Below are 62,295 nucleotides of genomic sequence, written 5' to 3' on the forward strand. Positions count from 1 at the left end.
TTACACAATACTCAATGATCAGTGCACGATGGGAACGAGGACGTTTCACATTGATGTCGTGGTGGATACAGTAGCGGTTTAATTTCCCTTCACCCCGGACCCTGCTCGGGAAATTCGAGTCTCTTCGAAGAAAATAAATAAAGGGGAAAAAACGAGGGAGAGGAAGGCGGCGGAGTAAAGGGAAGGGGTGGTGGTGAGGATGAAGGGGAAGAGGGGTCGGGGGAATATCGGGGCCGTGCCCGTCTCTGTCCCGTTACCCCGGCTGCTCCGGCGCCGGTAAGTCACGATCGGCCCCCGTTCAGCCGCCTCCGGTGAAGCTTTCCGAGCAAAATTCTGATTTTTTTTTTCTCCCCATATTTTTGTTGCGTTTGCCTCCTTTCTCCCCCACCCCCCACCCCCCCCCCACCCCCTCCTCCTCCCCCCCTACCTGGTCTTTGTGATGCGGTGCCCGCCCCCCCAGCCCGCGGAGCCCCGCTCCGCTTTCCGCGGGGCTCGGGGAGGTGTTGGGGGGGTGGGTGGGGGTGCTCGCTGCGGAGATGCTCCCCCGCCTCCATCCACGATTTGCTGAATCAATCCGGTGGGGGAACCGCAGCAGTCCCGGGCCCGAAGGATGGGGAGGGGGCGATGGTTCAGGGGTTGGAGTGGGAAAAGCGGGGGTCTGCGCTCCGGTCCGGCGGCGGACGACCCCCCCCACACCCCGTGTTCCCCCCATCCCGGGGGAAGCGGCAGTAGCTCCAGCGTTTCCCTGCTTGGAAAAGCCGCCGGGAAGCGGCTCCGGGCCGAGGCGAGCGATGCGCGTCCAGGAGGGATCGGGGCCGGAGCATCCCCGGGGCCGGAGCATCCCCGGGACCTGGCAGGCGCTCACCGGTCGAGGCCGATGAGCAGCCGCCCCTTCTCCTCGGAGCCGCTTTCCTTCTTGAGGTCGGCGAAGACCTGGGTGAAGTAGTGGCGAAGACCTGGGTGAAGTAGTGCGGGTCGGCGTTGACCTGCAGCATCTTGGGGCTCATGAGGTCGATGATGGAGAGGCAGCGGTCCCAGAAGGCCTCCTTACAGCTCTCCACCAGGAAGGGCTTGAGCGGGTAGGAGATCTCGTTGCCCATGTAGGAGTAGGAGAGGTACAGGCAGGTGAGCAGCACTGCCTGCAGTTCGTGGTCGCTCGCCACCTCGGCCGAGATGACATCCCGGCACAGCATGTAGAGGAAGACCACGTTGGCCGGCGTGATGAAGCCCTGGTCCTGCCAGCCCTGCAGCAGCAGCGAGCGGTCCACGGAGCGCAGCCAGAGCACGGGGGTCGGTGGGCGAGAGGTGCTTCAGCCGGTAGCAGCGGCGGCACAGGAACTCGCCCAGGCAGCGCAGCAGCTCGCTGGTGGACGCCTGCACCACGACCCGGCGCGGGGTGGCGGCGGCGGCGGCGGGCGCGGCCGGAGGAGCCTTTTGCGCCGAGGCGAGGGCGGCGGCGGCGGCGGCGGGGGGCGGCGGGGGGGCGAAGGTGGCGAGGTTGGCGCAGGAGAGCGATTTCTTCAGGTTCTCGTTGTTGAGGTGGGTCACGTTGCTCTGGTAGCCGCCGTTGGGCTGCACCTTCTTGGAGCTCTTCTTCTTGGCGGAGACGGCGGCGATGCGCTTCCAGGGCAGCACCGAGATCAGCGAGTGCCGCTTCAGGCCCTTCTCCTTCGCGTTCTTGCTGTTCTGCACCGCCGTGTAGTGCCCCACCGTGGCCGCCCCCTCCTCGAACAGCGGGGCCTTCCGGTAGCTCGGCGACAGCGACAGCACCGTGCCCATGGCGCCGGCCGACCGGCGGGCCCCGCCGCCCGCACCGGCCCCGGCCCTGGCCCCGGCCTCGGCCCCGGCCCCGGCGCGGCCCCGCGCTCGCTGCCCGCTCCGCCGCCGCCGCCGCTCAGCGCCGCGCCTGGCCCCGCCCCGCCGCCGCGCGCGCTCCCGACGGCGCAGTGCGCGCGCCCGACGCCGGCCCGCCCCTCGCCGCCACGTGCGGCCCGCCGCGCTCAGCGGGGAAGGGGCGGGGCGGAAACGGACGGCTCCGCCCAGGACACGCCCCCGGGGGGACCCTGAGCGGCGGAGCCCCGCCCCCGGCAAGCCAGACCCCGCCTCCCCGTGCTATCCTGAATGGCGGCGGCCCCGCCCCCGGCTTCACAGACCCCGCCCCGAACGTCAGGCTACGCCTCCCCCTCAGCAGCAAGTGGCTGAAGCCCTGCTCCCAGTCAAGCAGAGCCTGCCCCCGCCCGACTGAAGTGGTTGAAGTTCCGCCCAGGCCCCGCCCCCGCCGGACAGGCCCCGCCTCCCCACTATACCCAAGCCACTGAAGCCCCGCCCCTAGAAGCCCAGACCCCACCCCAGGCGCAGGGCCGGGCAGGATCACACCGAGCCCTGGGGCAGGTCCCGGACAGCCCCAGGGAGGTCAAAAATAGATTCAACAAACAAAATGTATTAAAACCCCTAAATTAATCCCTGGCCCCGGCCTGCCCCAGCCTCTCCCGCCGTGGTCTCATCCAGCCCCGGCCGAGGGTGCAGTACCGGCAGCAGCCATGCCCGGTGCAGGGCTATAAACGCCCCTCCATGCCCAAACCGGTGACCCCCATCCCTGCAGGCCGGGTACGGCTCCGACCCCAGCGGCACCGGCACAGGCACGGCCGCCAGAGCACATCTGTCTGCAACCCGCAGCGACACCCACAGCCGGCTCCACACGCACCAGAGCCTCCAGGACACAGGGCCCCAGCTCCAGCTACGGCGACAGAGCAGTCCTGGGGTTCACCTTCCCTCCATCCATGCATGCTGCTGGCAATACCACAGGGACAGGCCAAGTGCAAGGTCCTGCACCTGGGTCAGGGCAACCTCCGCCCCCAATCCAAGCTGGAGGTGCAGGGCTGGGAGGTGGTGGTGCCAAACACAAACCAGGGCAGAAGTGTCACCGAGGTGAAGCTGGCAGCTGCCTCAGAGCTGTTTCTACCAAGCCAAAGGTTGTGTCACTGCTGTAAAAGACTCCCTCCCCCCCACAGGGACGGAACACAGAGAGCTGGTAGATGCCCCAGGTTGCTGTGGGTGCTGAGCAACCTGCCCCAGCTGCAACTGTCCCTGCAGACTGCAGGAGGGGTTGGAGCAAATGACCTTCACAGGTCCCCTTCCCACCCAAACCACTCTTGGGTTCTATGTTGCCCTTCCACTCCCCCAGAGCCAAGGCTGCAGGCAGAGTTGGGCACAGAGGGGCAGCATCACTGCAAAGGGCTGGCACAGGGGGTGCTCAGAGCCACATGGCACGGAGAAGCCACACGGCACGGAGAAGCCACACGGCACGGAGAAGCCTCACGCTCTCTTCTCCAAGGCCACCATGGTGGGTTTAGGCTGTGCCTTTAGGATTTAGTTACAAGCCACCACAGCCACCTTCTGTCTGCTCTGAGCAGCTGTGGGGAACTGCTCCAGGTCAGCTGCCAGGAAACAAAGCCTCTTGAGTCCAGTTTATTCAGGGCCCGGTTCTGGAGCCCTCTGAAGCCATGCTGCACCTCATGGGTCTTGAGAGCAGCTCTGTGAGACAGAGCCTGCCCTGGCATCCTGGGGACCAGGCTGTGTGCTCAGCTGGCTGCCTTAGCTCTTGCCACACCAGCAGGGAAGGCAGCAGGAAGCTCCTGCACCTTCCAGCAGCTTGGAGGCTGCCCTCCTTCAAGACCCTGCTCTCTGCCCTCCAGAGCCCTGGCCCTGCTCTGCTTCTCTGCCAGGACTGCCCTGGCCTCCAGCACGGGAGCAAGGCTGCAGCACACAGCTCAAGAAAGCCAACAGGAATGATGAGGCTGAGACAGGACTGTGCAAGGCCGTGGGGAGAGGCCTGTGGGGCTGAGAGCATCCTGGCCTGGCCAGAGCTTGCAAATTGCCTGTCCTTGGCCAGGTAGCACAAGAGCTCTTGTGAGTGTTGGACCAGAGCAGCCCCAGAACTCCTGGAGAACAAGGCCAGAGGGTGCTGCTGTGGCTGACACAGGCAGTGTGGGCTGAGGGGCATCTGAGTTCCACTGGGCTCCCTGCAGGAAGGTTGGCACTGCTGGGTACTGGGCTTCTTGGGCTGGCACAGCTCTGCTTGCCTGCTGTGGCTGTGACCAGCCTGGCTCTTCAGCACCAAAGATGGGCACACTGCCTGCAGCAGGGCTGTTCTGTGCTGTGTTTTGGGAAGGAGCTGGTGGCACATGGCTGCGGAGGGCAAGGTGGCAGGGAAGTCCCCAGAGAGGCTGTGATGCCACCACTGGGATGCCAGCACTGGACTTTTCCTGCTGGCTGTTCAGAGGCCATGCTGGGACCCAGGAACTGCTGCTGGCCACAGGACTGCAGAGCCTCATCCCACAAGAGAGCATTCAGTGGGCTCTGGGGACATGTTGCCAGGTGCCAGGCTGCAAACTGGGGACTGCTCTTACAGCAGTCCTGGCCAGCACCACTCAGCACTCCAGTGGCTGTGCTGAGGCCTGGGAACTCCAGTACCTGGTGACAGAGCTCTGGGAGCAGGGTTGAGAAGCAGCAGGGAGTGTGAGAGGGAGATGGGGGTACATTAAGGGGACCTACAAGAAAGCTGCGGAGGGATTTGGAGGCTGTCAGGGAGGAATAGGACTTGGGGGGATGGAACAGAACTAGAAGTGGGGAGATGGAGATTGGCTGTGAGGAAGAAGTTGTTCCCCAGGTGAGAGCCTGGCACAGGTTGCCCAGGGAGGTGGTGGAGGCCTCCTGCCTGGAGGTGTTTGCAGCCAGGCTGGAGGTGGCTGTGAGCAACCTGCTGTGGTGTGAGGTGTCCCTGCCCATGGCAGGGGGGTTGGAGCTGGCTGAGCCTTGAGGTCCCTTCCAAACCTCACAATTCTGTAGCTCACTGGAGCCAGAGCAGGACACTTGGTCTTGTTGCACTTCACGAGGTTGGGCTTGGGCCCAGCTCTGCAGCCTGTCACAGCATCACCAAGGTTGGAAGAGACCTCAAAGCTCATCAAGTCCCACCTGTCACCACAGACCTCTTGACTAACCCATGGCACCAAGTGCCACATCCAATCCCCTCCTGAACACCTCCAGGGATGGGGACTCCACCACCTCCCTGGGCAGCACATCCCAACGGCTAACAACTCTCTCAGTGAAGAACTTTCTCCTCACCTCCAGCCTAAACTTCCCCTGGCACAGCTTGAGACTGTGTCCTCTTGTTCTGGGGCTGCTTGCCTGGCAGAAGAGACCAACCCCCACCTGGCTACAACCTCCCTGCAGGGAGTTGTAGACAGCAAGAAGGTCTCCCCTGAGCCTCCTCTTCTGCAGGCTCAGCAACCCCAGCTCCCTCAGCCTCTCCTCACAGGGCTGTGCTCAAGGCCTCTCCCCAGCCTCGTTGCCCTTCTCTGGCCACACTTGATCATCTCAATGTCCTCCTTGAACCGAGGGGCCCAGAACTGGACACAGGACTCCAGGTGTGGCCTCAGCAGCGCTGAGCACAGGGGCAGAACGACTTCCCTGCTCCTGCTGGCCACACTCTTCTTGATGTGGGGGCCCCCCTGGAGGGCTTCCCTTCCCTGCAGCCCGGCAGCTGCACCACCACCACGCAGCCTGCACCCCGCCAGGCTCCTGGCTCAGCCTTTAGCGCAGCCCAAAGACAGGAGGCAGAGGCTTGAAAAAAAAACTTCTTTTTATTGGAACTCATCTGAACATCAGATATACCTGGTGGTGGTTAGCAAGAACCGTTTGTACATTTGATATTGATGGTGCCAAAAAACCCAAACAGCAACTGACTGGCTGGAGGAGGTGGGGGAAACTTCCAAAACCCAAAGGAGAAAGAGAAGAGAACAACAACAACAACAACGGAAAAATAAAAGGCAAAGAGGGCAGAGAGGTCAAAAAGGTGAACAGGAAAAATAACAAACCCAAAGCAGCAAGATCAGCCAGTCTTGAGAGTCAGTGTGAAGGAAAGGGGGGGAAAGAAAACCAAACCCAACACAGTTCCTGATCAAACAGAACTCCTTTTACAAAACAGAGATCATTCATTTTTGTTTTGGTAAAGAAATAAAAGTGGTGAGGGAGAGAGAGAAGAGAGAGAGGGAAGAGAGAGGCAGAGGGGAAAGGAGAAATCAGGATGGGCAGGCCAGAGATGCAGAAGCTTACACTGCCCAAATGGCATCACAACCTAGCTAGTGACCTCATGAAACATGCTGGAGTACGCAGCGCTCCACCCGGGGCCAGGGCTGCGGGCCAGGAGCCAGGGAGCTCCCCGGGCAGCCGCTGCGCCGCCGCCGCTGGCTCCGGGACGGGAGCGGCGCCCGGGGCAGGCCCAGGCTCCCGGCCGGGCTCAGGCAGCGCCTGCTCGCCTGCTCTCCTACCGCTGCAGGTGGGGAAGGGAGACAACACTGACAATCTAAGTCTAGTTTAAACAAGAGCATGCAAGGCAGGCCTCGGGGAAACCTGCGCTGTTCCCTTGGGGCCAGGCTGGCCGGGCGGGCTCAGGGGGCGGCCGCAGCCGTGGCGAGGGTCGGGGCTGCCGCAGCACAATGACCACCCCGAAAAGGGCTCCTCAGGTGCAAAGAGCCTTCAGGAAAATCATTGTGGAGCAGCTTGGGGGGGGGGGGTGGGGTGGGGTCTGAGGCGTTCAGGAGCTCAAAAGAAACCAGCAGTCTGTACATTTGGGGCGGGGGGGGGGGGAGGGGAAGGGAAGGGTTTGGTACAAACGGAATCGACAGAGCAGAGGGAAGAGATGAAACCAAACTTTGTTTTGGGCACCTTACTGGTTCACAAAACTTCTTTGTCCCTGCTTAGCTCTCTGCCATCCCTCAGGAAGTGGAAAGCACATGTTTAGGTAGTGTAAGCCTTTTTCCTTTTATTTAGAATACCCTCTTTTGGTTGAAACAGTATTTCCCCCCCCCCCTCCTCCCCCTCTCCCTTCCCCCCCCCCAACTCCCCAATCCCCTCCCTCAGCCTCCCCCAGATACAAAGTTCGGCCAGCAAAGGTTACATGGAAACTGGAACACGCATCGTATGGGATACAAGATGCACTGCCATGAGGAAGGTTAAAAACTTTCCCAAGTGAAAAGTAGAACAAAGAAAGGAGGGGGGGGGGGGGGGAGGGGGGAAGTAAAAGATAAAGAAGAAGAAGAAGAAGAAAAAGAAAGAAAGAAACAAAAACAAAAAGGAAAGAAAAAATAAGAAGAGAGAAAAAAAACAACAAAGGGGGAAAAAAAAAGAAAGAAAGAATCTCCTAACAATTTTCCCAAAGGTTTCACTCTCCTGTCACACACACTCTCCAAATGACAGCTTTAGCAAATTCAACTCTGCAAAAAGAAAACAGAGCCAGGTCAAGGGAGGGGAGAGAGAGAGGATGGAAAATAAACAACAACAAAACAAAATACCCCCCCCAAAAAAAAACCCCAACCCCCTCCCCCCAAGCTTCCAGGGCACCACAGCAGCGCCTCGGGGTGGGAAGGAGTGAGAGGTGGGGAGCAGGGCCCAGCTGGGGCTCCGGCCCCACTCACCTATGTCAGCTTCTTGGCTTTGTTGTAGAGCGAATCCACTACTTTGCTCATGTTCTGAATCGTCTCCAGGGCGGCTTCGTAGGTTTTGTCTACCGGGGGCTCGTCGAAGATGATCAGGACGCCCTCGCCTTGGTCGAGGATGCCTGGGGGGGGGACAAAAAGCTGGGGCTGAACTCCACACCCGTGGTAGCTGCAGGCTGTGCCCTTTACACAGCATCACTAAGCTTGGAAGTGACCTCAAAGATCATCCAGTCCAACCTGGCACCACAGACCTCATGACTAGACCATGGCACCAAGTGCCACGTCTAATCCCCTCTTGAACACCTCCAGGGATGGGGACTCCACCACCTCCCTGGGCAGCACATCACAGTGACCAATTGCTCTCTCAGTGAAGAACTTTCTCCTCACCTCCAGCCTAAACCTCCCCTGGCACAGCTTCAGACTGTGTCCTCTTGTTCTGCTGCTGCTTGCCTGGGAGAAGAGACCAACCCCCACCTGGCTACAACCTCCCTGCAGGGAGTTGGAGAGAGCAATGAAGTCTCCCCTGAGCCTCCTCTTCTGCAGGCTAAGCAACCCCAGCTCCCTCAGCCTCTCCTCCCAGGGCTGTGCTCCAGACCCCTCCCCAGCTTTCTTGCCCTTCTCTGGACACCTTCCAGCAGCTCAACCTCTTTCCTAACCTGAGGAGTCCAGAACTGATCACAGGACTCAAGGTGTGGCCTCAGCAGTGCTGAGCACAGGGCACAAGGACTTCCCTGCTCCTGCTGGCCACACTGTTCCTAATGCAGGCCAGGATGCCCTTGGCCCTCTTGGCCCCCTGGGCACACTGCTGGCAAAACTTTAAAATGTAGCTGCAGATGTTGAGCAGAAAAGGAGACAACTTACACACAGCCTGCAGGCAGCAGGCTCCAGCCCGCAGATGGCTGCTGGGCTGTGGGGGCCAGCAGGCACTGGACTGGGTGGGTATTGCCCTGACTGCAGCAGGAGCAGCTTGCCCAGGAAAAAAACCACACCTTGGAGAGGGGCCTGAGGAGATCACTGAATCACAGAATCAACCAGCTTGGAAAAGACCTCAGAGATTGTCAAGTCCAACCTCGGCTGCCCGAGGAGGTGGTGGAGTCTCCATCCCTGGAGGTGTTCAGGAGGAGACTTGACAGGGAGCTTGGTGCCATGGGTTAGTTGATTAGGTGGTGTTGGATGATAGGTTGGACTTGATGATCTTGAAGGTCTCTTCCAACCTGGTTTATCCTATTCTATTCTAGTACCCAACACCCAACACCTCCTGACGACCAAACCATGGCTCCAAGTGCCACATCCAAGCCTTACTTGAACACAGCAATGAGGTCTTGCCTGACAGGTTGGACTTGATGATCTTTGAGGTCTTTTCCAACCTTACTGAGTCTATGATTCTACCTCCAGGGACAGTGACTCCACCACCTCCCTGGGCAGCACATTCCAGTGGCCAATTCCTCTTTCTGTGAGGGAACCCCAGTGTGATAGGGGCTGGAAGGGACTTCTAGAGGTCATCCAGTCCAACCTCCCCCTGCTCCAGCAGGACACCCACAGCAGCTTGCCCAGGGGCACAATGCCCAGGGGGGGTTGGAAGCTCTCCACACAAGGAGACTCCACAACCTCTCTGGGCAGCCTGCTCCAGGCCTCCAGCACCCTCACAACAAAGAAGTTTCTCCTCCTGTTCAAATGGAACCTCCTGGGTGCCAGTTTGTGCCTCTTGCCCCTTGGCCTGTCCCTGGGCACCACTGAGCAGAGCCTGGCCCCAGCCTCTTGCCCCCCAGCCTTTAGCTCTTGCTGAGCATTGCTCAGCTCCCCTCTGGGGCTGCTCTCCTCCAGGCTCTCAGCCCCAGGGCTCTCAGCCTTTGCTCCTCACAGAGCTGTTTCAGACCCCTCAGCATCTTTGTAGCCTCCCCTGGACTCTCTGCAGCAGTTCCCTCTCTTGAACTGAGGAGCCCAGAACTGGACCCAGGCCTGCAGATGTGGTCACAACAGGGCAGAGCAGAGAGGGAAGGAAAACCCTGAACTGTTGGTCACTCTGCTCAGTGCACCCCAGGACTCCATTTGCCTTCTTGGCCATGAGGGCACAGTGCTGGTTCATGTGGGACTTGTCCACCAGCACTCCCAGGTCCTTCTCTGCAGAGCTGCTTTCCAGAGCTCCCCTCTCACCTCTCCTGGTGCAGAGGTTGTTCCTCCCCAGGGGCAGGATGCTGCCCTTGCCCTTGGTGAACTTCATGAGGTTCCTTTCCCCCAGTCTCCAGCCTGGCCAGGTCCTTACACCTGCACAGTCCCTACCAGCCCCTTCCTCCTGCAGGCCCCTGTTCCCAGCAGGCTGGCTCAGCACAGTGCTGGAGCAAGGGAAGAACATTTTATGAGCCTCTTCCCAGGTGCCAGAGCAGCTGGACTGCAGCTGGGCTCTGTGACCTTGGAGCTCTTCCCTACCACTGTGCTTCTTTTAGCCATTCATCATGCTCAGCCTGATCAGGGGAGCTCTCTAAGTCAACAGCAGGAATGAGGCAAGAAAGAATGGAGCTGTTTCTTTGAGGCCTCCTCAGGGAAGCAGCCTCCTGTGGTCCCAAACCAGACAACTGTGCTGTGAGGGTGCCCCCAGGCAACACAGAGCACATTCCTCACACAAACCAGCTGGGAAATGTGACCATGGCCTTCAGGAAGCTCCAAGGGAGGAGACACCTTTGCTAGACAGCTCACAGCAGTGGGTCTGCCAACTGTCCTGAGGTGCAGCAAGGAAGGACCTCATGGTGTCTGATGTGTGAGACACTCAGCTTAATGAAGGCCTTCATGACAAGGGTTCAGATAAACCAACCTCTCACCACTCTCCCCTGGGCCTGCTAAGCTGTACATCTGCCACCTGAAGCAGGGCAGCCCATGGAGGACACTTAGGGCTCAAAGGCAGAGTGACAAAGAGGAACCTGCCCCCACTTTGCTTACACACAGCCTGACCCAGGCAGCAAGGCAGTCAGGGCTGCAAGGTGCAGAGACTCACCATGAAATTTCTTGTCCAAGATCATCTGTGACAGTTTCCTTTCTACCTCAGCCTGAAATTGAAGCAGAAGAATTAAGTCTCCCAGAGCTACATGAAGAAAAGCCAATTCCACCACTCCAGCCCTGGTGGGACACAAGCCCTGCCTGAAGCAGCTCTTCTGTCACCACAGATCTCTCCTTGCAGGCTGCTTTGGCACTGCCACTTGCTTTAGGGGGCAGAGGAAATGCAGCAGTGGCTGTTCATAGAATGGGGAGGGCTGGGAGGGACCTCTGGAGCTCATCCAGTCCAACCTCACTGCTCCAGCAGGGCACTCACAGCAGCTTGCCCAGGGGCACAATGCCCAGGGGGGGTTGGAAGCTCTCCACACCAGGAGACTCCACAACCTCTCTGGGCAGCCTGCTCCAGGCCTCCAGCACCCTCACACCCAAGAACTTTCTCCTCCTCTTCAGGTGGAACCTCCTGGGTTCCAGTTTGGATCTGTTGCCCCTTGTCAGGGCACTACTGCCAAGATCCTGACCCCTTCTCCTTGCCCCCCACCCTTCAGATAGTTATAAACACTAATGAGATTCCCTCTCAGTCTGCTCCTTCTCTTCTCCAGGCTCAACCTTTCCTCATCACACAGCTGTTCCAGTCCCTTCCTCACCCTCACAGCCTGCTGGACTCTCTCCAGTAGTTCCCTGTCTCTCTGGAACTGGGGAGCTCAGGACTGGATCCAGCATTCCAGCTGTGGTCTCACCAGGGCAGAGCAGAGTGGGAGAAGAACCTGCCCCTCTATTTCTAATGCTGAGAGCACCAGGATGCCTTGCCCCTGGCTCCAGAGGATGGTGTGTCTGTCACCCCCCACCAGTGCTCATGAGGGGACCAGGCACACTCCAGCTCAGCTCAGTGAGTATTTAGCCAAGTGTGGGCCAAGCTCTGCTTAAGCCTCTCAGTACCAAGCTCCCTCCTGCTCCATGCCAGGCACAGCCCCCCAGGAGCCAGCTCCTCTGCTGCACTCTGGACCTAGAGCTGCAGGGCAACAACTGCAGCCCAGCTTTTACCCAACCTACTGAGCCTGTGAGTTCAGCTAGGGAAGGGCTGCCCAGAGGGAGCAGGAGGGTGGCTGATGCTCAGGACACCTCCAAACCTCTGGCATTAACACAGCATGACAGGACAGAAGCACTTTGGGATGCAGCTGCCTGGGCCTGCAGGGGATCCTCCTCAACTTAATCTGGTTGGGATTATCTGCAGAGCAGTTAGTGCAGCAGCCAATGTGACACCCTAATGAAATTCAGAGTGATTAGCTGCCTCCTGGGAATTAAGGGCCTAAGACTCCTCTGGGCACACTCAGGAGGATTAAATGCAGGGCCAACAAGGAAGACCCAGCTGGTGACAACAAGAGCTGTTGCTACAGCAGAGGAAATCCTGTCTGCAGCAAAAAAAAACACCCCAAGTGCTGACAGAGGGAGTGGAAGCCAAGGGAAGGAGGGGAGGCTACAGCCAAGCCTGGAGCAGAGCAAGCCAGGCTGAAGCCTCCTGGAAGCTGTCTGTGTGGAACTGAAGCTCCCAAGAGTGACATTTTCCTGCTCATGCCATGGAGCTGAGCTGTCTGGTTTAAGAGTCTAAGTTTGTGTCCCCCTGGCAAAAGCCATCTGACCTCCACTCCTTTGCCCTCTTGAGAGCTACCCACTGATTGCTGGGGAAGTTCTTACCTTTGAGAGCTTGATGAGGCTGGATATGTGTTCAATCTATAAGAGAGACCAACAGAGGTCAGTGAATCTTTAGCTGCACTTCTGAGACACAGCAGGGAGCTGCAGGGCTCTGCCAGGCTGCTCCCTGCAAAAGCTGAGGCCCCAAACCCTCCAGTGCCTTGCTCTGCTTTGCAGCTTCTTGTGCTTCACATCCCATGTCCACTTTTAACTGCAGATGGTCTGAGCACCTGAAGCCATCTCACTCTGACACATGAACATTTCTTCCCCAGGACTGTTCCAGCTTTGCCCACACCCTGCCAGAGCCCCTGCAAGCCAAGTGCTGATCCCTTCAGTGCTAAAAGCATCTCCAGCTTCCAGAGTGTGTGAGGGAAATGGGTGGAAAGGGCCAGGAGTCTGGAACATGGCTTTCCAAAGCTTCCCCTCAGCCTCCTCCTCTCCATTTGTTCAGCTGAACCTGATGACCTCTGAGCTCTGCAAGTGCTGAGCAAGAAGCATTCTGTATGGGAAGAAGACCCTCACCCACCAGCAGCAGGGGACAGAGGCAGCAGCAAGTCCCTGTGCTCACTGGAAGCAGTTACCTGTACTCTGGAGAAGGGTTCAATGACTCTGATCAGGTTCTGTTCCAATAGGTTATCATAGAGCTTGGCCAAGTGAGTGTTGATGATGGGGTCGTCCCTGAGCTCCACCTTGTAGTCTGTCAGAGCCTGTGGAAGACACAAATCATTCAGGTAGCCACAGGGGCCCTGTCCTCAAGGCTCTCAGAGTCTTCTCTCCCTGCCCAGCAGGGCAGTGGTTAACTCAATCCCAACAGTTAGCCAGAAGGCCACTGAATCATTCTGCTTGGAAGAGACCTTTCAGATCATGGAGTTCAAGCCCAGCACTGCCAGGGCACCACTAAACCACAGCCCCCAGCACCACATCCCCAGGGCTCTGAAACCCCTCCAGGCACGGGGACTCCACCACTGCCCTGGGCAGCCTGGGCCAGGCCTTGACAACCCTCTCAAGAGGAAGAAATTGTTCCTCATGGCCAACCTAAACCTCCCCTGGGGCAATTTCAGGTCATTTCCTCTTGTCCTGTCACTTGTTCCTTGGGAGAAGAGCCCAACCCCCACCTCCTCCAGCCTCCTTTCAAGGAGAGCAAGGAGGTCTCCCCTCAGCCTCTTCTTCCCCAGGCTGAGCCTCAGGTTCCTCAGCTGCTCCTCACCAGCCCTGTTGTCCAGACCCTTCCCCAGCTTTGTTGCCCTGCTCTGGACTCACTCCATGTCCCCCTTGGAGTGAAGGGTCCAGAACTGAAGCCAGGATTCAAGGTCCTGCCAACCTAGCAGCCTTTGGAGGACCAAGCAGCCTTCATCTTTACACTCAGCAAACCACAACCTCTGGTTTACACCCAGCAGACAGCAGGAGAGGATTGTTCCTGTCACTCCTGGGGTGTTCCTGCTGAAGCCAGGGAGGTAGAGACCCCAGTGCACAGCAGCAGAAGTGCAGGGAGCTGCTGCTGAGGTGGCTCTCCAAGCAAAAAGGGGGAAAAAGGCCTTTCAGGCAAGCTGTTAAACTGTGGAAGCCAAACTGGCTGAGGATGGTGGAGCATTTGCTTTCTGGGACTGCTCTTCTGCTTCCCTGCTCTGGGATGCAACAGCTCCCACAGCTTCCCAAAGCCAAAAGGTTCTGTCCAGCCAGGACCCACCTTCCATCTCCTCACCTTCTCAAAGTCTGCCAGTGATCTGTTCTTGCTGGCCTGCGCCACACATTTTAGTGCTTCTGTCTGCAGAGGAAAGAAAAGGGGAGCAGGGTCACTGCTCTGGGTTCTCCTCTCACTGCTACTGCTCCACTGGAAACGTGCTGCAGCAGCAGAGCTGGAATGTTCCCTTCCCCACAAAGCCCCCAGCAGGGCTCCTCCACACAGGCAGAGCAGCAACAGCTGCTGCTGGGAGCAGGCAGAACAGCTGCAGGACACAGCACAAAGTCAGCTCCAGGGAAACAAAGGCCTCCAAGCTCTGTGAGGTCTGAGGAGAGCAGCTGTGGCTCCTATCAGGTTGCAGGTTGGGAGCAAGTTTGGTGCTGAGCCTTTTGGCACTTGCTTAATGAACGTGGCCATGTGCAGCCCTGAAGCTGAGCTCCTGCCCTTCAGCAAGCCACAGTGGCTCTGCTGAGGAACAGAAGCCCAGCACAAGTTGTGTGGATACCACATCATGGACAGCAGCAGAAAATGTGCCTGCCCTACCCCCCAGCTGCTGAGACCAAACAGAAGCCTGACCCACAGCCACATTCATACTGCAACAGCTTGAGTGGTGAAAGGCACAAGGGCAGGAGAGAAGCAGGCCAGCCTGGTGGCTTTGGCACACAAGGCCCAGGTGTCTGCTACCCCCTCTGCCATCCTGCTGCCCCTGAGCCTGTCCACCCCCTGCTCCCCAAGCTCAGTGTCCACTTGTGCTGTAGGAGCTCATGATCATGACTGTCTCAGGACAGTGCAGACAAGGGCTGGGATATCCTCCAGGCTACACTGCCCTCACACTCTGAAAGAGCCTCCAACCCCTCTGCCACCTGAGGGAAGGGAATGGAGCAGGACCAGGGCTGCCCTTCGTGATCCAACCCCACTGCCACTCATGGATGAAGCAGGACCAGGGCTGCTCTTATGATCCAACCCCACTGCCACTCATGGAGGAAGCAGGACCAGGGCTGCCCTTCATGATCCAACCCCTCTGCCACTCATGGATGAAGCAGGACCAGGGCTGCCCTTCATGATCCAACCCCACTGCCACTCATGGAGGAAGCAGGACCAGGGCTGCCCTTCATGATCCAACCCCACTGCCACTCATGGATGAAGCAGGACCAGGGCTGCCCTTCATGATCCAACCCCACTGCCACTCATGGAGGAAGCAGGACCAGGGCTGCCCTTCATGATCCAACCCCACTGCCACTCATGGAGGAAGCAGGACCAGGGCTGCTCTTATGATCCAACCCCACTGCCACTCATGGAGGAAGCAGGACCAGGGCTGCCCTTCATGATCCAACCCCACTGCCACTCATGGAGGAAGCAGGACCAGGGCTGCCCTTCATGATCCAGCAAGGACTACACAGGGATGTCCCCACTTCAGACTTTGCTACACACCAATGCTCCCTGACCTGCTCTTGCAAACAGCTTCCCCAGTGCCCTGTGAGCCAGGTGAGCAGTAGCTCCTGTGTCACAGTAAATAGCTGGCTGACCAGAGCCAGGGTGGGCAGCAGTGTGTAAGCCTGGCTCAGAGCCTGGCACGCTTGGCTTTTGGCCCTCTGCTCTGTGCAGGCATCCCTGGGTTTCCCATGGGGGTGGCATTCACAGGCTGGCAACTTCACAGGTTCCAACAAACAGTTGCTTTAACAACTCCCCAGCTGCTTGGCTTCCACCTTGCAGCCATCTAGGTCTCAAGCTGCTCAGCCACGCTGCTCTGAATGGCTTCTCAGGACTGGCTCCAACACAAGGGAAAACAATGAACAACTTGGATTCAAATCCATCAGCTCCATGGCTTGCAGAGCTGATGCTGAGGGCTGAAACAGGAGCACCTCCTGGCATCAAGTGTGGAGAGCTCCTGAAGGAAGCAGGCAGGAGAGAAACAGGGAGCAGGAAGAGAGCGAGGCAGGTCCCCAGGCTGTCGGAATCACTGCATCCCTCTGAAGGCTCAGGGTAATGGCTTGTGGCAATTTCCCCTCTGCTGGCACTCAGAAGGAGGAGAGCAAAGTCTCTGAGAGAAAGACTAACACAACCTTCTCAGAGGTGAGGGAAGAGAGGAAGGTTGAGGTTTCTGTACCTGCCTCCCCGCATACCGCAGGGCAAGCTTCCCGCTCACTAGCGCCTGCACATCTTCTGGCCTGGACAGGGCAGAGAAGCAAGAGAGCAGTTACTCAACAGCATGGGCAGCTCAAACCCAAGTGTGCCTCACCAATTCCCCACTGACTGCAAGTTCCTGCAGTTCACACAATCAGGGAAGCCTTTAGGCTGGAAAAGCCCTTTCAGATCATCCACTCCGACCCTTAACCCCACCCGGCCAGGGCACCACCAACCCCTGGCCCTCAGCACCACATCCCCAGGGCTCTGAAAGCCCTCCAGGCATGGGGACTCCACCACTGCCCTGGGCAGCCTGGGCCAGGCCTTGGCAACCCTTTGGGGGAGGAAATTGTTCCTCATCGTCAACCTAAGCCTCCCTGTGGTGCAACCTGAGAATGCTTCCTCTAGTCCTATATTGTTCCTTGGGAGAGGAGACCAACCCCCACCTGGCTCCAAGCTCCTTTCAGGGAGCTGTAGAGAGCCAGAAGCTCTCCCCCCCTCAGCCTCCTTTCCTCCAAGCTGAACAGCCCCAGCCCTTCAAACCCTTACATTCAAGTATCTAAACCACTTCCACTCAAGTCACTCTGCAGCAGAAGCAGCGATTGAGTCACACGGACAGACAAGCAGCGAGCTCAGCTGCTCCACTTCTGCCATGAGAGGTTTATAACCCTTCCCTCCCCCCCAAAAAAAAAGCAAGCCAAGCCCTTGCCAGTGCAGGGCAGGAGTGCTGCCCAGGGAGCCATCTGCCACCTACATGTTGAGCATGATCTTGCAGAGCAGCATGTACTTGAGCGCAGTGATGGCTTTGGGGTTGTCGATGGAATCGTAGCCCTCGAAGGCTTCGTAGAAGTACGAGTAGGCTGTCTTCCAGTCCTTCTCCTCTGCTGCATGGATGATCCCTGTGGAGAGCAACAAGCAGCCAGCTGTCACAGGGAGTTCTGAACAGCACTGCAAGAGGACACAACAGTTTGGTTGCCCACTGATAGAGCAGGACAGAAAAATCCTTCCCTTCGGCGCCGGCCTCTGCCTTATCTCTGCTGGAGACACAGAGTGCTTTGGGCTGGAAGGGACCTTCAGCACCATCCAGTTCCAACCCCCTGCCATGAGCACAGAGTGCTTTGGGTTGGAAGGGACCTTCAGCACCATCCAGTTCCAACCCCCTGCCATGGGCACAGAGTGCTTTGGGTTGGAAGGGACCTTCAGCACCATCCAGTTCCAACCCCCTGCCATGGGCACAGAGTGCTTTGGGTTGGAAGGGACCTTCAGCACCATCCAGTTCCAACCCCCTGCCATGAGCACAGAGTGCTTTGGGTTGGAAGGGACCTTCAGCACCATCCAGTTCCAACCCCCCTGCCATGGGCACAGAGTGCTTTGGGTTGGAAGGGACCTTCAGCACCATCCAGTTCCAACCCCCCTGCCATGGGCACAGAGTGCTTTGGGCTGGAAGGGACCTTCAGCACCATCCAGTTCCAACCCCCTGCCATGGGCACAGAGTGCTTTGGGTTGGAAGGGACCTTCAGCACCATCCAGTTCCAACCCCCTGCCATGGGCACAGAGTGCTTTGGGTTGGAAGGGACCTTCAGCACCATCCAGCTCCAACCCCCTGCCATGGGCACAGAGTGCTTTGGGTTGGAAGGGACCTTCAGCACCATCCAGCTCCAACCCCCCCTGCCATGGGCACAGAGTGCTTTGGGTTGGAAGGGACCTTCAGCACCATCCAGTTCCAACCCCCTGCCATGGGCACAGAGTGCTTTGGGCTGGAAGGGACCTTCAGCACCATCTAGTTCCAACCCCCTGCCATGGGCACAGAGTGCTTTGGGCTGGAAGGGACCTTCAGCACCATCCAGTTCCAACCCCCTGCCATGGGCACAGAGTGCTTTGGGCTGGGAGGGACCTTCAAGATCATCCAGTTCCAACCCCCTGCCATGGGCACAGAGTGCTTTGGGCTGGAAGGGACCTTCAGCACCATCCAGCTCCAACCCCCTGCCATGGGTACAGAGTGCTTTGGGTTGGAAGGGACCTTCAGCACCATCCAGTTCCAACCCCCTGCCATGGGCACAGAGTGCTTTGGGTTGGAAGGGACCTTCAAGATCATCCAGTTTCAACCCCCCTGCCATGGGCACAGAGTGCTTTGGGCTGGAAGGGACCTCCAAGATCATCCAGTTTCAACCCCCCTGCCATGGGCACAGAGTGCTTTGGGCTGGAAGGGACCTTCAAGATCATCCAGTTCCAACCCCCTGCCATGGGCACAGAGTGCTTTGGGCTGGAAGGGACCTTCAAGATCATCCAGTTCCAACCCCCTGCCATGGGCACAGAGTGCTTTGGGCTGGAAGGGACCTTCAGCACCATCTAGTTCCAACCCCCTGCCATGGGCACAGAGTGCTTTGGGCTGGAAGGGACCTTCAGCATCCAGTTCCAACCCCCTGCCATGGGCACAGAGTGCTTTGGGCTGGGAGGGACCTTCAAGATCATCCAGTTCCAACCCCCTGCCATGGGCACAGAGTGCTTTGGGTTGGAAGGGACCTTCAGCACCATCCAGTTTCAACCCCCTGCCATGGGCACAGAGTGCTTTGGGCTGGAAGGGACCTTCAGCACCATCCAGTTCCAACCCCCTGCCATGAGCACAGAGTGCTTTGGGCTGAAAGGGACCTCCAAGATCATCCAGTTCCAACCCCCTGCCATGGGCACAGAGTGCTTTGGGCTGGAAGGGACCTTCAGCACCATCTAGTTCCAACCCCCTGCCAAGGGCACAGAGTGCTTTGGGCTGAAAGGGACCTCCAAGATCATCCAGTTCCAACCCCCTGCCATGGGCACAGAGTGCTTTGGGCTGGAAGGGACCTTCAGCACCATCCAGTTCCAACCCCCTGCCATAAGCACAGAGTGCTTTGGGCTGAAAGGGACCTTCAGCACCATCCAGTTCCAACCCCCTGCCATGGGTACAGAGTGCTTTGGGTTGGAAGGGACCTTCAGCACCATCCAGTTCCAACCCCCTGCCATGGGCACAGAGTAGGGTTGGAAGGGACCTCCAAGATCATCCAATTCCAACCCCCTGCCATGGGCACAGAGTGCTTTGGGCTGGAAGGGACCTTCAGCACCATCTAGTTCCAACCCCCTGCCATGGGCAGGGACACCTCCACCAGCCCAGCTTGCCCAAGGCCTAATCCAGCCTGGCCTTGAACACCTCCAGGGAGAAGACATCCACAGCCTCCCTTGGGCAACCTGTGCCAGAGGCTCCCCAGCCTCACTCCCAACAATTCCTTCCTCATCTCCAGTTTCTTCCCAATCTCCATTCCAAATCTGCCCTCCTCAAGCTTCAATCCCTTTCCCTCTCATCCTACCATTACATCTACATTCCCTGTGACATTTATGAGCTGCTTTCTTGCTCTCACACAACTCACCAGGCTTTCAAAAGGAGATCTGGTGATTATCTTAAGAGCTTCACCTGATGAGCAACTCATAACCCTTAAAATAATGCTGGCTCCTTTGTTTAGTGAACACCTCCAGGGAGGAGGCAGCCCCAGCCTCCCTGGGCAGCCTGTGCCAGTGTCTCACCACCCTCACTGGAAAGAATTTCTTCCTCCTCTCCACTCTCAGTCTCTCCTCTCCCAGCTCAAAGCCATTGTTCCTCATCCTGTCCCTCCCAGCCCTTGTCCAAAGTCCCTCCCCAGCTCTCCTGGAGCCCATTCAGGTACTGGAATCCTCCCCTTCTGTGCTTCCCCCTCCTAGAAGGTCATCCAGGCCCTCTCTTAAAAGGACACATTAAGACAGGCAAGTTGAGTGCACTTCAGTGCCTGCACATTAGGTCAGGAACAAGGCTACAGCTGCACCAACATGATGCAGTACTGCATGCAGAGGTTACCAGGGAATGGAGCCTCCACCACTGGAGGGGTGCAAAAATGGTCTGAAAAAACCTCTATCAGGGACAATGGAATCAGAGCTGATCCTGCCTGGAAGCAGCTGGGCAGTATCCCAAGGTCCCACCCAGCATCACTTTCTACATTTCACAGAATCACTCTGAATGAATCAGGTTGGAAAAGACCTCAGAGATCCTCAAGTCCAACCTCTCACCCAGCACCATCTGAGCAACTCAACCATGGCTCCAAGGGCCTCATCCAGGCTCTTCCTAAACACCTCCAGGGATGGGGACTCCACCACCTCCCTGGGCAGCACATCCCAGTGGCAAATCTCTCTTGCTGGGAAGAACTTTCTCTTCACCTCCAGCCTGAACCTCCCCTGGCACAGCTTGAGACTGTGGCCTCTTGTTCTGGGGCTGCTTGCCTGGCAGAAGAGCCCAACCCCCACCTGGCTCCAACCTCCCTGCAGGGAGTTGCAGAGAGCAAGAAGGTCTCCCCTGAGCCTCCTCTTCTCCAGGCTAAGCAACCCCAGCTCCCTCAGCCTCTCCTCACAGGGCTGTGCTCCAGACCCCTCCCCAGCTTTCTTGCCCTTCTCTGGACACCTTCCAGCAGCTCAACCTCTTTCCTAACCTGAGGAGCCCAGAGCTGGACACAGGACTCCAGGTGTGGCCTCAGCAGTGCTGAGCACAGGGCACAATGACCTCCCTGCTCCTGCTGGCCACACTCTGCCTGCTGCAGGCCAGGATGCCCTTGGCCTTCTTGTGCACACTGCTGGCTCCTGTTCAGCTGCTGTCAACCAGCCTGGCTGCTCTCCAGCCACTCTGCCCCCAGCCTGTAGCACTGCCTGGGGCTGCTGTGGCCAAACACTGCAGAAGGACCCAATCCCAGGGGCCTGCTGCGCCGTGAGGAGTCCCAGAGCCTCCCCTGCGCAGGGCTTTACCTGACTGCATGTCTAGCGCTGCCTGCAGCTTGGGGGGGCAGTAGATGGCGTTGGCTGTAGTCCTTGCAGAGGTTAAGGCTGCTCTTGCTTTTGGCAGGTTGCTCAGGGCATGGTAAGTTTTGCTCTCTAGCAGCTGCACTTCCACCAGCAGTGCCTTGTCGTCCATCTTCTTCAGCTCCCGCAGGAGCTGGGAGCCTGGAAGAACAAGAACCTCTGGAACCAGCTCTGCCCCAACCCAGCCTTTCCACACAGCAGCCTTCCTCCCCCCCAGCAGGCCAGGCTGGGAGGAGGGAAAGCTAGGCCTGCACAACCTGTCCCTCCCAGGAGAAAAAGAGGAATTAAGAGTGGGGCAGCTGGAGAGGAAGGAACCAGCTCTGTGCTGGCAGTGGAAAAGGGCAGTGAGAATCCTTGGGAACGTGGACAGCATGTCCCTGCCACCTCAGCATGGGCAACAGACACTCAGCAGAAGGTCGAGGATGGGCTGTGCAGTTCAGATTGTCACCCAGGTAGCCCAGCCCCAGAGGACAGCATGATTTGCCACTCACATTCAGAGCTCTGGGCAGCCTGTGCCAGAGTCTCCCCAGCCTCACTCTAAAGAATTCCTCCTTCATCTCCAGCCTCAACCTCCCCTTCCCAGCTCAAAGCCATTGTCCCTCTTCCTGGCACTCCAAGCCCTTGTCAGAAGTCCCTCCCCAGCTCTCCTTCAGCCCCTTCAGGTACTGAAAGGCTGCTCTGAGGTCCCCCAGGAGCCTTCTCTTCTCCAGGCTGAACAACCCCAACTCCCTCAGTCTGCCCCCACAGGGGAGGCTCTCCAGCTCTCCAACCACCTTCGTGGCCTCCTCTGGACCTGCTCCAGCAGTTCAGCAGCTTTTACCACGAAGCTATTAGCTAAAGGGATGGCAGAAGTGGCAGAGCACTGAGGAATGAGGGCTCAGGTCCCACAGAGCTCCTCACGGAAGGAGCTGCGGTCGGTGCCTTCCCTTGCCGGCACCCCGAGCGCCTCCGCCGTGGGGAGCTGGCGCCACCTAGCGGCAGACTCACCGAGCTGCAGAGCTTCCTGGTACCTCTTGGTGTCGAAGTACAAGGAGACCAACCGCGCCTGGGGAACAGAAAGGGAGCTGCCGTGAGGGGAGCCCGGGCCGGCCGGCACGGATTGACTCCGTGAAGCTTTGTGTTCCCATCTGCACAGCCCCCGCTAAACCCACCCGCGTCTGTGACACTGCACAGTCCACTCCTGCCAGCCCTGCCCCGTGAAGCCTGGCGCCTCCAAACACAGCAGGTGAAGTCCTGCCTGTCACGGAGAGTCACCAACTTCAGTGCCAGCTCCATCCCCCCTCCATCAGCTCTGGACAACAGGGGTTGGAAGGGACCTCCAGAGATCATCCAGTCCAATCCCCTGCCAGAGCAGGGGCACAGTCTCACAGGATCACCAAGGTTGGAAGAGACCTCAAGGATCATCCAGTCCAAGCTGTCACTACAGACCTCATGACTCAACCATGGCACCAAGTGCCACATCCAATCCCCTCTGGAACACCTCCAGGGATGGGGACTCCACCACCTCCCTGGGCAGCACATTCCCATGACTCTCTCAGTGAAGAACTTTCTCCTCACTTCCAGCCTGAACTTCCCCTGGCACAGCTGGAGACTGTGTCCTCTTGTTCTGGGGCTGCTTGCCTGGGAAAAGAGACCAACCCCCACCTGGCTACAACCTCCTTTCAGGTAGTTGCAGAGAGCAAGAAGGTCTCCCCTGAGCCCACTCTTCTCCAGGCTAAGCAACCCCAGCTCCCTCAGCCTCTCCTCCCAGGGCTGTGCTCCAGACCCCTCCCCAGCTTTCTTGCCCTTCTCTGGACACCTTCCAGCAGCTCAACCTCTTTCCTAACCTGAGGAGCCCAGAACTGGACACAGGACTCAAGGTGAGGCCTAAGCAGTGCTGAGCACAGGGCACAAGGACTTCCCTGCTCCTGCTGGCCACACTCTTCCAGGATGCCCTTGGCCTTCTTGGCTCCCTGGGCACACTGCTGGCTCATGTTCAGGCAGCTGTCAATCACCACCCCCAGGTCCCTCTCTGCCTGGCTGCTCTCAGCCACTCTGCCCCCAGCCTGTAGCACTGCCTGGGGTTGCTGTGGCCAAAGTGCAGCCCCTGGCACTTGGACTTGTTGAATGCCATCCTGTTGGCCTCTGCCCATCTGTCCAGTCAGTCGAGGTCCCTCTGCAGAGCCCCTCTGCCCTCACCCAGGAACACTTCCAGATGCCTTTTTAATGTATCACAGCATTACCAAGGTTGGAAGAGACCTCAAGGATCACCAAGTCCAACCTGCCACCACAGACCTCCTGACTCAACCATGGCACCAAGTGCCACATCCAATCCCCTCTTGAATGTCTCCAGAGGTGACTCCACAACCTCTCTGGGCAGCCTGCTCCAGGGCTCTGCTTTGCCCTATGTTCCTGTGGAACCTCCTCTGCTCCAGCTTGCCCCCAGTGCCCTTTGTGCTGTCCCTGGACCCCCCTGAGCAGAGCCTGGCTCTGTCCTCCCCACACTGCCCTGCACATCTGCATCACCAGCAAGGGGGGCACCCCTCAGGCTCGTCTGCTCCAAGCTCAGGAGCCCCAGCTCCCTCAGCCTGTCCTCACAGGGAGATGTTCCACTGCCTTCAGCACCTGGGGGCTCACAAAGCCAGAGGCCTGCGTGGCTCAGCCCCAGGTGCTCTCCTTTGAGAGGCATGAGGGCAGCAGGCAGCACGGTGTGACGTACCTCCAGGGCCTGGCGTAGGAAGGTCCTCTTCTCTGATTTGGCCCATTCAATACACTCTAAACACAGGTCAACCTTAGGAGAGAGCAGAAAGACATCTGTAAAGCCTCCTGAGGCCCCTCTGGAAGCCACAGCATGGTTCAACCACCTCCTACCCCACCAGCTGAATCCCCACAGGGGCCTTTCAGGCAAGCAGCCAGGCCTGTGCCCGCAGCAGCACTGCCAGACACCTCAGCAGCCTTCAGTTAAGTGAGCCTGGGGATTAGCTGGCCTGATCAGCACCAAAGGCCTCTCAGCACAGCTTGAGCATTAGCAGGGTAAAGCACAGGTCAGCACTGACAGAAGTGCAGCTCAAGGTTAAACAACTGCTCTTTAACAAGGACTCCCTGCTACCCCCACAGCATCCACCGGAGCCTCAGCCTGAGACACAGCATCCCAGCATGGTCAGAGGTGGAAGGGACCTCTGGAGCCCATCCAGTCCAACCCCCTGCCAAAGCAGGGCTCCCAGAGCAGATTCCCAGCAGCACAGTGCCCAGGGGGGGTTGGAAGCTCTCCACACCAGGAGACTCCACAACCTCTCTGGGCAGCCTGCCCCAGGGCTCAGCACCCTCACAACAAAGAAGTTTCTCCTCCTGCTCAGCTGCAACCTCCTGGGTTCCAGTTTGTGCCCCCTGCCCCTTGGCCTGTCCCTGGGCACCACTGAGCAGAGTCTGGCCCCAGTCTCTTGCCCCCCAGCCTTTAGCTCTTGCTGAGCATTGCTCAGCTCCCCTCTGGGGCTGCTCTGCTGCAGGCTTTCAGCCTCCCAGAGCTGCTCCAGGCCCCTCAGCAGCTTTGGAGCCTCCACTGGGCTCTCTCCAGCAGTTCCCTGTCCCTCTTGAACTGGGGAGGCCAGCACTGGACCCAGCACTCCAGATATGACCTCCCTAGGGCAGAGTAGAAAGGGAGGAGAACCTCTCTCAACCTGTTGGCCACACTCTGCTTAACACACCCCAGGAGACCACTGGCCTTGGCCATGAGGACAACATTGCTGCCTCATGGGGAGCTGCTTCTCCACCAGCACTCCCAGGCCCTCCTCTGTGGAGCTGCTTCCCAGCAGTGGTGCCACAGCAGGGCCACACTGACCCCAGGAGCTTTAGACTCCCTGCATGCTGCTCCATGGTCTCAGACTCTATTTGCTTACTCACTGCCTGCACTCAGCAGCAACACTCACACACCAGCCCAGGGAGGTGCCACCCACCCCCCAGCCCAGGCAGAACACCCAACCTACAACAGGTACTGCAAGAGAAAGGGAAGTTCAGAAGGCAAACTAAGCTTTACCTGAAGCTTCAGATGTCACACACACACACACACCCCCCAGCATCTCACCTCCTCAGACTCCTCTCCTAACACATTTGGCCTCCCTGACTACCAAGGGCCATCCCTTGACACTGGAATTATCACAACCCTGCAATCAGCCAGGCTGGAAAAGCCCTCAGAGATCATCAAGTCCAAGCTAGTATCTGATACCCAACACCTCCTGACTAAACCATGGCACCAAGGGCCTCATCCAGTCCCCTCCTGAACACCTCCAGGGATGGGGACTCCACCACCTCCCTGGGCAGCACATCCCAATGGCCAATCTCTCTTGCTGGGAAGAATTTCCTCCTCACCTCCAGCCTGAACCTCCCCTGGCACAGCTGGAGACTGTGGCCTCTTGTTCTGCTGCTGCTTGCCTGGCAGAAGAGACCAACCCCCTCCTGGCTCCAACCTCCCTGCAGGGAGTTGCAGAGAGCAAGAAGGTCTCCCCTGAGCCTCCTCTTCTGCAGGCTAAGCAACCCCAGCTCCCTCAGCCTCTCCTCCCAGGGCTGTGCTCCAGACCCCTCCCCAGCTTTCTTGCCCTTCTCTGGACACCTTCCAGCAGCTCAATGTCCTTCTTAACCCAATGTTTGCCTTCTAAAGTTTGAGCAGGAGAAATTACTGCTGGGATCCCTGAAGGCACTTCCTCAAGAGCTGTGTTTGCAATGGAACCAGCTGGGTGCATGAGGACTGCTGCTGCCTTGGGGAATGGGCTGGACTAAAGGACTCTGAGCTCCTTCCCAGTGTGTTTTGCAGCATTCCACTCAGCCAAGGTGGAAAAGGTATTTTGCAGCTGCCAGTAAAATGTATTTTGGACTGCTCTAGAAAGAGGGAAAACAAAGAGCACCTGGTTTAGGGCCTGAATGTGTCAGAGCAGGTGGGACCCTCAGCAGCGGGAAGTGCCAGGAGCTGCTCACTGCCACTGGAGGTTGCCTCTGCTGCTTCAACCTGCACTCAAGGGACCCAGATTTGGAACACTGCTGACCTGCCTGAGACAGAGACCCACAGCTTGGAAGAGGCCTTTAGGAGCCTCAAGCCCAACCACTCAGCCAGCACTGCCAGGGCACCACTAGACCATGGCCCTCAGCACCACATCTCCGTGGTGGTCAAACTACTGCAGGGGTGAGGACTTCACCACTGCCCTGGGCAGCCTGGGCCAGGCCCTGGTGAGACTCAAGGGGAAGAAATTGTTCCTCATGGCCAAGCTAAACCTTCCCTGAGGCAACCTGAGGCTGCTTCCTCTTGTCCTGTCACTGCTTTCTTAAGAGAAGAGGCCAACCCCCAGCTGGCTCCAGCCTCCTCTCAGGGAGCTGCAGAGAGCAATGAGGTCTCCCTCAGCCTCCTCTTCTCCAGGCTGAGCACCCCCAGCTCCCTCAGCTGCTCCTCCCCAGCCCTGCTCCCCAGACCCTTCCCCAGCTCTGTTGCCCTTCTCTGGGCCTGCCCCAAGCCTCTCAATGTCTTTCTTGGGAGTGAGGCCACACCTTGAGTCCTGGGTTCAGTTTTGGGCCTCTCACTCCCAAGAAGGACACTGAGAGGCTGGGGCAGGCCCAGAGAAGGGCAACCAAGCTGGGGAAGGGTCTGGAGAAAACTGAACCCTGGACTCAAGGTGTGGCCTCACCAAAGCTGAATACAAGGGCACAAGCCCTGCCCTGCTCCTGCTGGCCCAGGCCAGGCTGCTGGTGGCCTTCTTGGGCCACCTGGGCACCCCCCTGGCTCATCTTCAGCTAGGGAGGAGCAAAGCAGCCATGTCCCACCCCCGTGGCAGATGGTGGTGATTCAGTGCTGGCCAGCAACACAGAATCAGCTCTCCTGAGGTGCTGGGCTCAGAGCTGCCTCTCCCCAACACCTCTGGGTCTTGCCAGAGCAGCTCTGCAGCTTTCCTGCACTGCAGCACCTGTCAGCTCCTCAGCACTGCTCATTAAATGGAGATTTCTCATGAAGAGCCATTAGAAGGTTGCCATTTACTGCCCAGGGATAGCTCAGGCATTAGAAGCTGAAGGAATCTCTCCTTTCACTGCTCTGCTGGACTCCTGGGAGTGCCCCTAGCAGCCATCCCTGCAACTCTCCCTCTGAACAGCCCTGAGAGCATCCAGGGGAGCTGCAGGAACCTCCCAGGCCTGGCCTCAGAACTCCCTCAGGTTTTGGAGGGCCACATTTTCATCACTCTTACTCCAAGCTCTTCCACAGCCATACACTGGGGCAGCATCCAACCACTGTCACTTCCATCAAGCTGTCCTTGGAATAAGGCTGATGGCCTTCATTTTCTCCTGAAGGGTTAGGGGCTCCTCACCTGCACCCAGCACCCTGCTTCCCTTCAGCTCTCCTCTTAAAGACAGGCACTCTGCCCTGCTGAGGCTTCCTCTGCAGTGCTGGGTCCAGCTCTGGGCTCCCCAGCTCCAGAGGGACAGGGAACTGCTGGAGAGAGCCCAGGGGAGGCTCCAAAGCTGCTGAGGGGCCTGGAGCAGCTCTGGGAGCAGCAAAGGCTGAGAGCCCTGGAGCAGAGCAGCCCCAGAGGGGAGCTGAGCAATGCTCAGCAAGAGCTAAAGGCTGGGGGGCAAGAGGCTGGGGCCAGACTCTGCTCAGTGGTGCCCAGGGACAGCACAAGGGGCAAGGGGCACAAAGTGGAACCCAGGAGGTTCTGTCTGAGCAGGAGAAGAAAGTTGTTTGGTGTGAGGCTGCTGGAGGCCTGGGGCAGGCTGCCCAGAGAGGTTGTGGAGTCTCCTGGTGTGGAGAGCTTCCAACCCCCCCTGGGCATTGTGCTGCTGGGCAAGCTGCTGTGGGAGCCCTGCTGGAGCAGGGGGTTGGCCTGGATGGTCTCAGAGGTCCTTTCCTACCACAAACCACAGGAACTGCACAGCAGGCAAGGATCATGTGCTAGGTTACCTGAACCAAGGGCTGATGTTCCTGTGCTGATTTGGCTGCCAAGCTGCTCAGCTCTGCACATGGCAGAACCTCTCCAGCCTGACATTTGTCACTCTGTGCACAGCCTTACCTGGGCTTTGGCCTCCACCTCCTGCTCAGGTCCTCCCTGCCTCCCTTTTCCATCTGACTGCCCTGATGTGCCAGGACAAGCTGGACTACTGCAGCTCACTTGGAAGGGGCTCCTCCTCACTCACAAGCTGCTGCTGCCCCTCTTCCCCTCCCAAATAACCAGCCAGTCACAGGGACATAAAAGGCCCAAACCATAAAACCCAGGAAGAAAGGCAACTGCATGGTGGGGAACCACTGAGGAGGGAGGAAACCCCAGCTGGGAGCCACCTGAGAGCAACTGAGTGTTCTGGTGGCAAAGCTCACTCCTGGTGGCCACAAAGCTTTTCCCCTTCTCACCTGAGCAACAGCTTTGGTGCCTCAAAAGCCTTCTGGAGTGTAAGGGACCCAGCACCCAGTGTCCCTGTGCAATGCATCCTCACCCCTCCAGGTGAACAAGGTGAAACAATCCTCAGCAACAGCTCCTGACAGCCCTGAACAATCCCTCCTCCAGTTCTGGCCATCACACACTGCCCCAGCCCTCCACCAGCCCCAGCCCCCTGCACACTGCAGCACCTCTCATGGCCCCAGACACTGACCCCACCAGCCCTGTGTGTCTGTGAGCAGCACAGCTAAGAAACCTGCCCAGGGTGAGGGCTTCTCCCAGCCTGCAGCAGGATGAGGCCTGCAGGACAGCACAGAATCATAGCATCCCAGAGCTGGCAGGGCTGGGAGGGGCCTCAAGGCTCAGCCAGCTCCAACCCCCTGCCATGCCCAGGGACACCTCACACCACAGCAGGTTGCTCACAGCCACCTCCAGCCTGGCTGCAAACACCTCCAGGCAGGAGGCTTCCACCACCTCCCTGGGCAGCCTGGGCCAGGCTCTCACCACCCTCCTGGCCAACAACTTCTTCCTCACAGCCAATCTCAATCTCCCCACTTCTAGTTCTGCTCCATCCCCCCCAGTCCTATCCCTCCCTGACACCCTCAGAACTCCCTCCCCAGCTTTCCTGCAGCCCCCTGCAGATCCTGGAAGGCCACAAGGAGGTCTCCTGGGAGCCTTCTCCTCTCCAGCCTGCACAACCCCAACTCCCTCAGGCTGTGCTCACAGCAGAGCAGCTCCAGCCCTCTGCTCCTCCTCCTGGCCCTTCTCTGGACACCTTCCAGCCCCTCCAGATCCTCCCTGGCACAGAGACTCCAGAACTGGCCCCAGAGCTCCAGCTGCCATCTCAGCAGAGTGGAGCAGAGGGGCAGAATCCCCTCCCTGCCCTGCTGGCTACCCTCCTGATGCAGCCCAGGCTCTGCTTGGCTCTCTGGGCTGCAAGTGCTCACTGAACATGGCTGTGAGTGAACGAAAGGCTCTGCTGGGTCAGTAACAGAATCCAACCAAGTGCAGTGAATGAGAACTTCCTGACATGAAGAACTCTTCAGTGGGAAGCAAACCAGGTTGGAATGGAATGGAATTCAACCAGGTTGGAAAAGACCTCAGAGCTCATCCAGTCCAACCTCTCACCCAGCACCATCTGATCAACTCAACCATAGCACCAAGCCCCTCTCCCAGTCTCTTCCTCCACCTCCCGGGATGGGGACTCCACCACCTCCCCAGGCAGCACATTCCAATGACTCTCTCAGTGAAGAACTTTCTCCTCACCTCCAGCCTGAACTTCCCCTGGCACAGCTTGAGACTGTGTCCTCTTGTTCTGGTGCTGGTTGCCTGGCAGAAGAGACCAACCCCCACCTGGCTCCAACCTCCCTGCAGGGAGTTGCAGAGAGCAAGAAGGTCTCCCCTGAGCCTCCTCTTCTGCAGGCTAAGCAACCCCAGCTCCCTCAGCCTCTCCTCCCAGGGCTGTGCTCCAAGCCCAGTGGTGCTGCAGGCTCCTGCTGGAGTTCCAGTCTCACCTCCTGTCCTGTGGCTGCCTCCATGTCGAGGAAGAGGTCGAGCAGGGAGCGGACCAAGCGCGCGGCCTTGGCTTTGCTGATGGAGTTCAGGAAGGGTCGGACGTACTTCAGGAGCCCTCCCAGCTCTGTGCACAGGGTGGGAAAAAACACAGCTCATGAAGGCCAGCCACACCACCAAGAGTCACAGCAGAGTGCCCCTGACACAGCCACCCTCTGGGGGGCACACACCACTCCCTGCGTGCGGCGGGCTCCCATCGCTGGGAGTTTGCTTGGAAGAGGTCTCCAAGCCCAGAGTCCAACCTGCAACCCATGGCAGCTTTGGCAGAAGCAGGAGGATGAACCCCCAAGGACCTGGGCCTGAAAGGGCTCTTCAGGAAGGGGTTTTTGGTTCCTGTCTCCTATTGGCTCTGGTTAAACTCAGTGGGTGGCAGAAGCCTGCAGAGGCTGAAGAAGCAGAAGGGTGAAACACAGAAGAGCCTCAGACTGCAGGCCCAGAATGAAGAGAGAAAGACTTCTGTCCTTCAGGAGCCCTGAAGGAGGACAACTTCCATGCTCCCCTGCTCCAAAGGATGGGCTCTGCTGTTTGTGTTCACAGGCTCATGCAATTGTTTGGGCTGGAAAAGCCTTCTAAGATCACTGGGTCCAACCTTCAACCCAACCCCACCATGGCCACCAAAGCCTGGCCCCAAGGGCCAAGGCCACTTACTCCTTGAACACTGCCAGGGGTGGGGGCTCCACCACCTCCCTGGGCAGCCTGTGCCAAGCCCTGACCACCCTGGCAGCAAAGAAATTTTCCCTAATCTCCAACCCACCCCTCCCCTGGCACAATTTCAGGCCATCTCCTCTCCCACCTGAGACTAGGGAGCAGAGCCCAACCCCCAGCTGGCTGCAGCCTCCTCTCAGGGAGCTGCAGAGAGCAATGAGGTCTCCCTCAGCCTCCTCTTCTCCAGGCTCAACACCCCCAGCTCCCTCAGCTGCTCCTCCCCAGCCCTGCTCTCCAGACCCTTCCCCACCTTCCTTGCCCTTGTCTGGACCTGCTCCTGCCCCTCAATGTCCCTCTTGGAGTGAGAGGCCCAAAACTGAACCCAGGATTCGAGGTGTGGCCTCCCCAGTGCCCAGTTGCATCACTTCCCTGCTCCTGCTGGCCACTGCTGATCCAGGCAAGAGGGATAACCATCAGCTGAAGGAACACCTCCCAGTGAACATGGCAGTGCCAAAGGTGGCTGCTGGGCTCCAGCCTCACCAGCACCAGGAAGGTTTCCCCTCACTTCAGTTCACCCAGTTGCAACAGCACTGTAGAAAGAGTTGCCTCAGGCACCTGTTAAATGTGTGAGCATCTGCTAAATGCTTTGAGCTTCTCCTTATTAAAGGGGCACTGGGGTTCAGAGCTCCAGGAGGGGTTTGTTAACTCCCAGATTGATCTCTGGATCTGCCAGCCCTGGGAAGTCAGATGCACCCCTGGAGTATCTAACCCCACTGCAGGAGAAGGGACACTGAACTCCCCACATCCACCCAAGGAGTCATGGAACCACAGAGCTGGCAGGGCTGGGAGGGAGCTCAAGGCTCAGCCAGCTCCAAGCCCCTGCCATGCCCAGGGACACCTCACACCACAGCAGCTTGCTCACAGCCACCTCCAGCCTGGCTGCAAACACCTCCAGGCAGGAGGCTTCCACCACCTCCCTGGGCAGCCTGGGCCAGGTTCCTCCTGGGGAACAACTTCTTCCTCACAGCCAATCTCCATCTCCCCCCTTCCAGTTTTGCTCCATCCCCCCCAGTCCTATTCCTCCCTGACACCCCCAGAAGTCCCTCCCCAGTCCTATCCTCCCTTCACCAGGTTTCTGTTTCTGGTCTCCCTGCTGGTTTATGAAGTCAGTCTCAAGCTCACAAAGTAGCTCAGCTACTTTAATAGCTAAATGTGAGCCCCTCACTACTAGCAGGACACAGAGGTGCCGGAGTGTGTCCAAGTCTTGATGAAGAACCACACTCCAAAGCTCCTTCCCAGGGAGCAGAGGAACACTCAGCAGCTTCAGGACTTGGTGGCAGAAGCAGCAGTTAGGTGTTGGGACCACACAGCCCAGGCTCCTCCCCTCTGCTAAACCCAACAGGGTCACAGTGCTGCAGCTGCAGGGAGCATTGCCAGCAGCCCCACACCGTGCCAGGGCAGGGCTCAGTGTGGGGTCAGGCATTAAGTCACAGCTCCCCAGTTCAAGAGGGACAGGGAGCTGCTGGAGAGAGCCCAGCAGAGGCCACAAGGATGATTTGGGGTCTTGAAGACCTCTGAAGAAAGGCTGAGAGCCCTGGGGCTGTTCAGTCTGGAGAGGAGAAGGCTGAGAGGGATCTGAGCAGTGCCTGTCACTGAGGCAGCAGCTTATAGAACCACAGAGTTCAAACAGGTCAGTGGTTGGAAGACTCCTTTCAGATCCACTCCAACCCTCATCCCAGCCCTGCCAGGGCACCACTAACCCCTGGCCCTCAGCATCACATCTCCAGGGCTTTGAAACCCCTCCAGGGATGGGGACTCCACCACTGCCCAGATCTGTCGCTCCTGCAATAGCTGTACCTCAGCTGTGGAAAAAAGTTGCCCATTTGATCTCCTAAAGCAAAACCTGAGGAGCTCTTAGGCAGGGAGGGCAGCTGGAGCATCTTGGTTTGGTGCCTGTGCAAGGTCCAAGTGGGGTCATGGGGGGGAAGAGTCAGGATGTGCTGCAGAGCTGTTTGGCAGATACAGCTCCTCAGGGGCTGCACTCCAGAGGAGTCCACTTTGGACTCTGTGCACTTCCAGGTGTACAAAACCACCAGGAGAGGCTGGAGCACAGCAAGTCCCACTCCTTCAGTGCAAGGGAGGAGCTGTGCCAGGCTTGATTCATCTCAAATAAATACACTGGGGAGAGTGGAGGGGGGGGGGAAGAAAGGAGGAATAATTGTTGGCTGTTCTAACAATTCCCTAAGTGCAATAGGAAGGAAACCTTCTTCTCAGCTGCTTTTCTTGGAAGCCTCCCAAGCTGAAATTGTTCTGCTGCTCCTCTCTGCTTAATTGGGGTAAAATGAGATTTATCTCCAGTTTCCAGCCTGATACCAGGTTGGTGTAGGACACAGCCAAGTGCTCATTAGAGGGTTTGCTTTGGGTTGGCTTTTTCCCTTGTTGTTGTTGGGGGGTTTTTATTTGCCTTGTAAACATGGGAGTGTGAGATCTGAGTGGTGTGTGGGGGGAGCAGGCTTCACATGCTGCTGCTGCTGCTCCTCCCTGGAGCTGCTCAAGGCCAAGCTGGATGAGGCCTTCAGCAGCCTGGGCTGGTGGGAGCTGTCCCCTGCCCGTGGCAGGGGGGTTGGAACTGGATGATTTTTAAGGTCCCTTCCAACCTAAACCATTCTGTGATGATCACAGACTGCTAAGGGGTGGAAGGGACCTCTGGAAATCAGCCAGTCCAAGCCCCCTGCCAGAGCAGGGGCACCCAGGGCAGGTCACCCAGGAACACATCCAGATGCCTTTTTAATGTCTCCAGTGAAGGAGACTCCACAACCTCTCTGGGCAGCCTGCTCCAGGCCTCCAGCAGCCTCATGCTGAAGAAGTTTCTCCTCCTGTTGAGGTGGAACCTCCTCAGTTTGTGCCCATTGCTCCTTGTCCTGGCACTGGGCACCACTGAGCAGAGCCTGGCCCCTTCATCCTGGCAGCCAGCCCTCAGGTGGTGTCAAGCCCTCTCTCAGGCTGCCCAGGGCAGTGGTGGAGTCTCCATGCCTGGAGGGGTTTCAAAGCCCTGCAGATGTGGTGCTGAGGGCCAGGGGTTAGTGGTGCCCTGGCAGGGCTGGGTTGAGGGTTGGAGTGGATCTGAAAGGAGTCTTCCAACCACTGAACTGTTTGGACTCTGGGATTCTATAAGCTGCTGCCTCAGTGACCAAGCCTGCTCAGTTTTTACTCAACAAGGAGCTCTCACCCACAGCCCCAGGCCAGATGAAGACTTTACCCCCACTGCCTTTGTCCCAAGGATCACTCAGCCTGCAGTGCCCCTCACAAAGGGAGCTTTGCAAGCCAAGCACTTGGGCTTCACACAGAGACAACAGAACAGCAGCAGCCAGCTGCTTCCAACACCTCAGCTTTGCGCAGAGCTGCTCCCCAGCATCCCTCTTCCTGCTGGGAGCTGGGCAAGGTGGACTTCACATCTCCTTGTGGACGTGGAAAGAGCCAGCACTGAGGCTGGAGCTGCCCAGCTGCTGATTCTTGTGCTCTTGCCACACACAAGCACTTGAAAACCTCTCACTCCACACAGGGACCAAAGTCTGCTTCTCACCAGGTCCCAGCACTGCACCCTCAGCTCTCAGCTCTGCACCCTCAGCTCTCAGCTCTGCACCCTCAGCTCTCAGCTCTGCACCCTCAGCTCTCAGCTCTGCACCCTCAGCTCTCAGCTCTGTCCCTAGCAATCTGCCTGGCCTGCAGTGTCTTCTCAAGGCACTGAATCATGGAACTGCTTTGGCTGGAAAAGATCTTCAAGATGCTCCACTCCAACCAGCAGCTAACTCTCACCAAGTCTGCTGCTAAGCCATGTGCCTCAGCACCACACCTCTGCCTCTTTCAAACACCTCCAGGGATGGGCATCCCTGGGCAGCCTGTGCCAGCCTGTGAGAACCCTTTCAGAGAAGAAGTTGCTTCTGATGCCCAACCTAAACCTCTCCTGGTGCAACCTGAGGCCATTTCCTCTCATCCTATCATTTCTAACTAGGGAGAAGAGACCAACCCCACCTGGCTCCAACCTCCTTTCAGGGAGTTTAGAAAATGATCAAGGTTTCTCCTCAGCCTCCTTTTCTCCAGGCTAAAGAACCCCAGCTCCCACAGCTGCTCCTCACCAGCCCTGTTCCCCAGACCAGCTCTGTTGCCCTTCTCTGGACCAGCTCCAGCCCCAAAATGTCTCTTTTACACTGAGGGTCCCAAAACTGAACCCAGTACTCAAGGCATGGCCTCACCAGTGCCAAGTTCCATGCCCTGGTCCTGCTGGCCACAATATTCCTGATCCAGGCCAGGGCACTGTTGGCCTTCTTGGGCACCTGGGCACAGTGCTGGCTCACACTCAGCCAGCTGTTCATCAACTAGAACGAGGTGAGGGGAGGCCACTGGGATGGTGGAGGCTGGCAGCAAGGCTCTTGCTGAGCTCCATCCACTCCCAGCTACTACCAGGTTCTGTTGCACCTGGCTGCCTCACACCAGCTTCTCAGGACCAACCAAAGCAGCTTCTCAATGCACACCACACTCCCCCCTGCAGGACAGAAACTGCATCTAGGAGTAAAGAAAGGAGAAACACACTGCAGAACTGCTCTTGAGGAAGGGACAGGAAGGGACAGGAAGGGACAGGAAGGGATAGAAAAGGACTAACCAGGTTGAAAAAGACCTTTGAGATCATCAAGTCCAACCTCTCACCCAGCACCATCTGATCAACTACACCATGGCTCCAAGTGCCTCACCCAGGCTCTTCCTAAACACTTCCAGGGATGGGGACTCCACCACCTCCCTGGGCAGCACATCCCAGTGGCCAATCTCTCTTGCTGGGAAGAATTTCTTCCCAACATCCAGCCTAAACCTCCCCTGGCACAGCTTGAGACTGTGTCCTCTTGTTCTGGGGCTGCTTGCCTGGCAGAAGAGACCAACCCCCACCTGGCTACAACCTCCCTGCAGGGAGTTGCAGAGAGCAAGAAGGTCTCCCCTGAGCCTCCTCTTCTGCAGGCTAAGCAACCCCAGCTCCCTCAGCCTCTCCTCCCAGGGCTGTGCTCCAGACCCCTCCCCAGCTTTCTTGCCCTTCTCTGGACACCTTCCAGCAGCTCAACCTCTTTCCTAAGCTGAGGAGCCCAGAGCTGGACACAGGACTCCAGGTGTGGCCTCAGCAGTGCCCTGCTCAGCAGCTGCCCAAGAGCTGAGCAGAAGCAGACTTACAGGCAGAAGCTGTCTGTGTGTGTGGGAACTGCAGCTTTAGACAGGCAAGCTCAAAGTTGCCAGAGCCATTGCTCTCTCCTACCACTGCAGCTGTCAGCTATTTTGGGGATTTTAGGTTGTGGGGTTTGTGAGTTATGGTGGTTTTTTTTAAGTAAAAGCAATGCTTGGCAAAGGGCTGTGACTGACAGCTCTGGAGAAGTGATGAGCAGCAGCTCTGGGAAGTGAAGCCTGCTGCTCATCCTCACAGCAAGCACTTCAGGCAGCCCCCATGAACCCAAACTCCTGAGCAGAGCTGTTCCAATCCTGCAGCTGCAAGCAAGGCTATGAAAAAACCATCTAGAAGTGTCCTAAACCCCAAGGGATTCATCTCCCAGGCCAGCCCTCAGCCTCCTTCAGTCAGCTGGAGAGGCTCACCTCTATCACTGCTGCTCTTTTAACCACAGCCCACAGTTCCACAGAGACCCTCAGCCAGGCAGCAGCACAGCAGCTGGAACTTCCAACCCACAGCTGCAGCTCACAGGACACCTCTGAGAGGTGAAAGTAGCAATGAAGCCACTGCAACACCTCAGACCATCAAAGACATTCCACTGGCTAAGCCCAAACCCTGTGCAGCAAGAGCTACACTCAGAGAATCACAGGAGCTGGAAGGGACCTCTGGAGATCACCCAGCTCAGCCCCACTGCTCCAGCAGGGCAGCAGCTTGCCCAGGAGGGGTTGGAAGCTCCCCCCCCAACCTCTCTGGGCAGCCTGCTCCAGTGCTCTATCACCCTCAAAGTACAGAAGCTCCTCCTCGTTCCTGTGTTCCAGCCTGTGCCCCCTACCCCTTGGCCTGTCCCTGGGCACCCCTCAGGAGCCTGGCCCCAGCCTCCTGCCACCCACCCTTGAGGCACTGATCAGCACTGAGAAGCTTCCTCCTCAGTCTTCTCTTCTCCAGACTAAAACCCCCAAGCCCCTCAAGCTCTTCTTCCCCACAGGGATGTTCCAGTGCCCTCAGCAGCTTCCTTACCCTTTCCTGTACCCTCTCAACCCTTCCTGAGCTGGGGAACCCAACACTGGACCCAGATGTGGCCTCACCAGGGCAGAGGATAGGAGGAAGAGAACCTCTGTGGACCTGGTGGCAAAACTCTCCCTAATGCACCCCAGGATGCCACTGACCTTCTGGGCCATGAGGGCACACTGCTGGCTCATGGTCATGCTGTCACCCACCAGGACTCCCAGGTCCTTCACCCCAGAGCTGCTTCCCAGCAGGTCTCTCCTCACCTGTGCTGCTGGAGGTTGTTCCTCCCCAGGGGCAGGACCCTACCCTGGTTGAACTTCCTGAGGTGCCCTCTGCCCAGCTCACACTGGCTGGCAGCACAGCTTGGCAGCTGCCAGGGAATGGCTTCCCCTTGGGGAATCCACGGTGACTACTTCTGACAACCTTCCTCTCCTCCACGTGCTCCAGGATGACACCTGAGGAGCTCCAGGTCGCTCTGGCCACGAACTGCACAGCCTCAGCAGGTTCCTCGGCAGGTTTAAGCAGCAGCAGCAGATCATTGCCTCCCCTCGGAGATGGGAATGCCTGCCCCTGCCTGGTGCCACCCTGGGGAGCGGCTGGTGCCACGCCTGGTGCCACCCTGGGGAGCGGCTGCTGCCACCCCTGCTGACCCTGGCTGCCTGCTGCTCCTCCCAGTCCGCTCCAGCGGAGGAAGCAGACGGGAAGGGAAGGTGACAGAGGCTTCCCCCAGGGGACAAAGGAGTCTCAGCGCCACGCTGGCACACCTGCCCCTGCCCGTGCCAGCCCACTGCTACTGCCAGGGTAACTACTGCCCCTACTGCTCCTGTCCCTACTGCCGCTGCCCCTGTCGCCAGTGCCCCCACTGCCGCTGCACCCACTGCCAGGGCACCCACTGCCGCTGCGCCCACTGCCAGGGCACCCACTGCCGCTGCGCCCACTGCCAGGGCACCCACTGCTGCTGCACCCACTGCCAGAGCACCCACTGCCAGGGCACCCACTGCCGCTGCGCCCACTGCCAGTGCCCCCACTGCCGCTGCACCCACTGCCAGGGCACCCACTGCCGCTGCACCCACTGCCAGGGCACCCACTGCCGCTGCGCCCACTGCCAGGGCACCCACTGCCGCTGCGCCCACTGCCAGGGCACCCACTGCCGCTGCACCCACTGCCAGGGCACCCACTGCCAGGGCACCCACTGCCAGGGCACCCACTGCCAGGGCACCCACTGCCGCTGCACCCACTGCCAGGGCACCCACTGCCGCTGCACCCACTGCCAGGGCACCCACTGCCGCTGCACCCACTGCCGCTGCACCCACTGCCGCGGCACCCACTGCCGCGGCACCCACTGCCAGGGCACCCACTGCCGCTGCACCCACTGCCGCTGCACCCACTGCCGCGGCACCCACTGCCAGGGCACCCACTGCCGCTGCACCCACTGCCAGGGCACCCACTGCCAGGGCACCCACTGCCAGGGCACCCACTGCCAGGGCACCCACTGCCAGGGCACCCACTGCCAGGGCACCCACTGCCGCTGCACCCACTGCCAGGGCCCCCACTGCCGCTGCACCCACTGCCAGGGCACCCACTGCCGCTGCCCCTATTGCCAGGGCACCCACTGCCGCTGCACCCACTGCCGCGGCACCCACTGCCAGGGCACCCACTGCCAGGGCACCCACTGCCAGGGCACCCACTGCCAGGGCACCCAGTGCCAGGGCACCCACTGCCGCTGCACCCACTGCCAGGGCACCCACTGCCAAGGCACCCACTGCCAAGGCACCCACTGCCGCTGCACCCACTGCCAGGGCACCCACTGCCAGGGCACCCACTGCCAGGGCACCCACTGCCAGGGCACCCACTGCCAAGGCACCCACTGCCGCTGCACCCACTGCCGCTGCACCCACTGCCAGGGCACCCACTGCCAGGGCACCCACTGCCAGGGCACCCACTGCCAAGGCACCCACTGCCAAGGCACCCACTGCCAAGGCACCCACTGCCGCTGCACCCACTGCCAGGGCACCCACTGCCAAGGCACCCACTGCCGCTGCACCCACTGCCAGGGCACCCACTGCCAGGGCACCCACTGCCAGGGCACCCACTGCCAGAGCGCCCACTGCCAGGGCACCCACTGCCAGGGCGCCCACTGCCAGGGCGCCCACTGCCAGGGCACCCACTGCCAGAGCGCCCACTGCCGCTGCACCCACTGCCAGGGCACCCACTGCCAGGGCACCCACTGCCAGGGCACCCACTGCCAGGGCGCCCACTGCCGCTGCCCCTATCGCCAGGGCCCCCACTGCCAGGGCACCCACTGCCAGAGCGCCCACTGCCAGGGCACCCACTGCCAGGGCACCCACTGCCAGGGCGCCCACTGCCAGGGCACCCACTGCCGCTGCCCCTATCGCCAGGGCCCCCACTGCCAGGGCACCCACTGCCGCTGCCCCTACCACCACAGCCCCACCGCCAGCGCCCCCACCGCCACGGCACCCACTGCCACGGCACCCACTGCTGCTGCCCCCACTGCCGCTGCCCCTATTGCCAGGGCACCCACTGCCGCTGCCCCTACTGCCGCTGCACCCACTGCCAGGGCACCCACTGCCAGGGCACCCACTGCCAGGGCGCCCACTGCCAGGGCGCCCACTGCCAGGGCGCCCACTGCCAGGGCACCCACTGCCAGGGCACCCACTGCCAGGGCACCCAGTGCCGTTCCCCCCACCGCCAGTGCCCCCACCGCTGCTGCCCTACTGCGGCTGCCCCTACCCCCAGTGCCCCCAGTGCCCCTACCGCCAGTGCCCCCACTGCTGCCGCCCCCACCGCCAGCGCCCCCACCGCCACGGCACCCACTGCCACGGCACCCACTGCTGCTGCCCCCACTGCCGCTGCCCCTATTGCCAGGGCACCCACTGCCGCTGCCCCCACTGCCAGGGCACCCACTGCCAGGGCACCCACTGCCGCTCCTGCCCCTACCACCACAGCCCCACCACCAGTGCCCACACTGCTGCTGCCCCCACCGCCACGGCACCCACTGCCGCTCCTGCCCCTACCACCACAGCCCCACTGCCAGTGCCCACACTGCTGCTGCCCCCACTGCTGCTGCCCGCCCCACCAGCGCCCCCTACTGCCGCTGCAGTTCACTCTTCCCTCCAACACCCTTTGCCTTTGTCCCTTCACACCCCTGGGTCTGGTGGGTTCAACCTTGCCACCTGCAGCGACTTCACCTTCCCCTTGCAGCCCTCACCAGCCAGCCACTCCCACAGCAAACTCAGCTGCTTTACACTTGCCTACAACTTCACTTTAAACCCTAAACTACTGCAAGTTGTGCAACACAAAGAGACCATCACAGAGCCACAGAAGGGCAGGGGTTGGAAGGGACCTCTGGAGATCAGCCAGAGCAGGGCACTCAGGGCAGGGCACACAGGAACACAGCCAGATGGGTCACTGGGCAGCCTGCTCCAGGGCTCCAGCAACCTCACACTGAAGAAGTCTCTCCTCCTGTTGAGTTGGAACCTCCTGGGTTCCAGCTTGTCCTTGTCCCATCACTGGGTACCACTGAACAGGGCCTGGCCCCTTCATCCTGACAGCCACCCCTCAGATACTTATAAGCACTGACAGCCACCCCTCAGGCATTCACAGACACTGCTGAGATCCCCTCTTAGCCTCCTCTTCTCCACACTAAACAGCCCCAGGGCTCTCAGCCTTTCTTCACAGCAGAGATGTCCCAGTCCCAGCCCATCACAGCCTGTGCTGGCCTCTCTCCAGCAGATCCCTGCCTCTCTCCAAAGTTGGCTACAACTTGCTGAGTGTCCCACCAGCACAAGCCTAGCCTGCTGCATGATGTTGAGTGCATCACACCCCCAGCAACTCTTCCCTCAGGCTTCTGCACTCCAGCAGCACAGCCTCACATTTATCCAGAGACCCCTGTGATGCCTTCCCCTGCTTCAACCCACCCACAGAGGAGCACAGCCACATTCAGTTATCTCTGCAGAGGCAAACACCAGGGGGCAAAGGGCACTCACACAGCACAGGCACCTGAACTGCAGTCAATTGATCTGAGGTCAAACAGAGCAGTGGACACTTTCAGCAGGATTGGTTGAGCCTGCTCCAGCTCCTTACTGTAGGAAGAATCTGCTGGAAGGGCTTCTTTTTATCCATGGAGTATAAAAGTTGTCCACACTAGGAAATCAGACATCTGGAGTTGGGTGAGATGAAGCACAGAAGGGTTTGGGCTGGAAGGGACCTTCAAGCTCATCCAGTTCCAACCCCCAGCCATGGGCAGGGACACCTCCCACCAGCCCAGGCTGCTCAAGGCTTCATCCAGCCTGGTCTTGAACACCTCCAGGGAGGAGGCAGCCACAAGTGTCTCAGCACCCTCAATGCAAAGAGTTTCTTCCTGATCTCCAGCCTCAATCTGCCCTCATCCAGCTCAAATCCATTCTCTCCTGCAATATCACTCCAGGCCCCTGTCAAAAGTCCCTCCCTATGAGCAGCACCTTTGTTTCCAGCACTGCTCCAAGAGCATCTGCCTGTCCCAAGAGCAGTTCAACTCACAACCACAGCAGGGTCAGCATCCAGAAGGCTCAAACAGCAACCAGGCCAAAACAAACTCTGGACAGCAGACACCAAGTGTGTGGTTCAGAGCCAAGGTAAAACCATGCCCTTGGCCAGCTGCTCTCTTGAGCCCTCACAGCACTTCCCATGAGCTGCTCCAGCACTGGAAGTTCACTTTGATTAAACCTTCTGCTGACCTCTCTTCCCCTTCAGACTGCTGAAAGCACACAGACCTCACCTCACACTCTGCACTACTGCTGGGCACAGTCAGAAGTCAGCCAAGCTGAGCCACGGCCAACTGCCTCTGTGTGGATGGAGTGCATCAGCTCCTGGGATGCTTGAGGGGAAAGGTGCTCCAGAAGGGCAAGAGCCTCTCCAGCCCATGGCCCAACACTAAACTGAGCACAAACCAACACACACACTGCCTTGAGCTTTCCAGGACACAAAGGCACAAACAGATCCCAACCACAAACCATGGAGCAGAGACCTTCCCTCTGTCTCTGTCCTTTCACACACACAATAGGAGGGCTGTCAAGCCTTGCCTGGGTGAGGCTGCAGAAGGCTCTCCTGATGTCATCCTTCAGAAGACAAATCAATGCATTGAGAGAGAAGCTGCTGAGGAAGGACTTTTGGGGACAAAGTTTCCAATCTGAAACAGAGCTCTGAGAGTACTGACAGCAAATCAAGGGAAACCTTCTCACCCCAGCTGCAACAGGACCACAGCCACTTGTGCTAACCAGGACACACCCTGAAGGGTCACCAACTGCCCCAGACACCAGCAAGCCCTTGGGCCAAGGGACAGGAGGTTGATGTTTTGTGCTGTTCACCTTGCTGCTTAGGTTCTGTCTGTCTCTTCCTGCCCAAACTTGCTCTTCCTTCTCTCCCATCAAATAGTATCCTAGTATCAGTCAGGGTTGGAAGGGACCACAAGGATCAGCCAGTCCCAACCCCCCTGCCATGGGCAGGGACACCCCACACTAGATCAGCCTGGCCACAGCCTCAGCCAGCCTGGCCTTAAACACCTCCAGGGACAGGGCCCCAACCACCTCCCTGCACAACCCATTCCAGGGCTTCACCACTCTCATGGGGAAGAACTTCCTCCTCCCCTCCAGCCTCAATCTCCCCACCTCCAGCTTCATTCCATTCCCCCTAGTCCTATCACTGCCTGAGAGCCTGAGCAGTCCCTCCCCAGCCTTCTTGGAGCCCCCTGCAGATCCTGGAAGGCCACAATGAGGTCACCTCAGAGCCTTCTCTTCTCCACACTCAACAGCCCCAACTCCTTCAGTCTGTCCTCACAGCAGAGCAGCTCCAGCCCTCTGCTCCTCCTCCTGGCCCTGCTCTGGACACCTTCCAGCACCTCCACATCCCTCTTGTCATAGGGGCTCCAGACCTGGAGGCAGGACTCCAGGTGGGGTCTCCCCAGAGCTGAGCAGAGGGGGAGAATCACCTCCCTTGCCCTGCTGGCCACACTTCTCCTGCTGCAGCCCAGGCTCTGCTTGGCTTTCTGGGCTGCAAGTGCACACTGAGAGCTCCTGCTGAGCTTCTCCTCCCCCAGCACCCCCAAGGCTCTCTCCTCAGGGCTGCTTTCCAGCCAGTCCCTGCCCAGCCTGCATTTGTGCCTGGGATTGCCTCCAGCCAGCTGCAGGACCCTGCCCTTGCTCTTGTTGCACCTCCTGAGGTTGGCTTGTGCCCACCTCTCCAGCCTGCCCAGCTCCCTCTGGATGGATCCCTTCCCTCCAGCTGTCTGCTGCCCCACACAGCTTGGTGTCATCAGCAACCCTGCTGAGGCTGCACTCAGTGCCACTGTCCATGGCACCCACAGAGATGTTGAACAAGCCTGGGCCCAGGGCTGATCCCTGAGGGACTCTGCTTGTCCCTGGCCTCCACTGGGCCATGGAGCCATGGACAGCCACTCTTTGGGTGCAGCCATCAAGCCAGTTCTGTATCCATGCAGTGGTCACCCATCACACCCATGTGTCACCAGCCTGGGGAGCAGGATGTGGTGGGGACAGTGTCAAAGGCTCAACTCATTTGAGTGCACCTACCCCCTTACCATTACCTCAGCTACTGATTTCAGGCTCACCTTCTGCCTGCCCAGTCTTGGCCAAAAGGGAGCCCAGCTCCAGGATGCTCTGCTCTTTGACTTGCACCGCTTCTTCGTCATTTTCCTGGACATCACGTTTCACTGGGGAAAGAGGGAGGGGAGACAGAAAGTCACCTTCAGTGCTGCTGCAGTGCAAAGAGAATCATCCCCAAGCAGCTCCTGGAAAGGCCCCAAAACAAGTAGCTGTTGAGACAGGCAAAAGGGGAACTCAGCCTGGCTGCCAGACCTGGAAAGCAGATTAGGAGGAAAGTTTAAATGCAGCTTGCAGACAGAGCCTCAGCTCCACCTCACCAAGGCTTTAATCCAGCTGAGAGACACCTGCATGCTGCAGCTTGACTCTGATTTCAGCTCTGAAGCAGCCTCATTAAGCCTGTCCAGCCCTTCAGGTCTCATCTCAAAACACCCTCCCCAGCAACAGACCCCACGGAGCCAAGCAGAGGAGTTCAGAGGGGTTTCCCAGGCTGAGATGCCTGCTGCTGGTCTGTGTCTCAGGTCGGGATCCTGTGGTCCAAATGCAGAAGGAAGCCAGCTGGGCACGCCTGCCCTCGCTCAGGAGCAGCTGAGGCTGGAGCCAGGGCTCCTTCCCACACGGAACTCGGAGTCCAATCACCGCTCCGAGTACCAGCGTGAGTAACCCCGGCCCTGCTGCACACCTCAGAGCCAATGACACACCGCAGCACCAAGCCTGTGTTTACACAGCCTTGATTTCTTCTAAGTTAGCCACCAACCCACCCCCTTCCTCCCCTGCCACCTCCTGCCCTGTCCGCATTCGTCTCCCCCAGCCCCTGTCCACATTGGTCTCCCCCAGCCCCTGTCCGCACTCGCCTCCCCCAGCCCCTGTCCGCACTCGCCTCCCCCAGCCCCTGTCCACATTCACCTCCCCCAGCCCCTGTCCGCACTCGCCTCCCCCAGCCCCTGTCCGCACTCGTCTCCCCCAGCCCCTGTCCGCACTCGCCTCCCCCAGCCCCTGTCCGCACTCGCCTCCCCCAGCCCCTGTCCGCACTCGCCTCCCCCAGCCCCTGTCCGCACTCGCCTCCCCCAGCCCCTGTCCGCATTCGCCTCCCCCAGCCCCTGTCCGCACTCGCCTCCCCCAGCCCCTGTCCGCATTCGTCTCCCCCAGCCCCTGTCCACATTGGTCTCCCCCAGCCCCTGTCCACATTCACCTCCCCCAGCCCCTGTCCGCACTCGCCTCCCCCAGCCCCTGTCCGGCGCCTGCACAAAGCCAAAACCCTCTGCCCAGTGCCAGAGGGGAAAGAACATCCTCCCCCCTCTGCTCCCGTGCCCCTCGGGCCCCACAGCTTAGCAAGCACGATGGCCAAAGCAAAGGGGCTCTGCTCTCATCACAGCAAGGCTGGACTGCTCCGGCTGACAGCAGCCAGCAGCAGCGAACTTCTGCCCGAGCCTGCCGGCCCCGGGAGCCGCAGGTGGGTTGGGAGGCTGGGGAACACCAACCGCTCACTAACCAGAGAGACAGCAGGAGGGAGAAGCAACTTCCCATCCCCTCACAGCCACGTCCAGGTGCAGCAGGGACACAAGGAAGCCTGCCCCGGGGAGGTGACAGCAGAAATCACCATCCCCCCCCCCGGGAACCGAGGACCATTCCTTCCTACACCAGCTCCACAGGCAGCCCCTGGGCGACTCAAGCCCCCGAGGGACGTCCACTTCGTGCCTCCAGCCCTCTCCTCAGAGCACCACCACCACCCCCTGGGCAGCGCTAAGCGCCCAGGACACCCTGGCGAGGAAAGTGCCCCCCAGAGCCTGTGCCTGGGGAGGCGCAGGAGGGAGAGCTGCGGGCGAGGCGCACAGCGAAACTCCGCACAACTTTCTGCGCGGCGCCGGGCAGGGGATTTAAACAGCGGCAGCGCCTCGGCGGCAGCGCGGCCGGCGGAGTCTGCCCAGCCCGCAGCACCCGCGGCAGGCTGCCGCCACACGCAGCCGTTCAACGGCACAGCCGACAGCCCCGGCCGCACACAGCCGGTCACGGCACAGCCTGCCCGCACAGCCCCCGGCCCCGCCGCCGCCCGCACCGGGGAGCCAGGGAGGCACAGCCGGCGCCAGGCGCGGACAGCCCGCCCGAGCAGGGCTCCATCAGCCCGCCCGCTCCGCCCCGGCAGCTCCGCGACACCCGCGCCCGCCGAGCCCTCGCCGCCGGCGGCAGGCGGCCCGGCCCCGGCCCGGCAGCCCGCGGCGCGGGTGGAGGAGCCGTGCCGGTGTGGAAGGCCGGGCCGGGGCCGGGGGAGCGGGCCCAGGCCTCGCTCCCGTCCGGCTCGCACGGTGAGTCAGCAGCCGGCGGCGGCGGCGGGCGGCAGGCGGCGGCGGGCGGCCGGGGGCGGGCGGCGCGGCGGGGGCGGGCGGCGGCGCCTCACCTATGGAGTGGAGGATGCCGATGGAAGCCTCGCGATCGGTGGAGAGCAGGGACTGGGCGCGCTGGAACTCCAGCACGGCCGCCGCCGCCATCTTACCGCTCCCTCGCTCCCTGCTCACTGCCAGCCCGGAATCGGGCTGCGCAGGCCGCGCCCCCTTCCGGCCGTGCGGCATGGCGGGAGCTGCAGTCCCCGCGCGGCAGGGCGCGGGGCGGGACTGAGGCGGGGGGCGGGGCCTGGCGAGGAGGCGGGGCTTGTAGTGGAGTGGGGGGAAATAGGCGTGGTCTGTGCGGGGGGCGTGGCGGGTTGGAGGGCGTGGCCTGGGGTCGCGGGGCTGCACGTGGCGGGCGGGGGCCCGCGGCGGGAGGGAGCGCGGGCCCCGGGCGGGGTCTCGGGCCCCGGGCAGCTGCGGGGGGCAGCCGCGGGAGGCGCTGCGGCGCTGGGCGGCCGGCGGGGCGGGGCGAGGCGGGGCGGGGCGTGTCCCGTGGGGTCCCTCGGGAGGGACTAGGCTGGAGCGTGGTCCCGGTGGCCCCTGGTGTCACCCCGTGAACAGAGACATCCCAGGGCATCCTGCTCCCCATTGCCCCCAGCCAGGCTGGAGTGTGGCCCCCCCAGGTCACCCCGTGAACAGCCACATCCCAGGGGATCCTGCTCCCCATGGACCCTGACCCAGCCAGGCTAGAGTGTGGCCCCCCCAGGTCACCCTGTCCACAACCACATCCCAGGGCATCCTGCTCCCCATGGCCCCCAGCCAGGCTGGAGTGTGGCCCCCCCCAGCCAGGCTGGAGTATAGCCCACAGGATCCTGCTCCCCATGGGCTCCAGCCAGGCTGGAGTGTGCCCCCCCAGGTCCCCCTGTCCACAGCCACGTGCCAGGGCATTCCTCTCTCCATGCCCCCCCAGCACACATGAAAGAGGCCACCCTCAGCAGGGGCACATCCTGGCAGTGCTGCATCCTTTGTCCCCATCGTGCCAGGGTGCAGCTGGGTCTGCTCTCATGGGCAGCACAGGGTGGGACAGGCCCATGAGGAGGTGGTGTCCCTGTGTTCACACCTCCCCTGCCTGCCCCTGCCCCTGCCTCTCACCCCCACGATGTGACCCAAAGCAGCCCCCCCCCACATCCCCACTGAGCTCCCCAACGCCCCCACCATGCCCCCCCCCCCACCCCTGCTTCTGTCCCAGACCAGCTGGGCTGAGCACCCCCACAGAGCAGCCGCTGGAGAAACAAATCTAACACCTCCCAGGTTCGGTTTCATATCAGATGGGGACTAAACCCAGCCCCCCCAGGCTGGCAGGGGGGCTCAGGGCCACAGCCTGGCATCACTCCCAGGCAATCCCAGCGTGGCAAATCCACCCAGGCGGCTCCAGCCCCGGGGAGGAGCTGTGCTTTGCTGTGGGGAGGTGGCACTGGAAGCAGTGACTCGCTGGGTGGTTTGTGAGCCAGGCTTCACACCAGCTGCAAGCCCAACTGATGGCAGCTGGGGAGGACTGGGATGCTGGGAGGTGCCAGGGACCATGGCCAAGACACCTTGATGGGTTGAAGAGGCTAAACCCTGCCCTCCCAGGGCGCTGGGGTGGGGATCCCCTTTTTTCCCCATGAGAATATGAACTGTTTGAGGCCAGGGGAGGTACTGGGAGGGTCTGGGGTTTCGATAGGGGATCTAGACAGCACCAGTCTCGCTTCCAGGCTGTGCCTGGGGGGTCACCCAGCCCCACCTGCCCTCCCTGGGGGGACCATGGGTGTCTGTGTGGCTCTTTAACCCTTGGCTCTGGCCCCCAATGATGAGGAAAGCCCAGTGAGCAGATGGAGACAGCAACGATGGGGCTGGAGCTGAGACCTGACCCTCTGCACCGCTCATCACACTGATGGCCCTGGATCCTGCAGCACCAGGACAGCTCCAGCCCTGTGTCACTCCAACCCACACTCAAAACCCCATGAAAGATGGAGGGGTGTGGAGGGATGGCACATTTGGGGGACAAGAGCCCCAAGAGCTTCAGGTGGGGACCGGAGCAGGGATGTTCAGTGGGTGAAGGGCTGGGAGCCGCAGGGGAGCCACCAGCTTGGAGCATCGTGGGTGAAGCGTCAGGGGCAGCTGGGCAGCCACCCACCCGGCTCTGAAGCCAGGTCCCACACTGAATCCATCCACCCCCAGAAAAGGAGCAGGAAGTGGGGGTTGAATCAAAAATAAACTCCACACGCTTGGCCTGAACCCAGCGGCGTGGGCAGGGGCGGCACAGGCATGGGCACAGGCACGGGCACAGGCACAGGCACTGGTACAGGCAGGGGCACAGGTACAGGTACAGGCACAGGCACAGGCATGGGCACAGGCACGGGCACAGGTACAGGCACAGGCACTGGTACAGGCAGGAGCACAGGCACAGGTACAGGCACGGGCACAGGCACAGGCACAGGCACAGGCAAAGGCACAGGCACAGGTACAGGCACGGGCACAGGCACAGGTACAGGCACAGGCACAGGCACAGGCACTGGTACAGGTACAGGCACAGGTACAGGCACAGGCACAGGTACAGGCACAGGCAAAGGCACAGGCACAGGCACAGGCACAGGCACAGGCACAGGCACAGGTACAGGTACAGGCACAGGCACAGGCACAGGCACTGGTACAGGTACAGGCAAAGGCAAAGGTACAGGTACAGGTACAGGCAAAGGCACAGGCACAGGTACAGGCACAGGCACAGGCACAGGCACAGGCACAGGCACAGGCAAAGGCACAGGCAAAGGCACAGGCACAGGCACGGGCACGGGCACAGGCACAGGTACAGGCACAGGCACAGGCACAGGCAAAGGCACAGGCACAGGCACGGGCACGGGCACAGGCACAGGTACAGGCACAGGCACAGGCACAGGCACAGGCAAAGGCACAGGCACGGGCACAGGCACAGGCAAAGGCACAGGCACTGGTACAGGTACAGGCACAGGCACAGGTACAGGTACAGGCACAGGCACAGGCACTGGTATAGGCAAAGCCACAGGCACAGGCACAGGCAAAGGCAAAGGCAAAGGCACAGGCACAGGCACAGGTACAGGCACAGGTACAGGCACAGGCACAGGCACAGGCACAGGCACTGGTACAGGCACAGGCACTGGTACAGGTACAGGCACAGGCACAGGTACAGGTACAGGCACAGGCACAGGCACTGGTATAGGCAAAGCCACAGGCACAGGCACAGGCAAAGGCAAAGGCAAAGGCACAGGCACAGGCACAGGTACAGGCACAGGTACAGGCACAGGCACAGGTACAGGCACAGGCACAGGTACAGGCACAGGCACTGGTACAGGTACAGGTACAGGCACAGGCACAGGCACAGGCACAGGTACAGGCACAGGTACAGGCACAGGCACAGGTACAGGCACAGGTACAGGCACAGGCACAGGCACAGGCACAGGTACAGGTACAGGTACAGGCACAGGCACAGGCACAGGCACAGGCAAAGGCACAGGCACAGGCACAGGTACAGGCACAGGCACAGGCACAGGTACAGGCACAGGTACAGGCACAGGCACAGGCACAGGCACAGGCACAGGCAAAGGCACAGGCACGGGCACAGGCACAGGCACAGGCACAGGCAAAGGCACAGGCACAGGCACAGGTACAGGTACAGGTACAGGTACAGGCACAGGCACAGGCACAGGCACAGGTACAGGTACAGGTACAGGCACAGGCACAGGCACAGGCACAGGCAAAGGCACAGGCACAGGCACAGGCACAGGCACAGGCACAGGTACAGGTACAGGCACAGGCACAGGTACAGGCACAGGCACAGGCACAGGCACAGGCAAAGGCACAGGCACAGGCACAGGCACAGGCACAGGCACAGGTACAGGTACAGGCACAGGCACAGGTACAGGCACAGGCACAGGCACAGGCACAGACACAGCTACAGGTACAGGCACAGGCACAGGCACTGGTATAGGCAAAGCCACAGGCACAGGCACAGGCAAAGGCAAAGGCAAAGGCACAGGCACAGGCACAGGTACAGGCACAGGTACAGGCACAGGCACAGGCACTGGTACAGGTACAGGCACAGGTAAAGGCACAGGCACAGGCACAGGCACAGGTACAGGTACAGGTACAGGCACAGGCACAGGCACAGGCACAGGCAAAGGCACAGGCACAGGCACAGGTACAGGCACAGGCACAGGCACAGGCACAGGTACAGGCATGGGCACAGGCACAGGCACAGGCACAGGTACAGGCACAGGTACAGGCACAGGCACAGGCACAGGCACAGGTACAGGTACAGGTACAGGTACAGGTACAGGTACAGGCACAGGCACAGGCAAAGGCACAGGCACAGGTACAGGTACAGGTACAGGCAGAGGCACAGGCACAGGCACAGGCAAAGGCACAGGCACGGGCACAGGCACAGGCAAAGGCACAGGCACTGGTACAGGTACAGGCACAGGCACAGGTACAGGCACAGGCACAGGCACAGGCACAGCTACAGGTACAGGCACAGGCACAGGCACTGGTATAGGCAAAGCCACAGGCACAGGCACAGGCAAAGGCAAAGGCAAAGGCACAGGCAAAGGCAAAGGCAAAGGCAAAGCCACAGGCACAGGCACAGGCAAAGGCAAAGGCAAAGGCACAGGCAAAGGCAAAGGCACAGGCAAAGGCAAAGGCAAAGGCACAGGCACTGGTACAGCTACAGGTACAGGCACAGGCACAGGCACAGGTACAGGCACAGGTACAGGTACAGGCACAGGCACAGGCACAGGCACTGGTACAGGTACAGGCAAAGGCAAAGGTACAGGTACAGGTACAGGCAAAGGCACAGGCACAGGTACAGGCACAGGCACAGGCACAGGCACAGGCACAGGTACAGGCACAGGCACAGGTACAGGTACAGGTACAGGCAAAGGCACAGGCACAGGTACAGGCACAGGTACAGGTACAGGCACAGGCACAGGCACAGGCACTGGTACAGGTACAGGCACAGGCACAGGCACAGGCACAGGCACAGGCACAGGTACAGGCAAAGGCACAGGCACAGGCACAGGCAAAGGCACAGGCACAGGTACAGGCACAGGTACAGGCACAGGCACAGGCACAGGCACAGGTACAGGCAAAGGCACAGGCACTGGTACAGGCACAGGTACAGGCACAGGCACAGGCACAGGCACAGGCACAGGCACAGGCACTGGTACAGGTACAGGCACAGGCACAGGCACAGGCACAGGCACAGGCACAGGCACAGGCACAGGTACAGGCACAGGCACAGGTACAGGCAAAGGCACAGGCAGAGGCACAGGCAAAGGCACAGGCACAGGCACTGGTACAGGCACAGGCACAGGCAAAGGCACAGGCACAGGCACAGGCACAGGCACAGGCAAAGGCACAGGCACAGGCACAGGCACAGGTACAGGCACAGGCACAGGCACAGGCACAGGCACAGGCACTGGTACAGGCACAGGCAAAGGCAAAGGCACAGGCAAAGGCAAAGGCACAGGCACTGGTACAGGTACAGGCACAGGCACAGGCACTGGTACAGGCACAGGTACAGGCACAGGCACAGGCACTGGTACAGGCACAGGTACAGGCACAGGCACAGGCACTGGTACAGGTACAGGCAAAGGCACAGGCACAGGTACTGGTACAGGCACAGGCACAGGCACTGGTACAGGCACAGGCAAAGGCACAGGCACAGGTACAGGTACAGGCACGGGCACAGGTACAGGCACAGGCACAGGCACAGGCAAAGGCACAGGTACAGGTACAGGCACGGGCACAGGTACAGGTACAGGCACAGGCACAGGCACAGGCACAGGTACAGGCACAGGCACAGGCACAGGCACAGGCACAGGCAAAGGCACAGGCACAGGCACGGGCACAGGTACAGGTACAGGCACAGGCACAGGCACAGGCACAGGCACAGGCACAGGCACTGGTACAGGCACAGGCACAGGCACAGGCACAGGCACAGGTACAGGCACAGGCACAGGCACTGGTACAGGCACAGGCACAGGCACAGGTACAGGCACAGGCACAGGCAGAGGCACTGGTACAGGCACAGGCACAGGCACAGGCAAAGGCAAAGGCACAGGCACAGGCAAAGGCACAGGCACAGGCAAAGGCAAAGGCAAAGGCACAGGCACTGGCACAGGCACAGGCACAGGCACAGGCACAGGCAAAGGCACAGGCAAAGGCAAAGGCAAAGGCACAGGCACTGGCACAGGCACAGGCACAGGCACAGGCACTGGTACAGGCACAGGCACAGGCACAGGCACAGGCAAAGGCAAAGGCAAAGGCACAGGCACTGGCACAGGCACAGGCACTGCTACAGGCACAGGCACAGGCACAGGTACAGGCACAGGCACAGGCACAGGCACTGGTACAGGCACAGGCACAGGCACAGGCACAGGCACAGGCACAGGTACAGGTACAGGCACAGGCACAGGTACAGGCACAGGCACAGGCACAGGTACAGGTACAAGTACAGGCACAGGCACAGGCACAGGCAAAGGCACAGGCACAGGCACAGGCACAGGTACAGGTACAGGTACAGGCACAGGCACAGGCACAGGCACAGGCACAGGCACAGGCAAAGGCACAGGCAAAGGCAAAGGCACAGGCACAGGCACAGGCAAAGGCACAGGCAAAGGCACAGGCACAGGCACAGGCACAGGCACAGGCAAAGGCACAGGCACAGGCACAGGCACAGGCACAGGCAAAGGCACAGGCACAGGCACAGGCAAAGGCACAGGCAAAGGCACAGGCACAGGCACAGGCACAGGCACAGGCAAAGGCACAGGCACAGGCACAGGCACAGGCACAGGCACAGGTACAGGTACAAGTACAGGCACAGGCACAGGCACAGGCAAAGGCACAGGCACAGGCACAGGCACAGGTACAGGCACAGGCACAGGCACAGGCACAGGCAAAGGCAAAGGCACAGGCACAGGCACAGGCAAAGGCACAGGCAAAGGCACAGGCACAGGCACAGGCACAGGCACAGGCAAAGGCACAGGCACAGGCACAGGCACAGGTACAGGCACAGGCACAGGCACAGGCACAGGTACAGGCACAGGCACAGGCACAGGCACAGGCACTGGTACAGGCACAGGCAAAGGCAAAGGCACAGGCAAAGGCAAAGGCACAGGCACTGGTACAGGTACAGGCACAGGCACAGGCACTGGTACAGGCACAGGCACTGGTACAGGCACAGGTACAGGCACAGGCACAGGCACTGGTACAGGTACAGGCAAAGGCACAGGCACAGGTACTGGTACAGGCACAGGCACAGGCACAGGTACAGGCACAGGCAAAGGCACAGGTACAGGTACAGGCACAGGTACAGGCACAGGCACAGGTACAGGTACAGGCACTGGTACAGGCACAGGCACAGGCACAGGCACAGGTACAGGCACAGGCACAGGCACAGGTACAGGCACAGGCACAGGCACAGGCACAGGCACAGGCACTGGTACAGGCAAAGGCACAGGCACTGGTACAGGCACAGGTACAGGCACAGGTACAGGCACAGGCAAAGGCACAGGCACTGGTACAGGCAAAGGCACAGGCACTGGTACAGGCACAGGCACAGGCACTGGTACAGGCACAGGCATAGGCACAGGCACATGTACAGGTACAGGCACAGGCACTGGTACAGGCACAGGCACAGGCACAGGTACAGGCACTGGTACAGGCACAGGCATAGGCACAGGCACAGGCACTGGTACAGGCACAGGCACAGGCACAGGTACAGGTACAGGTACAGGCACAGGCACAGGCACAGGCACAGGCACAGGTACAGGCACAGGCACAGGCACTGGTACAGGCACAGGCACAGGCACAGGCACAGGCACAGGCAAAGGCAAAGGCACAGGCACAGGCACAGGCAAAGGCACAGGCAAAGGCACAGGCACAGGCACAGGCACAGGCACAGGCAAAGGCACAGGCACAGGCACAGGCACAGGTACAGGCACAGGCACAGGCACAGGTACAGGCACAGGCACAGGCACAGGCACAGGCACTGGTACAGGCACAGGCAAAGGCAAAGGCACAGGCAAAGGCAAAGGCACAGGCACTGGTACAGGTACAGGCACAGGCACAGGCACTGGTACAGGCACAGGCACTGGTACAGGCACAGGTACAGGCACAGGCACAGGCACTGGTACAGGTACAGGCAAAGGCACAGGCACAGGTACTGGTACAGGCACAGGCACAGGCACAGGTACAGGCACAGGCAAAGGCACAGGTACAGGTACAGGCACAGGCACAGGCACAGGCACAGGTACAGGTACAGGCACAGGCAAAGGCACAGGCACTGGTACAGGCACAGGCACAGGCACAGGCACAGGCACTGGTACAGGCACAGGCACAGGCACAGGTACAGGCACTGGTACAGGCACAGGCATAGGCACAGGCACATGTACAGGTACAGGCACAGGCAAAGGCACAGGCACTGGTACAGGCACAGGCACAGGCACTGGTACAGGCACAGGCACAGGCACAGGCACAGGCACAGGCACTGGTACAGGCACAGGCAAAGGCAAAGGTAAAGGCACAGGCACAGGCACAGGCACAGGCACGGGCACAGGCACAGGCACAGGCACAGGCACAGGCACAGGCACAGGTACAGGCACAGGCACAGGCACTGGTACAGGTACAGGCACTGGTACAGGTACAGGCAAAGGCACAGGCACAGGTACAGGCACAGGCACAGGCAAAGGCACAGGCACTGGTACAGGTACAGGCACAGGTACAGGTACAGGTACAGGCAAAGGCACAGGTACAGGCACAGGTACAGGCACAGGCACAGGCACTGGTACAGGTACAGGCACTGGTACAGGTACAGGCAAAGGCACAGGCACAGGTACAGGCACAGGCACAGGCACAGGCAAAGGCACAGGCACAGGCACAGGCACAGGTACAGGCACAGGCACAGGCACAGGCACAGGCACAGGTACAGGCACAGGCACAGGCACAGGCACAGGCACAGGCACAGGCACAGGTACAGGCAAAGGCACAGGCACAGGCACAGGCAAAGGCACAGGCACAGGCAAAGGCACAGGCACAGGTACAGGTACAGGCACAGGCACAGGCACAGGCACAGGTACAGGTACAGGCACAGGCAAAGGCACAGGCACAGGTACAGGTACAGGTACAGGCACAGGCAAAGGCACAGGCACAGGTACAGGTACAGGCAAAGGCACAGGCACAGGCACAGGCACAGGCACAGGCACAGGCACGGGCACAGGTACAGGTACAGGCACAGGCACAGGCACTGGTACAGGCGCAGGCACAGGCACAGGCACAGGTACAGGCACAGGCACAGGCACTGGTACAGGTACAGGCACTGCTACAGGTACAGGCAAAGGCACAGGCACAGACACAGGCACAGGTACAGGCACAGGCACGGGCACAGGTACAGGTACAGGCACAGGCACAGGCACAGGCACAGGCACAGGCAAAGGCAAAGGCACAGGCACAGGTACAGGTACAGGTACAGGTACAGGCACAGGCACAGGCACAGGCACAGGCAAAGGCAAAGGCACAGGCACAGGCAAAGGCACAGGCACAGGCACAGGCACAGGCACTGGTACAAGCACAGGCACAGGCACTGGTACAGGCAAAGGCAAAGGCACAGGCAAAGGCAAAAGCAAAGGCACAGGCACAGGTACAGGTACAGGCACAGGCACAGGCAAAGGCAAAGGCACAGGCAAAGGCACAGGCACAGGCACAGGCACAGGCACAGGCAAAGGCACAGGCACAGGTACAGGCACAGGCACAGGCACAGGGAGAGGCACAGGTACAGGCACAGGTACAGGCACAGGCACAGGTACAGGCACAGGCACAGGCACTGGTACAGGCACAGGCACAGGCACTGGTACAGGCACAGGCACAGGCACAGGCAAAGGCAAAGGCACAGGCACAGGCAAAGGCAAAGGCAAAGGCACAGGTACAGGCACAGGTACAGGCACAGGCACAGGCACAGGCAAAGGCAAAGGCAAAGGCACAGGCACAGGCACAGGCACAGGCACAGGCACAGGTACAGGCACAGGCACAGGTACAGGCACAGGCACAGGCACAGGCACAGGCACAGGCAGAGGCACAGGTACAGGCACAGGTACAGGCACAGGCACAGGTACAGGCACAGGCACAGGCACTGGTACAGGCACAGGCACAGGTACAGGCACAGGCACAGGCACAGGCACAGGCACTGGTACAGGTACAGGCAAAGGCACAGGCACAGGCAAAGGCACAGGCACAGGCACAGGCACTGGCACAGGCACAGGCACAGGCACAGGCACAGGCACTGGCACAGGCAGAGGCACAGGCACAGGTACAGGCAAAGGCACAGGCACAGGCAAAGGCACAGGCACAGGCACTGGCACAGGCACAGGCACAGGCACTGGCACAGGCAGAGGCACAGGCACAGGTACAGGCAAAGGCACAGGCACAGGCAAAGGCACAGGCACTGGCACAGGCACAGGCACAGGCACAGGCAAAGGCACAGGCACAGGCAGAGGCACAGGTACAGGCACAGGTACAGGCACAGGCACAGGTACAGGCACAGGCACAGGCACTGGTACAGGCACAGGCACAGGCACAGGCACTGGTACAGGCACAGGCACTGGTACAGGCACAGGCACAGGCACAGGTACAGGTACAGGCACGGGCACAGGCACTGGTACAGGCACAGGCACAGGCACAGGCCCAGGCACAGGCACAGGCACAGGCACTGGTACAGGCACAGGCACAGGTACAGGTACAGGCAGAGGCACAGGTACAGGCACAGGTACAGGTACAGGCACAGGCACAGGCAAAGGCAAAGGCACAGGCAAAGGCACAGGCACAGGTACAGGCACAGGCACAGGCACAGGCACAGGCAGAGGCACAGGTACAGGCACAGGTACAGGCACAGGCACAGGTACAGGCACAGGCACAGGCAAAGGCAAAGGCACAGGCAAAGGCACAGGCACAGGTACAGGCACAGGCACAGGCACAGGCACAGGCAGAGGCACAGGTACAGGCACAGGTACAGGTACAGGCAGAGGCACAGGTACAGGCACAGGTACAGGTACAGGCACAGGCACAGGCAAAGGCACAGGCACAGGCAAAGGCACAGGCACAGGTACAGGCACAGGCACAGGCACAGGCACAGGCAGAGGCACAGGTACAGGCACAGGTACAGGCACAGGCACAGGTACAGGCACAGGCACAGGCACTGGTACAGGCACAGGCACAGGCACAGGTACAGGCACAGGCACAGGCACAGGCACTGGTACAGGCACAGGCACAGGCACAGGCAAAGGCAAAGGCACAGGCACAGGCACAGGCAAAGGCACAGGCACTGGCACAGGCACAGGTACAGGCACAGGCACAGGCACAGGCACAGGCAGAGGCACAGGTACAGGCAAAGGCACAGGCACAGGCAAAGGCACAGGCACAGGCAGAGGCACAGGCACAGGTACAGGCAAAGGCACAGGCACAGGCAAAGGCACAGGCACAGGCACAGGCACTGGCACAGGCACAGGCACAGGCACAGGCACAGGCAAAGGCACAGGCACAGGCACAGGTACAGGCACAGGTACAGGCACAGGCAAAGGCACAGGCACAGGTACAGGCACAGGCACAGGTACAGGCACAGGCACAGGCAAAGGCACAGGCACAGGTACAGGCACAGGCACAGGCACAGGCAAAGGCACAGGCACAGGTACAGGCACAGGCACAGGCACAGGCACAGGCACAGGCAAAGGCAAAGGCACAGGCACAGGCACAGGCACAGGTACAGGTACAGGCACTGGTACAGGCACAGGCACAGGCACAGGCACAGGCACAGGCAAAGGCAAAGGCACAGGCACAGGCACAGGCACAGGCACAGGCACAGGCACTGGTACAGGCACAGGCAAAGGCAAAGGCACAGGCACAGGCACAGGCAAAGGCACAGGCAAAGGCACTGGTACAGGTACAGGCACAGGCACAGGCAAAGGCACAGGCACAGGCAAAGGCACAGGCACAGGTACAGGCAAAGGCACAGGCACTGGTACTGGCACAGGCACGGGCACAGGCAAAGGTAAAGGCACAGGCACTGGTACAGGCACAGGCACAGGTACAGGCACAGGCACAGGCACAGGCACTGGTACAGGCACAGGCACAGGCACAGGTACAGGTACAGGCACAGGCACAGGCACAGGTACAGGTACAGGCACAGGCACAGGCACAGGTACAGGCACAGGCACAGGCACAGGTACAGGTACAGGCAAAGGCACAGGCACAGGTACAGGTACAGGCACAGGCACAGGCACAGGCACAGGTACAGGCACAGGCAAAGGCACAGGCACAGGCACAGGTACAGGTACAGGCACAGGCACAGGCACAGGCACTGGTACAGGCACAGGCACAGGCACAGGCACAGGCACAGGCAGAGGCACAGGTACAGGCACAGGTACAGGTACAGGCAGAGGCACAGGTACAGGCACAGGCACAGGCAAAGGCACAGGCACAGGCAAAGGCACAGGCACAGGTACAGGCACAGGCACAGGCACAGGCACAGGCACAGGCACAGGCAGAGGCACAGGTACAGGCACAGGTACAGGCACAGGCACAGGTACAGGCACAGGCACAGGCACTGGTACAGGCACAGGCACAGGCACAGGTACAGGCACAGGCACAGGCACAGGCACTGGTACAGGCACAGGCACAGGCACAGGCAAAGGCAAAGGCACAGGCAAAGGCAAAGGCAAAGGCACAGGCACTGGCACAGGCACAGGCACAGGCACAGGCACAGGCAAAGGCACAGGCACAGGCAGAGGCACAGGCACAGGTACAGGCAAAGGCACAGGCACAGGCAAAGGCACAGGCACAGGCACAGGCACTGGCACAGGCACAGGCACAGGCACAGGCACAGGCAAAGGCACAGGCACAGGCAGAGGCACAGGTACAGGCACAGGCACAGGCACAGGTACAGGCACAGGCACAGGCACTGGTACAGGCACAGGCACAGGCACAGGCACAGGCACAGGCACAGGCACAGGTACAGGCACAGGCACAGGCACAGGTACAGGCACAGGCACAGGCACAGGCACTGGTACAGGCACAGGCACAGGCACAGGTACAGGTACAGGCACGGGCACAGGCACTGGTACGGGCACAGGCACAGGCACAGGCACAGGCACAGGCAAAGGCAAAGGCACAGGCACAGGCACAGGTACAGGTACAGGCACTGGTACAGGCACAGGCACAGGCACAGGCACAGGCACAGGCAAAGGCAAAGGCACAGGCACAGGCACAGGCACAGGCACAGGCACTGGTACAGGCACAGGCAAAGGCAAAGGCACAGGCACAGGCACAGGCACAGGCAAAGGCACAGGCAAAGGCACTGGTACAGGTACAGGCACAGGCACAGGCACTGGTACAGGCACAGGCACGGGCACAGGCAAAGGTAAAGGCACAGGCACAGGCACAGGCAAAGGCACAGGCAAAGGCACAGGCACAGGCACAGGCACAGGCACAGGCAAAGGCACAGGCAAAGGCACAGGCACAGGTACAGGCAAAGGCACAGGCACTGGTACAGGCACAGGCACGGGCACAGGCAAAGGTAAAGGCACAGGCACAGGCACAGGCAAAGGCACAGGCAAAGGCAAAGGCACAGGCACAGGCACAGGCACAGGCAAAGGCACAGGCAAAGGCACAGGCACAGGTACAGGCAAAGGCACAGGCACTGGTACAGGCACAGGCACGGGCACAGGCAAAGGTAAAGGCACAGGCACTGGTACAGGCACAGGCACAGGCACAGGTACAGGTACAGGTACAGGCACAGGCACAGGCACAGGCACAGGTACAGGTACAGGCACAGGCACAGGCACTGGTACAGGCACAGGCACAGGTACAGGCACAGGCACAGGCACAGGCACTGGTACAGGCACAGGCACAGGCACAGGTACAGGTACAGGTACAGGCACAGGCACAGGCACAGGTACAGGTACAGGCACAGGCACAGGCACAGGCACAGGCACAGGCACAGGCAAAGGCACAGGCACAGGCACAGGTACAGGTACAGGCACAGGCACAGGCACAGGCACTGGTACAGGCACAGGCACAGGCACAGGCACAGGCACAGGTACAGGCACAGGCACAGGCACAGGCAAAGGCACAGGCACAGGCACAGGCACAGGTACAGGTACAGGTACAGGCACAGGCACAGGCACAGGCAAAGGCACAGGCACAGGCACAGGCACTGGTACAGGCACAGGCACAGGCACAGGTACAGGCACAGGCACAGGCACAGGCAAAGGCACAGGCACAGGCACAGGCACAGGTACAGGTACAGGTACAGGCACAGGCACAGGCACAGGCACAGGCACAGGTACAGGCACAGGCACAGGCACAGGTACAGGCACAGGCACAGGTACAGGCACAGGCACAGGCACAGGCAAAGGCAAAGGCACAGGCACAGGCACAGGCACAGGCAAAGGCACAGGCAAAGGCACAGGCACAGGCACAGGCACAGGCACTGGTACAGGCACAGGCACAGGCACAGGCACAGGCAAAGGCAAAGGCACAGGCACAGGCACAGGCACAGGCAAAGGCACAGGCAAAGGCACAGGCACAGGCACTGGTACAGGCACAGGCAAAGGCAAAGGCACAGGCACAGGCACATGTACAGGCACTGGCACAGGCACAGGCAAAGGCAAAGGCAAAGGCATGGTTCTGCTGTGTTACCTGCCAGCCTGCCCTCCATCCATCATCCATCCATCCTTCCAACCACCCACCCATCCATCCACCCATCCATCCACCCATCCATCCATCTATCCATCCACCCATCCCTCCATACATCCATCCATGGCTTCCATCCATCTCCCCATCCACCCACCCCTCCCTCCATCCCTCCTTCCCCCCCTCCCTCCATCCCTCTCTTTCCTTATCTCTCCATCTTCCATCCCTCTTTCCATCCCTTGTCTCTCCAGCCATCTGGTCCCTTTCCACCCATCTCTCCATCCATCTACCCATCCATCTCTCCATCCCTCCCTCCCTCCATCCATCCATTAATAATAATAACAATAACAATATTCCAACCAGGTTGGAAGAGACCTTCAAGATCATCAAGTCCAACCTATCATCCAACACCACCTAAGCAACTAACCCATGGCACCAAGCACCCTGTCAAGTCTCCTCCTGAACACCTCCAGGGATGGGGACTCCACCACCTCCCCAGGCAGCACATCCCAGTGGCCAATCTCTCTCTCTGTGTAGAACTTCTTCCTCACCTCCAGCCTAAACCTCCCCTGGCACAGCTTGAGACTGTGTCCTCTTGTTCTGGTGCTGCTTGCCTGGCAGAAGAGCCCAACCCCCACCTGGCTCCAACCTCCCTGCAGGGAGTTGCAGAGAGCAAGAAGGTCTCCCCTGAGCCTCCTCTTCTGCAGGCTGAGCAACCCCAGCTCCCTCAGCCTCTCTTCCCAGGGCTGTGCTCCAGACCCCTCCCCAGCTTTCTTGCCCTTCTCTGGACACCTTCCAGCAGCTCAACCTCCTTCCTAACCTGAGGAGCCCAGAACTGGACACAGGACTCAAGGTGTGGCCTAACCAGTGCAGTGTACAGGGGCAGAATGACCTCCCTGCTCCTGCTGGCCACACTGCTCCTGCTGCAGGCCAGGATGCCATTGGCCCTCTTGGCTGCCTGGGCACACTGCAGGCTCATGTTCAGCCTACCATCAACCAGCACCCCCAGGTCCCTCTCTGCCTGGCTGCTCTCAGCCACTCTGCCCCCAGCCTGTAGCACTGCCTGGGGTTGCTGTGGCCAATGTGCAGCACCTGGCACTTGGATGTGTTCAATCTCCTGCCCTTGGCCTCTGCCCATCTGCCCAGCCTGGCCAGGTCCCTCTGCAGAGCCTCTCTACCCTCCAGCAGATCAACTCCTGCCCCCAGCTTGGTGTCCTCTGCACATTTACTGCTGATGGACTCAATGCCCTCCTCCAGATCATCAATGAAGATGTTAAAGAGCACAGGGCCCAGCACTGATCCCTGGGGCACACCACTGGGGCCTGGCTGCCAGCTGGATCCAACCATCCATCTCTCCATCCATCCCTCTATCCACCCATCCATGCATCCAACCATCCATCACAGTATCCTAGTATCAGTCAGGGTTGGAAGGGACCACAAGGATCAGCCAGTGCCAACCCCCCTGCCATGGGCAGGGACACCCCACACTAGATCAGCCTGGCCACAGCCTCAGCCAGCCTGGGCTGAAACACCTCCAGGGCTGGGGCCTCAACCACCTCCCTGCACAACCCAGTCCAGGGCTTCACCTCTCTCGTCCATCCATGCATCCATCCCTTCCCAGACCCCCATGGACAGGGCCAAGGTGCCCCCACTCAGACCCCTGGAGGAGGAGGGTGAAGGCAAGCAGGGTCAGGGGAGGTGATTCCTTGCCCTGGCTCATCAGTGATGCCAACAAGAGCTAATCAGGTTTGGGCCAAGGGAATATTTTGGCCAACCAGAAGCAGCTGTTTTGGGGTGAAAGTGCTGGAAATCAGGACTGTGGTTGAGGGGGTGCCTGGGAGCTGGCAGCCTGGCAGTGCAGGGGTTAAACCCTGCTGGAGGTGACGCTTGGGGCACCCTCTGCGGTGGGTGGCGCTGGGGATGGGGGCAGGATGCCATCGGGGCGGGGGGGTGGCTGCAGATCTGCTGCT

General features: G+C 60.0%; 2 protein-coding genes across 2 annotated transcripts; both read right to left on the reverse strand.

Moving 5' to 3' along the window:
* Positions 1–411: 411 nt before the first annotated feature.
* CDK5R1 (cyclin dependent kinase 5 regulatory subunit 1) lies at positions 412–1,883 on the reverse strand. The gene is given in 3 exon segments (XM_068167167.1): positions 412–948; positions 951–1,289; positions 1,291–1,883. Coding segments are annotated over 3 exon segments (915 nt in total). The 5' UTR covers positions 1,780–1,883; the 3' UTR covers positions 412–861.
* Positions 1,884–6,908: 5,025 nt separating this feature from the next.
* On the reverse strand, positions 6,909–45,787 carry PSMD11 (proteasome 26S subunit, non-ATPase 11). The gene is made up of 14 exons (XM_068167160.1): positions 45,646–45,787; positions 43,259–43,360; positions 29,723–29,847; positions 23,525–23,596; positions 21,814–21,871; positions 20,773–20,967; positions 16,733–16,877; positions 15,962–16,022; positions 13,876–13,938; positions 12,755–12,880; positions 12,177–12,212; positions 10,486–10,537; positions 7,476–7,618; positions 6,909–7,274 (listed from the first exon to the last, which is right to left on the reverse strand). Exons 1-13 carry the CDS (start codon positions 45,734–45,736, stop codon positions 7,476–7,478), a joined length of 1,269 nt encoding a protein of 422 aa, XP_068023261.1. The 5' UTR covers positions 45,737–45,787; the 3' UTR covers positions 6,909–7,274.
* Between the last annotated feature and the right edge of the window lie 16,508 nt (positions 45,788–62,295).

Source organism: Melanerpes formicivorus, unplaced genomic scaffold, assembly GCF_026170545.1.
Source record: "Melanerpes formicivorus ecotype bairdi unplaced genomic scaffold, bMelFor1.0.p_v2 SCAF_113, whole genome shotgun sequence".
Taxonomy (NCBI): domain Eukaryota; kingdom Metazoa; phylum Chordata; class Aves; order Piciformes; family Picidae; genus Melanerpes; species Melanerpes formicivorus.

Excerpts from the sequence above, each read along its gene's own strand:
- PSMD11 (XM_068167160.1), bottom strand. The coding sequence starts at position 45,736 with ATGGCGGCGGCGGCCGTGCTGGAGTTCCAGCGCGCCCAGTCCCTGCTC. Across the intron at positions 20,968-21,813 it reads CCAGGAAGCTCTGCAGCTCG|GCTCCCAGCTCCTGCGGGAG; the intron begins GTGAGTCTGCCG and ends TTGTTCTTCCAG. Across the intron at positions 13,939-15,961 it reads TGCGGTATGCGGGGAGGCAG|ACAGAAGCACTAAAATGTGT; the intron begins GTACAGAAACCT and ends TTTCCTCTGCAG.